The sequence below is a fragment of the Drosophila kikkawai genome, chromosome X (genome assembly GCF_030179895.1).
Source record: "Drosophila kikkawai strain 14028-0561.14 chromosome X, DkikHiC1v2, whole genome shotgun sequence".
Classification (NCBI taxonomy): Eukaryota; Metazoa; Arthropoda; class Insecta; order Diptera; family Drosophilidae; genus Drosophila; species Drosophila kikkawai.
This window is the reverse complement of record NC_091733.1, coordinates 7,843,481-7,915,569: the sequence shown is the minus strand read 5'-3', so window position 1 is coordinate 7,915,569 and position 72,089 is coordinate 7,843,481. Positions and strand designations below refer to the sequence as shown.

Genomic DNA, 72,089 nt, shown 5'->3' with positions numbered 1-72,089 from the left:
GTTATCTGAATGAAACTTTGCATATAGTCTTCTATATACTCTCACTGCTATATATGCCGGAACGGGCCGGATCGGACGACTATATCATATGGCTGCCATACAAATGTTCGATACATTTTTGGAAAAAAATTATAACTTGTCTGTTTTTCAATATTATTCCATCATTTTTGAGATATAGCAATTTAATTTTTTTCCAGAATTTATGTAAGAATTTTATGAAAATCTGACCACTATATCTTATAGGCTGACATAGGAACGATCCGGAACTTAATCGAAAAAAATTATAACTTCGTTGTTTTTCAACGTATTTAAATCTACTTTGACACATGAGCTTCTGGTATTATTTCAAAATTTTGGTATAAATTTTATGAAAATCGGACGACTATATCTTATAGCTGCCATAGGAACGATAAGGAAAGTAATAGAAAAAATTATAACTTCGTTGTTTTTCAACGTATTTTCATCTACTCTGAGATATGAGCTTTACTTATTATTATAGAATTTTGGTATACATTTGTCATTTTGTTCCTTTTGCCGTTTCTATTAGAAAGGTTATCGCCCCGAATTGGTGTTAATTTAAGGTGACATCCACAAGTTATGCTACATATGGGATAGTTGGGGTTGAAACACTTAAGATTATCCACCCTCTCACACAACTTTTTCTTTCATGAGGTGTGGGAAAGTCTTGAAGATATTAAGGGGTATATTCAAATTCAAGAATTTACGATCACCCACCCTTTCCCACGGAATACCTTCTCACTAATAAGGGGGTGATATTCGCACACATCTATACCTGCCAGCTCAACACCCCACCCACAATTTAAAGGGTTAGTTTTATATATAAGTATAGAAGATATAAACAAACTTTTTTTATATTAATACGATTTAAATTGCATAATTAGTAAATAGATCCCATCAAAAGCGTACTCACATATCTGGTACTCCGACTGAGATCCGAACCAGAACATACCGGCCGCTTGCTAACCAGGCCACGGAGCCAAATCAAACTCAAGTTCCGGGAACGTAAACTTTCTCGCTTTGAACCACAAATTAACCATTTTAAGAATTTCAATAATTGAAACAAGATTTTTAAATTAAAATTTAGTTTTAAGTTCTTAAAAACTTCACAAATTGCATAATTAAATAAAGAAAATTCTGACAATTTTTGAAGAATATTTGTACCTGAGTAGTAAGCGAAAAAACTACAAGGGTATAATACATAATAATTAGTATAATACAAAAATATATATTTTTCAGACTTTAAAAATTTCCATATGCCATATATTTAAATACAAAAATGATTTGCAAAATGTTGAAAACACTAATTTCTAGGGCAAGTTCAATGCGAAATTATTTCTTTCCATTTGAGTTTCGCCATTTTGTTCTTACATCTCATACTCTGTTTTGATTGGCTAAACGTTTGTCACTGATTTTGCCTGGCAAAATGGCCGACTGCAAACGTCAGCCATGTCACCTTAATCGAACATCACTTAATTTTCTAGAATAATTGTAAAAAAAAAAGCTAAAAGAACTTCATATAAAAAGTTTAATTTATTATTTGAATACGTAACCTTCTTATTTTTATTAGATTGATAAATCTGCATATTTTTTTACATTTACAATATTTAAAATTAAAAAATTTTGGCAAGAGCTTAGAAAATATTTTAAAATGTTTATATTTCTTTCATATATTATGAGAGATTTTGGCAATATTTATCGTTATAATTTTTAAGGAAAAATAAATAAGTTTTGAAACAAATCCAAACTATGCTCAACATGTAATAACTGTTATTCATTTGGCTACGAAGTTTCGGCTCGATTAGTGAATAGTATCCATGGCAGCTAAGCGAATTAATTAGTGAGTTAAATATTATTATAAATTAAATTTTTACTTCGTTGGATTCGTTTTTCATTCCGATAAATCCATTGCAAGTCTCCACCATTTCATTGTTATATTCTTCCTCTTACACATTTTTTGGTGATGCGTTTACCAAGATGGCCGACTGCAATCGTCAACAATGTCACCTATGTCGGCCATTTTTTAATTTAGCAGCCTTTTTAACATGTTTTGTTGTGTTCCTTGAAAACATTTATTTTTGAAAAAGGTCAGCACTTATTCGATATCTGCTGGTTTTATTCTCTCAAGCGAGCAGAATCAACAAAAACATACTTAACTTGTTATTATGTGCGTATGTAAAACTGTAACTGTTAAATTGCAAACATAATAAGAATAGGCAAATCTACTCAAACATGATATTACTTGTGTTTTCATCATTAATTTTTATTGTTTTTATTATCTTAGATACTTTAAATCTGAAATATAGTTTTTTATACAATTAAAGATTTTTTAAAAACAAGAAAGGAAGCTAACTTCGGCTAGCCGAAGTTGAAATACCCTGGCAGTAAGTAAAAAAATAAAAAAGAGTTTAGATAAGGATTGCGGTTAGTTTCAATGATTTTTTGTTTGAAATTCACGTACTAAGCCCCCACACCACGACAAGGTCACAATCCACGAGGGGGAAATTATAGCTAAATATGAAATATTATATATTAGACAATTTTTTAATATTTTAAATGTTTATATATATTTACAATACAATATTTCCAATAAATTCTACTTAAAGACATAATTTGTTAAATAACTTAAGTATACACTCTTATAAGCTATATTTTAAGAAAATACCATCATGATGGCTATAAGGTGTTTTATAGGTAAGGGCAACAGCTTCTGGAACTCGAGTGTCAGAAAATATCCAATCAATTCGGGTTTGGTGTTTTGTTGTTGCAGAATTATTCAGTGACAAAAGATTATGTCCATTCAAAAATTCCTCCAAAACATCGCTCGCTGAGGATCTGCAGATATTAAAATCTCCTAATATTACCACTTTATTATTATCCATTCTGCGTAGTTTTTCAACGTAAGATTTAATTTCATTTCGAAATCTTGCAATAGGAAATCCGGGACTTCTATACACAATTATAAATGACGTTTCAAGATATTTAAAAACAATCGATTGATAGGTTGCTCTGGGACTTGGCGATTTCTTTGTCTCAAAAAGAAATTGCACATTTGACGAAATACTTTGTTTAGCATATATGAGTATTCCGTTTTTCCCAATACCATTTAACCGATTGTTATCAATTCTTCTGATAATGTCAAAATCCCTTAAGTTGTACTCTCCCTGGGGAAGAGTCCAGGTTTCAACAAAACACAAAAAGTTTGCAGAACAAATAATGTTGTCATTGGCAATGTCTTCGCGATGAGCGCGAAGAGACTCAATATTGTGATAATACATTGAGATGGCATTTTCCCCATTGATCAAGAATTCGTACTGCGTAGTCAAGGCCTTTTCACCTCTTAAGCTTTCTAGCTCTGCTTGGACATTTGTAGCTCCAAATCTAGTTGGAGGAACAAAGTCTCCTAAAAGGAAAAGACCCGATGCGCTTGTTGCTCTGCTGCAACCTACGTAAAGCGAAGCTCGCTTAATGCCCCTTTTAAGGTGCACTGCGACTTTGCTGTAGGTTGCTCCTTGGCTTTTATGTATAGTTATATTGCTTTCGATCAACCGAAGAATGTCCTGAGCTTCCGCATTGGAAGACTCGAGCTGTTTTTTCAATTGGAGTCCAATCTGGATGATCATTTCTCCGAACCTTTGACCTGGCCATGGTACCAACTGTAGGATCTGAAAACTTAATCCAAAGTTTTCTTACTAATCCAACGTTGTTTACCATGCAGTTGTCAATCTGCATTAATTGGCCTGTTGCCCCATTTACCAGTCCATCATTTGTATCTATATTGACGGTAACCATATACTTTGCTGTTGTTTTAAGACGCAGAATATATGGCAGACCCTGGGTTTCGGACGTTTTCATATTTTGGGCATTTCTGAGAGTTGTTTCTTTATTTCTTACTGACATTTTAGCTGATTTCACAGTATCTATGGCAGTTAAAACGAACTCTTCTGTGGCGATTTGAGCGAGCTTTAAGGCGTTGTACTGATTAACCTCGTCATTGGAAGCAAATAAGTGGATTGCGTCATCCGGAACATCGGTTGGCGTGGCAACTCTTTGCCTAAAAAGCACCACATCTGCATCTGTCATGTTAGCTTCTGACATGTTATTCAAAGCCAAAGCAAATGCATGATCGTCTCGTTGCCTTATTATTTCTGTTAGCTCGAAAAACCTAAAATTACTCCAGAGGTTTGTGCCAGCCAGAATATTATACGGATTTGAGATATTTTCTAGGAATATCCACCGATCTCCTACTGGGCACAGCTGCTTCAGATCTCCAAACACTTATAGTGTTTGGACTTACCCCCAAAAATAACGTCTTGGCTTCTAAAAATTTGGCGAAGTCTTTGATCTAAATATCCTAACGTTTTAGATCCGACCATCGAGATTTCATCGATAATAATTAATTGGAGGTCTATTAGCTTGCAATGCATCGTGTTTATGGAGTCATTGCTTAAAGGTCTTAAAGGACCTGATGTTTGATTAACTGGAAGTGAGAAAACGGAATGAAGTATAAGTCCTCCAATTCCAAAAGCTGCTTTTCCAGTAGGAGCACAAAGTAAGACCTTTGCAGAATCAGTTGCTCCCGGTAGCTTATTAGCTCGCCAAGTTATAGACTGATCTATCGTTGAAATCAGTCTGCTTTTGCCTACTCCAGCACCTCCGGCAACATATTCATAAAATATTTTTTTCGCTGCTATATTATGCATTACGTGCGCATAATACTGACGTTGCTTAGCGTTGAGCGACCTGGACAACGAGCAAAGGATATCATCAGATACTAACGGGGGAAGTCTAATTAGTTGAAGTTCGCCATCTTCTGTGTTATTTACAGCATTGTCATCTTGGAGTATATTAACGTATATACGTATATATATATTAACCGACTACTGTGTCCTGCAATTTCTTGATTATTGCATTTATTGTGGTCTCGTCTTGAACTTTATATAGAGTGGATCCTACAATTTTGGACTTAATAACTTCAACGGCGATGTGCTCAAATGTCCCCTTTGTTAGATTGACTAACTTCAAGGCTGTTACGAATCTTTGTAGATGTAACTTCTGGCCATTGAATTCTGGGATGGCACTAGAGATTTCTTTGATATATGCCCTTTGGGCAATTGATTCATCGGCCATGGTTATTGTGTTATTTAGTTTGCTTTCCTCTGAGTTGCCTGAAATGTCTGAATCTTCTGATTCCAGATCAGTATAAGTTGCCGGAATAGTTAGATTGTTTAAATCTTCTTCTTCAATTTTCGGGCTTACTTCAGGCGGCTCCTCTGACTCTTCCTCGTTTGTTTCTGTCGATTCAGGGTCAGGTGCAGTTGAGACTGCTATTGGTATTGTCAATACGGTTGGTACCGATATTTCCAAACCGAATTTTTGTTTGATGGATATTAAATTAGATCGTAGACGTATCAGAAGTTTAGATACTTGTGTCCAATGATCTTGGGTCAACCTATCTTTATGCTCATATATTAGTATGCGTGCTTCGTTAAAGCACTCTACCAATATTTCGACGTGTTTCCTGACGGTGTTCTTCTGGATTGGTCTGTTTTGAGCTAAGGATTTATAAGACCTGTCAAAATTCGATTTTATGTCTCCTAATTCTTTAAAGATTGTGTTCGAATCCATTTAGCCATTGAAAAAAGAAGGTGTAGTGTTTGTGTTGTTGTGTTGTTTTATTGAAAATGTGGATTTTAATTATTGAATATGTTAGTTTTTAATCATTGTTGTTATTGTACTGCCTAAATCTTATCCAGGTCATTTCCCCGGCTTATGTATTTCTTTTTTAGGCACCTGCTGTGCAGTTTGTAAATTTTATAAAAGAAATTAGCGCACATGACAACAACAATGATTATTAAAAGAATATGGACCCAGTATAAATCTATGTTACTAGACTCTACTTTGTTGATGACATTGGCAGTGGAGTCCACTGTTTTTATATCCAAAGTCATTTTTCTGGGTTTTGTGTAAAATTCTGTTGCATGTGTATGAAGTGTTTTATTGAAATTATTCAGATCTTCTATTGAAAGTTTACTGATTTCATTAAAATTGTTATGGTTTTCTATTGAAAATTTACTTATCGCATTACTGCGCTTCTAAATTAACAATTTTCCTGCCTAATTTTTCGCATAGCTTTACAGGCTACACTTCTAATCGGGCAGAAAAGATTCCGCTCAATTTTACAATAGGTGGTAAAAAAAAAGGTGCATCGTAGTGCACTCGCAAAAAATTATGCAACGCAGTGCAAATGATATTCTATTACTGCTGCTCCGGGATCCCGTGTCGTCGCGTCAGCTGGTCGTCGCCGGCCTGGCTTCGCTGACGCTCCCTCGTAGGTGTAAGAGGCGGCCTGCCACTCACACGTGTGTTATCAGCTGCTGATGTCCTGGGCCTATGGGCTCAGGCGGCACCGGTGCTGGTCTTCGCACAGGTTGGTGTTTCAGCTGCTGATGTCCTGGGCCTATGGGCTCAGGCGGTACCGGTGCTGGTCTTCGCACAGGTTACTTATTCAGCTTCGCGCATGTATATTTGCATGCCGCAGAGAAGAGGGGTCCGGGGCAGTCGGCCGGGCAGGTTTGCGGTTTTTCGGGAATTGGCTCTGAATGTGGTGGTTTTGTTTTTTCGTTATATATTGATTTTATCTGCTTGATGGCTGGGTCAGTTGTGATTGCGCTTTTTTGTGTTGGTTTAGTCACTTCTATTTTCAGGAAATCCAGTTCTGCTTGGAGTTTCTGGGCCGTGGCCCACGTTGGCGGTGGTTCTTTAGCGTTCAAAAGCCACTTTAAATGGGCTATTCTCTTCTTCATGCGATTTTTCGCACCAGCTCTTCCCATCACTTTTTATTCACTTGTTTTATTTTTATTGGTGTTGATTTTGCGTGTCCGCCACGCTATTTTCTATTGCTTTGAACAGCAATATGTCCCGCTCTCCTATGAAAAAATGGATGAGCGTATCTGGCTGGGCCTTTACCGACGATTCGAATGCGCCTCCCACGATGCACTGCCAATACGGACCATAATTTTCGTTAAAATGATTCTTTAGCTCCCTTGCGATGTCCTTGTTAGTGTCGTCTGCACTGAGCTCCTCGATTATGTCGCTTGCTATTTCGATGGCTTCATATTGCATTATCAGGGACACACTGCAATGCCGTACTCCTATTTTTGGCCGTGACATTTATATTTTTCACTTTTTTGTTATTTTTATCTGAAGTTTGGAGTTTAAGTTTTTGGAGTTTTATGTTTTTTATATGAAGGTTTCTTCTCAGACGGTCGCCATGAAATATGATGGTCCCGACAGTGCCCAAAATGTATAAGATTTTTATTTAATTTGTAGAAGATATTTTATTTATTCTTTAGATGGGTTGGAGCAGCTAAGGTGCCGCGCCGACTCTCAAAAGGTTTCTGATTATTACAATATTCCTTAAGTTATAATTTAAACTAAGTCTCGTAGCTGCGCTGCTCGCAGGCGGCGGCAGAGAGACGGCTGCATATATAGTACAGTGCGTATTCGTTATGTGTGCATACTACACTGTGATGGAAGCATATTCCCCATATTTTACGGAATCAATTTTCTCCTTGCAATTGAGTACATTCAAGATCGTACCCAATCTTTGAATGATTTCCTCGTCAACTCCAGTGATTTCTGCCGCAACATGGCAATTTTCAAAAAATCTCCGAGAAGTATTTCCATCGTTTGAGTTTCCATATCCCGGTTTTGGGCAGTCCACTTTGAGTCCAAGTTGCTTTGAAAATGCTTCCTGTATACGAGATTTTCTCATCTTTTCCTTTTCCTTCCTTTCCTTTTTTGTCAGATTGTTATTATCCCAATCTTCGTTGTCCTGTGGAGGGGTATAAGCCAATTTCAACAAAAATTCCTTATCCGGGCGTGTAAAGGTGAGATTCCGTAGTCGTAGTTTGCCTCTTCGGTTGTTGAATCGTCCAAGCTTTCGAAATTCTTTTGCGTTTTTTTGCAAATCGGGCATGTTAAAGTCGATTTGGTATTTGTCAATTCATTTACCACTTTTCCATCGACCATGGTCAAGTGAAACTTGAAGCTGCATTCGACATATTTGCCTTCTTTGACCTCCAGAATGATGGGTCTAATAGCGTCAATTTCTCCTTGGATGTTAGCCACAGTTGTCTTTATAAGTTCCGGTGATTCCCTTGCGAATTGAAACATTATTGGGCGGCAATAATGAACTGATGAAGGCCTTTCATTTTTCCAATGCAACAACTCCTCTGATTTGAGCCGCAAAGGAACAACAGATGCCATAAACAAATTTCCATCTGATATTGTTTCGTCCTCTGTATTTATTGTTTGTTTATAAATACTTTGACCAGATGATCCATCGCAGCCCCATTTACTGACCAATTCCACTTTCTCTGGTAAATTATCCAACACAGTATCCGGAAGACTGTTTACTAAACGTTGAGCCGTGTGGTTCATCAGATCCTGCATAGGAGCTTTTACAGAGACTTCAGTAATCTCTGTATTAATTGGTCGTGCATTTTTTTGCGGACGTAATGCGTTTATATCCAGGTAATAAATCCGCTCCATGTTCCATTAAACACCTCCTTAGTATTTCATACTTTTCCTTGGATAATTGTAAATCCATAAATAAGGCCAAGGCTTCATCTTCCGTTAGCTCCATGATGCTAGCGTTTAATGGTGGCGTGGGAATGCTTTCTCGAATCCTTTTGAGCCGTTTCGGGCTAGCAATGTTGACAGTTTTGGTAATTGAAGATTTTGCCTTTTCATAATCCTTTTCATATTTAATACACAGCTGGTCGCCGCATTAATTTTTCTTTTCCTTGTAAAATCCGAGCACTCGACGATGGTTTTTGTTGGCCTTCCTCTTCCGGTAGATGTGCTGGGTTCGTCAGAGTCATCAAATACTTTCAGTTCGCAATCCTCCAGAAGCCAGTCCTCGAATTTTGTGTAAAAGCGTTGAAGGTTTCGGTGTACATCATGCCACCTCCTCCTTATCTTTTTGTGCATTAGGCGAAGGTTGTTCTCCACATCATAGTCGCTCCTCAAATCTCCGTAGGTAAGCTCAAGCTCTTTATGGCAATCTTCTCCGAAATCCGCATACTCGGAGGTGTCTCTGAAGATTTCAAAGAGTTTAGCGTGGCTAATTTTTATCATGGTTAAATGAAAAAATGTATGTACTTGTCTTGTCAACTTTCACTGATAGACTGATACCGAGCATAATCGAATTGCGCAATATATAGCCCGATCTATTACCTGTCAAAGGTTTTGGTTCTTTTAAAGGGTTACATCATGCACGTGTTATACCTGTGCATCTTTGTAAATATGTCCCAAATTCATGTTATGCAATTTTTAGGTAAGACATTTTTTACCTAGTACAACCCAAAACTATTTTGTAAACAACAAAATGGTCTACCTGTTTTTTAAAAGTACTCTTTTTGCCCCTTTGGAAGTATAATCAGGTATAAATATGAAACCTAGTACAACCCAAAACTATTTTGTAAACAACAAAATGGTCTACCTCTTTTTAAAAGTACTCTTTTTGCCCCTTTGGAAGTATAATCAGGTATAAATATGAAACCTCCAAACCCATTTTAAAAGGTACGTTTTGTCCTTCAATACAGAAAACATAAACAGATTGAAAGTATTTGGGATGCAAAACAGTTGCGCGCTAAATTTGGTATATAGTATATACCGTGTAAGTGGCGGTTATGGTATTTTGGTATATTTTACCCTGAGTTGTTTTGGTTTTTTGCGTTGCATTTCCGCAGACGCAGCTCGACGCAGCCGATGAAAGTTAATTCTGATCCAGGAAAGATCCACGGAACTTGTAGTCATAGTGTAGTCAGTGGCCGGCATTGGCGTCAAAAGATATTGACTACTTTAGGCAGAAAAAGGTGAAAAAAATGGACACCTGGCAGGTAGCGATTTACCTGTAGAAGCCCAAACCAAAGTGTCAAAGGTTCTTTAATAGTTTATGAATGTATCTATCATTTAAAGTTAAAACCATGACCATTGGTTTTATGGTTTTTTTTGTAATATTACCTGAAAGTCGACCAATTTACACATTTTTTTGTATGATGCAAAAAACGAAACAAAGTTCAACTTTAAATGCTCATAACTTCTACAAAAAAAATCTTAAAATTTTATTTTATTTATTTTTATTGCAGATTCTGAATCCTTGTTAAATTTCCTGTCGAATAAGTATGGTTAAAATCGTTTTTGCGAACATGACTTTTTCGATTTTTGCAACGCTAATTGTTCGAGAGGCGCTACTGTGCGACGTGCATGTGTTCTCTTTTTGGTCTCGGCATTTTTTAACCTGCAACCTGAAACTTACAAATAAAAGGCATCCCGCGCCCTTATACAGGGGCTATGGCATATATGGCATTTCTCAGTTTTTTGAAATTCTTCTTCCTCATCCACAGACATTTGGGAACTTCTTTTGATATGTAATTTGAGTAAATAAATTTAAAATTTGAAATAAGTGAATTTACAACATTTGTCCTGCATCTAAGGTCGTTTCAATTTCAAAGTTACTTAGACTATCATCATATGCACACTTTATATAGTATGCATATGCTATAGGTACATGAGTATTTAATTTGAACAGTTTTTGACTAATAGCCTTCTCATCAGGCTGCAGTATAGCTTCAAAGTCGCATATACTGAAAATGGGACCATAACCTCCTTATGAATATTTGTGTAGCGGAGTGTAGCGTTCTGCGGATTGGGCAGTCTGGAAACTATTTCGCTACACACTTCAGAATGCCGTGTAGCGGCATCCTTAGTTAGAGAATAGTTCAGAAATTTATTGCAGAACCACTGCTTTCTTTTGCCTTTTCCTGACTGAGAGGAAACCAAACTAAAACAAGGAATAATAAAAAAGAAGCATGTGTATTGCGCTTTATTTCCTTCCTCCAAAAGCAGCATATTTATGTGACGGGGTTTTACCTCAGGTGAGTAAAAAATGGGGCCATAAATTAGTCCATCACCATATCCAAAAATAGACACGCTCAGCTCCAGGTTTTTTTCATGAATTCGGTTATATTTCGGGGGTTGAGAGGGAACTCCAATCCACTGAAATTCAATTGGTATCCGTTTTCGAGGGTGATAACATCATCTTCAATGTTAACCCTATAGCCACTGCATCTACTCCGATTGGTTGGTTTATCCACAATAGCCAATAGGGTAGCTGGATAAACGACGATCCTCTTATAGGTGAATACTGGTTTACGTTCATCTCAAGCCGAGCGATGTGGACCAATGTCCATCCACTATCTCTCTCTTGGAACTCATCCATTTTTCCTATTATTCTCTCCATATGCTTCTCATATTCGTGGTTAATGTCTGAGTGCATGGAATTGTCATTTTCGATTGAAATGACTTCATCTCCATGCACTCCTCTTCATCTTTTAATAGCTGATACAACCCGAAAAGATCGAAATTAACTTTTACGGTTGTAAAGCTTTCCAAAATTGTTGTTAAATGAGGCAGAAATGCGTCTCCTGCCTCTCGTAGCAATGATGCCGGGAATATCACTCCTGCTTGCATATTCTCGAACAGGTAGTGAAGGATCCGCCCTCAAAATCCATCTGCTACTTTCTTGACCCGGGAATTTACGAGTTCAATAGCATTCATTTTGTGACTCTCCGTTCGCACATGCTGTTTCCACTCAGCAGGGGTATGTGTTGGCATATATATTACACTTTTCGCAAACTCGAAACATTTTTGTTGTTGCTTTTTTTTTATACCCTTTGCAGGGTATTATAATTTCAGTCAGAAGTTTGCAACGCAGTGAAGGAGACGTTTCCGACCCTATAAAGTATATATATTCTCGATCAGCATCAATAGCCGAGTCGATCTAGCCATGTCCGTCTGTCCGTCCGTCTGTCCGTTTCTACGCAAACTAGTCCCTCAGTTTTAAAGTTATCTGAATGAAACTTTGCATATAGTCTTCTATATACTCTCACTGCTATATATGCCGGAACGGGCCGGATCGGACGACTATATCATATGGCTGCCATACAAATGTTCGATACATTTTTAGAAAAAAATTATAACTTGTCTGTTTTTCAATATTATTCCATCATTTTTGAGATATAGCAATTTAATTTTTTTCCAGAATTTATGTAAGAATTTTATGAAAATCTGACCACTATATCTTATAGGCTGACATAGGAACGATCCGGAACTTAATCGAAAAAAATTATAACTTCGTTGTTTTTCAACGTATTTAAATCTACTTTGACACATGAGCTTCTGGTATTATTTCAAAATTTTGGTATAAATTTTATGAAAATCGGACGACTATATCTTATAGCTGCCATAGGAACGATAAGGAAAGTAATAGAAAAAATTATAACTTCGTTGTTTTTCAACGTATTTTCATCTACTCTGAGATATGAGCTTTACTTATTATTATAGAATTTTGGTATACATTTGTCATTTTGTTCCTTTTGCCGTTTCTATTAGAAAGGTTATCGCCCCGAATTGGTGTTAATTTAAGGTGACATCCACAAGTTATGCTACATATGGGATAGTTGGGGTTGAAACACTTAAGATTATCCACCCTCTCACACAACTTTTTCTTTCATGAGGTGTGGGAAAGTCTTGAAGATATTAAGGGGTATATTCAAATTCAAGAATTTACGATCACCCACCCTTTCCCACGGAATACCTTCTCACTAATAAGGGGGTGATATTCGCACACATCTATACCTGCCAGCTCAACACCCCACCCACAATTTAAAGGGTTAGTTTTATATATAAGTATAGAAGATATAAACAAACTTTTTTTATATTAATACGATTTAAATTGCATAATTAGTAAATAGATCCCATCAAAAGCGTACTCACATATCTGGTACTCCGACTGAGATCCGAACCAGAACATACCGGCCGCTTGCTAACCAGGCCACGGAGCCAAATCAAACTCAAGTTCCGGGAACGTAAACTTTCTCGCTTTGAACCACAAATTAACCATTTTAAGAATTTCAATAATTGAAACAAGATTTTTAAATTAAAATTTAGTTTTAAGTTCTTAAAAACTTCACAAATTGCATAATTAAATAAAGAAAATTCTGACAATTTTTGAAGAATATTTGTACCTGAGTAGTAAGCGAAAAAACTACAAGGGTATAATACATAATAATTAGTATAATACAAAAATATATATTTTTCAGACTTTAAAAATTTCCATATGCCATATATTTAAATACAAAAATGATTTGCAAAATGTTGAAAACACTAATTTCTAGGGCAAGTTCAATGCGAAATTATTTCTTTCCATTTGAGTTTCGCCATTTTGTTCTTACATCTCATACTCTGTTTTGATTGGCTAAACGTTTGTCACTGATTTTGCCTGGCAAAATGGCCGACTGCAAACGTCAGCCATGTCACCTTAATCGAACATCACTTAATTTTCTAGAATAATTGTAAAAAAAAAAGCTAAAAGAACTTCATATAAAAAGTTTAATTTATTATTTGAATACGTAACCTTCTTATTTTTATTAGATTGATAAATCTGCATATTTTTTTACATTTACAATATTTAAAATTAAAAAATTTTGGCAAGAGCTTAGAAAATATTTTAAAATGTTTATATTTCTTTCATATATTATGAGAGATTTTGGCAATATTTATCGTTATAATTTTTAAGGAAAAATAAATAAGTTTTGAAACAAATCCAAACTATGCTCAACATGTAATAACTGTTATTCATTTGGCTACGAAGTTTTGGCTCGATTAGTGAATAGTATCCATGGCAGCTAAGCGAATTAATTAGTGAGTTAAATATTATTATAAATTAAATTTTTACTTCGTTGGATTCGTTTTTCATTCCGATAAATCCATTGCAAGTCTCCACCATTTCATTGTTATATTCTTCCTCTTACACATTTTTTGGTGATGCGTTTACCAAGATGGCCGACTGCAATCGTCAACAATGTCACCTATGTCGGCCATTTTTTAATTTAGCAGCCTTTTTAACATGTTTTGTTGTGTTCCTTGAAAACATTTATTTTTGAAAAAGGTCAGCACTTATTCGATATCTGCTGGTTTTATTCTCTCAAGCGAGCAGAATCAACAAAAACATACTTAACTTGTTATTATGTGCGTATGTAAAACTGTAACTGTTAAATTGCAAACATAATAAGAATAGGCAAATCTACTCAAACATGATATTACTTGTGTTTTCATCATTAATTTTTATTGTTTTTATTATCTTAGATACTTTAAATCTGAAATATAGTTTTTTATACAATTAAAGATTTTTTAAAAACAAGAAAGGAAGCTAACTTCGGCTAGCCGAAGTTGAAATACCCTGGCAGTAAGTAAAAAAATAAAAAAGAGTTTAGATAAGGATTGCGGTTAGTTTCAATGATTTTTTGTTTGAAATTCACGTACTAAGCCCCCACACCACGACAAGGTCACAATCCACGAGGGGGAAATTATAGCTAAATATGAAATATTATATATTAGACAATTTTTTAATATTTTAAATTTTTATATATATTTACAATACAATATTTCCAATAAATTCTACTTAAAGACATAATTTGTTAAATAACTTAAGTATACACTCTTATAAGCTATATTTTAAGAAAATACCATCATGATGGCTATAAGGTGTTTTATAGGTAAGGGCAACAGCTTCTGGAACTCGAGTGTCAGAAAATATCCAATCAATTCGGGTTTGGTGTTTTGTTGTTGCAGAATTATTCAGTGACAAAAGATTATGTCCATTCAAAAATTCCTCCAAAACATCGCTCGCTGAGGATCTGCAGATATTAAAATCTCCTAATATTACCACTTTATTATTATCCATTCTGCGTAGTTTTTCAACGTAAGATTTAATTTCATTTCGAAATCTTGCAATAGGAAATCCGGGACTTCTATACACAATTATAAATGACGTTTCAAGATATTTAAAAACAATCGATTGATAGGTTGCTCTGGGACTTGGCGATTTCTTTGTCTCAAAAAGAAATTGCACATTTGACGAAATACTTTGTTTAGCATATATGAGTATTCCGTTTTTCCCAATACCATTTAACCGATTGTTATCAATTCTTCTGATAATGTCAAAATCCCTTAAGTTGTACTCTCCCTGGGGAAGAGTCCAGGTTTCAACAAAACACAAAAAGTTTGCAGAACAAATAATGTTGTCATTGGCAATGTCTTCGCGATGAGCGCGAAGAGACTCAATATTGTGATAATACATTGAGATGGCATTTTCCCCATTGATCAAGAATTCGTACTGCGTAGTCAAGGCCTTTTCACCTCTTAAGCTTTCTAGCTCTGCTTGGACATTTGTAGCTCCAAATCTAGTTGGAGGAACAAAGTCTCCTAAAAGGAAAAGACCCGATGCGCTTGTTGCTCTGCTGCAACCTACGTAAAGCGAAGCTCGCTTAATGCCCCTTTTAAGGTGCACTGCGACTTTGCTGTAGGTTGCTCCTTGGCTTTTATGTATAGTTATATTGCTTTCGATCAACCGAAGAATGTCCTGAGCTTCCGCATTGGAAGACTCGAGCTGTTTTTTCAATTGGAGTCCAATCTGGATGATCATTTCTCCGAACCTTTGACCTGGCCATGGTACCAACTGTAGGATCTGAAAACTTAATCCAAAGTTTTCTTACTAATCCAACGTTGTTTACCATGCAGTTGTCAATCTGCATTAATTGGCCTGTTGCCCCATTTACCAGTCCATCATTTGTATCTATATTGACGGTAACCATATACTTTGCTGTTGTTTTAAGACGCAGAATATATGGCAGACCCTGGGTTTCGGACGTTTTCATATTTTGGGCATTTCTGAGAGTTGTTTCTTTATTTCTTACTGACATTTTAGCTGATTTCACAGTATCTATGGCAGTTAAAACGAACTCTTCTGTGGCGATTTGAGCGAGCTTTAAGGCGTTGTACTGATTAACCTCGTCATTGGAAGCAAATAAGTGGATTGCGTCATCCGGAACATCGGTTGGCGTGGCAACTCTTTGCCTAAAAAGCACCACATCTGCATCTGTCATGTTAGCTTCTGACATGTTATTCAAAGCCAAAGCAAATGCATGATCGTCTCGTTGCCTTATTATTTCTGTTAGCTCGAAAAACCTAAAATTACTCCAGAGGTTTGTGCCAGCCAGAATATTATACGGATTTGAGATATTTTCTAGGAATATCCACCGATCTCCTACTGGGCACAGCTGCTTCAGATCTCCAAACACTTATAGTGTTTGGACTTACCCCCAAAAATAACGTCTTGGCTTCTAAAAATTTGGCGAAGTCTTTTATCTAAATATCCTAACGTTTTAGATCCGACCATCGAGATTTCATCGATAATAATTAATTGGAGGTCTATTAGCTTGCAATGCATCGTGTTTATGGAGTCATTGCTTAAAGGTCTTAAAGGACCTGATGTTTGATTAACTGGAAGTGAGAAAACGGAATGAAGTATAAGTCCTCCAATTCCAAAAGCTGCTTTTCCAGTAGGAGCACAAAGTAAGACCTTTGCAGAATCAGTTGCTCCCGGTAGCTTATTAGCTCGCCAAGTTATAGACTGATCTATCGTTGAAATCAGTCTGCTTTTGCCTACTCCAGCACCTCCGGCAACATATTCATAAAATATTTTTTTCGCTGCTATATTATGCATTACGTGCGCATAATACTGACGTTGCTTAGCGTTGAGCGACCTGGACAACGAGCAAAGGATATCATCAGATACTAACGGGGGAAGTCTAATTAGTTGAAGTTCGCCATCTTCTGTGTTATTTACAGCATTGTCATCTTGGAGTATATTAACGTTTTGTCCGACGTTTGGTACCGCCAAGGCCCTAAATTCTTCATCTAGATATTGAGAGGCAGGTTCCTGAGGAAGAAGCCCATTATCTTCTCTTTCAAAATTTTGCAAATCTTGAAGAACTCTCTCTAGTTCCATATCATCAAACACATCATATTGCTCTTTGTTGCGCTTAATGATTTCATGATTATTTCTGAATGTCTGTTCAAACATGAACACGGTTATAAATAAGAACGCATCTGTTAGCGATTAAGTCCCGGCCACAGTGCACTGTCTAGCACTTGTGTGCATAGCTATTTGAAACCGCCACTTGAGCCTATGTAACAAGTAACCCGAAATATGACCTCCTGTGAGCGGTCTGGGTTTGTTTAGGATATTTACGATCGGGTTGACATGTGCACCCTTATCGCTTAGAATATTTCTCACGATCGGGAACTGTCCGATGCGTGGGTCTAGAACTAAGATCTACAATGTACATTCTCATGTTAGCTATATAAGCTAGGGTTTGAATGAATTAAAATCAGTTTCTTACAAAAACTCAGCAGATGAAGACTTCTAATTTATTTTGGAGCTCTTTCAATGTCATTTCATTGTCATTCGAAAGAAGTTCAGTCTCTTCATTTCTCCATGGGAAGAAAAGCATTACGTGCTCTCTGAAATAATCCGACGGGGAAGAGTTAATGCTAAAGCGAACCCATCTAAGAATTAAGGCATGCTTCGTCTTTTGACACTCCCAGTTCCATCTAGCAGTTGGCAGCTTTGGTTAGAAATGGGATTTTCTTCATTTAGTTTCAAGTCGATCGCTTCATCATAATCTTCGTTGGACGGTACTGAAGGTGCGTTTACCTTGGAAAATTTGTACCAAGCTGCAAATTCTGCAAGGCATATCGATTCTAAGTCTCCATGCCTCTGCACGTACCGATCAAGCAAGTTTTGCTCAAAAATGTCAGTTGAGTTCCCAGGAAGCTGCTCTAATTCTCTATTAGATCGCACTATCCGAACTCTTTTATCTGGATGGCAAGTGTTTACAAAAATATTTCCTTCACTTGCCTCAGACATGTGTAAGCCTAAAATGTTGTAGGCTGCTTCTTTAATAAATTTGCTCCCTTTTGCATTTTCAACTTTCGTTTTACTGAAATATTTCCATGGCTTATTTCAGTCATTGCTTCTCGAAGCAGTTGCGACACCCCACGGTTGGCTTTGTTTATGTAGTTAACTATATAACTACAGCAGGCAAATGCATCTAAGATAAACTGTATATCCATGTTTGCCCTATGTAGGCCCAGGATATCCCTGTTATAAGCATTTACCAATCTATCGGAAAATTTGCGGCGAAGAAATACCTGAGGCTTTTTCAAGCTTGATCGGATGGCGAACTTGTACTCTTCAAAACTTATCTGTAGATGGCTAAGAAAATTTTCAAAATTATTAAAGACGGCTGCTTCTACATCGGAACTAGACTTTAAAAGCTCTTTAATTTTTTTTAAACATTTCTTTAAAATGTTCAACATTGGGTTCGTTGTCTTCTAATGGAAACAAAACCATTGTTTCAGGCATTGGAGGGAATGGCATTTGAAACCTGCAGAATTTCTGGCCACGCAGTTCTCTTAAACACGAAGAACTATGTTTATGCCGCTGATATTGAATTACTTCTTGCAATTCAGGATCGTCCCCTGTGGTTGTAATAAAACGATCAATGAAACTCACCAATTGATCGGAATTTTCTGGTCCTTCTGGCTTTGGAGCGCCAGAAAACCAGTACATTCCATGAGAGTGGGGCGATCCTCTGTGCTGGAATTCTATCCTCCAATAGTAATGGACCAGAGTAAACTCGCCGAAAATTTCGGAGCTTTTGAACAATTTAATTAATTGTCGAAACCTAAAGTCGAAGTATCGGGAGCATGTTACTGGGTCAGATCTAATTAATCTAGCCTTTTCGGCGGTAGAAAGAGTTGCCGCTTCGTCTTCTGTAATATTTCTATTATCCAATAGACGAGAAAGAATAACCAAAAGTTCATTCCATTTGGATTCCGCAGCGGAAAAAGTTATAAAAAAAGTATGCAGCCCAAATTGCCTTATCATAGCTATGACTTTTTTTTTCTCAGCTTCCCAGTGAGCTGGGGCGGATCGAAGACCTTTAAGAATGTGATATCCGTCGTCATGCTGTACAAGGTTGTCAACAAACGAATTATCCATCACATTGGCAGCAGTTACCGAACCTGATTTTTTACGTAGGGCAATGGAGATTGAATTTTGAATTCGCTGCATTTCGTAAAATTTGTACATATAAAGTACTTTGGGTACTACTGCACAACGACGATCGTAAAATCGAATTTGCGATCTTGCTTTTTTTGCGTAGGTGGTTTTTGCTTTGAAAACAGCACCGCAAGAGATTGTTGGGAACGAAAGTTCTTCTGAATCTTCGTCGAGGGTTGAATTAGTTGGAAGGCGCCCTTCTCCGGGGGCCAAAGCTATACGTTGAAGAGCAGTGTCATTATTTTCTAAAAGGGTTTCATGACCGCCTGGATTTAAATCTTCTTCTGGTCGATTTAATTGAGAATTGGGTAGTTGGCGTAAGAGATGTTCCACCTCCTCTCGGTCGGTTTCATCTGCGATAAAAGGGATTTCTTCTCGATCTCCCATTTGAGTAAGCCTACTCCCATTAAAAGCAATATTGTGCTTTCTGTAAAGCTCAGTGTTAACTAAATAACGAACAGCTTCAAGGACCCGAGCGGGTCGAATTGTTTCAGTCATGAAATTGTGGGAATACTCTAGCTTCCTTTTAAGGTGCACCTGTATGACATGAGTCGAATCAAAGGAACGGGGAAGTGCGTTTACAGTATCAGGTACCGAAATCGGAACATTAACTACTGCACCTCTAATTCCGCATTGCTTTTCATAGCCTAGGGAGATAATGCGCATAAAAGGTATTCGTGGAGAAATAAGGCGCTCCTCAAGACATGTTAAATTTTTAAGGCACTCAGGGATATCTGGGAAGTCAAAGCCTTTAGAGAGGCAAAGGGAAGGTAATGTACCCTTTGAAACACTCTGACGACATGTGCTGCAAAACTGATATTTGCCGGACGGACTTGGAAATTTCCTACTTAAATAAAATGCGTTGTCAACATCTAAAGCAGGAAACTTAGCAGATATAGAAATTTTGTTTAAACCACTGACCTGCGATGGAAACCATGATCCTCCACAGCATACACAGCATTCAGTTGGTCCATCCTTGATATTCCGTCGATATTGTTCCCTCGCAGTGGCTCGGTTCCTTTGGCGTTGGCGTTTGATCCGTTGATCCTGTCTTTCATCCGTGGAAAGTTCTGCTCTAGAAGCCATATTCCTCTGTGACTGCCTTGCAGATTCAGCCTGGCGATTTTGAGAATTAGACCTGTATGTTAGGAGTCTCTCCTCAGCCATTTCCTGAATTTGCTGCTCCCGAAGTCTCCTTTGAAGTCTAGTGTTCCGATGATGCATTGTGTTCCTTTGTTGTTCCCGTGCTCGAGTTATTGGGTTGTTCCTTGTGATTCTGTGGACTTCGGCGTCTCGTGCTCGCTCAGTCCTCCTATTTTCCTCTTGTGCTCTCCAGTTAGCGCGCGTGAAAGTGTTTTGGGCCTGTTGTCGTCGTCGCTCCTCCGAGTCCTGCCTGGCGAGTGCATGCGCTGCAGCATCCCGTGCACGTTCTGGGCCCCGGTTTTCCTCGAGCGATCTCCAGGTAGCGTGATCCGCAGTGTTTTGCAACTGCTGTCGTCGTCGCTCCTCCGAGTCCTGCCTGGCGAGTGCATGCGCTGCAGCATCCCGTGCACGTTCTGGGCCCCGGTTTTCCTCGAGCGATCTCCAGGTAACGTGATCCGCAGTATTTTGCAACTGCTGTCGTCGTCGCTCCTCGGAGTTGCTCCTGGCAAGTGCATGCGCTGCAGTATTTTGCAACTGCTGTCGTCGTCGATCCTCCGAGTTTTGCCTGACGAGTGCATGGGCTGCAGCATCCCGTGCGCGTTCTGGTCCTCGATTTTCCTCGAGCGATCTCCAGGTAACGTGATCCGCAGTATTTTGCAACTGCTGTCGTCGTCGATCCTCCGAGTTTTGCCTAACGAGTGCATGGGCTGCAGCATCCCGTGCGCGTTCTGGTCCTCGATTTTCCTCGAGCGATCTCCAGGTAACGTGATCCGCAGTATTTTGCAACTGCTGTCGTCGTCGCTCCTCGGAGTTGCTCCTGGCAAGTGCATGCGCTGCAGTATTTTGCAACTGCTGTCGTCGACGCTCCTCGGGGTTGCTCCTGGCCAGTACATGCGCTGCAGTATTTTGTAACTGCTGTCGTCGTCGCTCCTCCGAGTCCAGTCTGGCGAGAGCATGAGATGCTGCATCATTCGATCGTTCCCGCGCTCGAACTCGTTCACTACGCCTTCTCTGAGAGCGTGCTACGGTGTTTCGAGCGCGAGTCTCCTCTGCAACCTCCGAATTTACTGAACGGACAAAGGCATTGTGCTCGGCATTTCGGGCTCTAATTTGCGTAGCATTTCGAGCGTATTGAGCGCGACTTCTCCTAAGTGCGGCTTGGCGACGCTGCTCCTGAGATAAAGAAGATGTGCGTGGCATTTTCTTTTCGTTCCTGTTAAAAAATGGTTACATAATATGGTTAAATGTATGTTTCTAAAATCTGAAATGTATTAAGATCGATTTTATGATCCGGGCCTCCGTGTCCTTACTTAATATTGTTCTCATTATATTTCGATTTCCACCGTAGATTCTTTTAGGGGGTTCAGCTTGTGAGATTTAAAACGCCGCTATTAATTTAACGGCGTTTTAAAACTCAAACAAACTATACGCTTGAAAAAGCTAATCCCTCTAACGATGGTATCCACTGGAGATCGAAATATATTGAGGCTAATTTTTCAAAACATGCCCAAACCAAAACTTGCTAAAATTGTGGCCAAATTTAACAATTTAAAAACAAAATATATAACTTACCAAAAAATAGTTGTACACTTATATATATATATATAGATATATATATCGAAACACACACACACTATTTATCTTTGCACTGATTAAAAATATACATTCACACAATATAAAAATACTGGATGCACTGGTATATGTTTTCACTGTCACTGTCGTGATAATACTAATCCGCGGATTATAAATGTGCGCGAATAAATAGGTACCTTACATTACCTGTTAACAACCTTTAGGGTTAACCCTTTTGACTCTACTTCAGGTATATATCAGGTAATACGATTGGTTATGCAATTGTGCAACATTGAACACGTGTTATGTTGCTAACAGGTATCAAATTATGATTTAAGGGCTGCATTTATACCTGATACCTGATTGCTTATGCAATTGTGCAACATTGATCACGTGTTATGTTGCTAACAGGTATCAGGTTATAATTTAAGGGTTATGCGAGGGCTGCATTTATACCTGACACCAACTTCAGCATGTATCCCTCGAATGTTACCGATTCTTAACTTAATAACAAGTGACAGATATATGTATATACCTGTATTCTATAAGTTAAGATATATGCACGTGTGGGTCTGAAATATTAACCTTTGCGGCGATAACCTTTTAATTTTATTGGAGAGTCTGCAATTCAGCAGAGGCTAAAAGAAGTCAATTGCCAATTGCAGAATTGGTCAGATATACCTTACATAAGCTATATATGTAAATTCAAAACATATTAGTAATAAATCAAAACATATTAGTAATAAAAAATGTGAAGCCCATATATGAAATACTAAAAAAGTATTAATTTATATTCAAAATATTAATACGCCCTTTAAAAAATAAAGGTATGCAGTCAAATTTAATAAAGAACATAATTATTTGCATGTAACTAATATTTGAAGATTAAACAAAAAAACAAAACGCAAAGCGCCAATAAGTATAATACCTTGCTAGTGTACAATAAATATTTTCAAAACAAATAATGCACATTTAAATTCCCAATTTCCTTTGATCGTTATAAAATATAGTTGTCGGATTTTCATAATATCAATATTAAAATTTTAGAATCCTAAAAATGCCATACTCGAAGAATGTGAAAATATGTTGATAATTGTCGAAGTTCGACTTTTTTCTTTTAATTCTTAGATCGTTCCTATGGCAGCTATAATATATAGTCGTCCGATTTTCATAAAACTAAATATTACATTTTGAAATAATACAAAATGGCCATATGTCAAAAAAGATAAATATTCGTTGAAAAACAAAGAAGTTGTAATTTTTTTCTATTAATTTCCGGATCGTTCCTATGGCAGCTATATGATATAGTCCGATTTTAATAAAATTTTTACCAAAATTCTGAGGGATTATAAAATGGCCATATCCCAAATTTGATGCAAAACTGTTGAAAAACATCCAAGTTATAATTTTTTTTCCAAACATTTATCGAACATTTGTATGGCAGCTATATGATATAGTCGTCCGATCCGGCCCGTTCCGACATATATAGCAGTGAGAGTATATAGAAGACTATGTGCAAAGTTTCATTCAGATAGCTTTAAAGCTGAGGGACTCGTTTGCGTAGAAACAGACAGACGGACAGACAGACAGACGAACATGGCTAGATCGACTCGGCTGTTGATGCTGATCAAGAATATATATACTTTTTAGGGTCGGAAACGTCTCCTTCACTGCGTTGCAAACTTCTGACTGAAATTATAATACCCTGCAAGGGTATAAAAAGGGCTTACAAGTGTCTCAAGTGTCCACATAATTTCTATGAATAAAAACCTGTACTGAATCGTGTAGCTTAATTCTTAATAAACAATTAAGTAGGCATTAGTTCATTTTCAGAATTGACAATTACTTTCTAAATATAATTCAAACAAAAGCAGATGGTTTACTAGTTTTGAAGTTAACAAATATAAACAGTTTTACAATGAAATTCGTCGTTAACAAATTTTAGTCTTTCTGCTTTCATTCTTTTTATACCCTTGCAGGGTATTATAATTTCAGTCAGAAGTTGCAACGCAGTGAAGGAGACCTTTCCGACCCTATAAAGTATATATATTCTTGATCAGCATCAACAGCCGCGTCGATCTAGCCATGTCCGTCTGTCCGTCCGTCTGTCCGTCCGTCTGTCCGTTTCTACGCAAACTAGTCCCTCAGTTTTAAAGCTATCTGAATGAAACTTTGCATATATTCTTTTATATACTCTCACTGCTATATATGTCGGAACGGGCCGGATCGGACGACTATATCATATAGCTGCCATACAAATGTTCGATATATTTTGTGACGCTGCGCGCACAAAATAATAATAAGAATAGTCAGTAAGACACACAAAGAAATGTAAAACAAAAAGAAACTGAAGTAGCCACAAGAATGGAATAAAAGAAACCAAAAAGTATGAAGTAAACGAAAGTACGAAAGACTTAAATAAAACAAACTCGAAAAGAGAGAAAAGGAAAGACGCACTCGACTTTGAATCAAAAGCGCACGCGCGCGCCCGGCCTACGAACGGTCACACTAACTGCACGACGGCAGGGCACACTAGCGGAGGCAAAAACCCGGCCAGGGAGCTGGCCACACTAGGGCCTCGCCGAGCCCTATATAAAGCGCGCCACGGCACTGGAGAAGCCACTCAGCCGCTGATTGCGATTGTAATCACCAAAGTAGCCAAGTCACTTTTTCTGGAACCATGTATACCCAGGTTCTAACCAATACATTGTAGTTAGTCGTAGTCCTCCCCGCTAACCCTCCTTCCCACCCTCTGCTGACTTTCGAGTCCAAATCGTTGCCGACTTTCGAGTCCAAGTCTCTCTGCTGACTTTCGAGTCCAAAACACTGCTGACTTTCGAGTCCAATTCTCTCTGCCGACTTACGAGTCCAACAACAAACTTCTCCTGGGCCGACTTTCGAGTCCAACCACAACTTCTCCTAGCAGACTTTCGGGTCCGAACAACAACATCGGAGCCAACATCTTCTCTTCTCCCTCTTCCCAGGCACCATCTACAGCCGACGGCAGCCCGACGTGAGAGGACCCTTCCAGACGCGAGAAGCCTACGCCGTCCAGGAGCCCGGACCTGATCTCTTCCATCGCCCCGAGCCTCAGTTGGTCACCAGCACAGCCCAGATCCTGATCAATTTACCCGACTGTAATATTCCGTCAATAAATCGTACTCTTACTCTTTACCGTATTTCCCTCTCGAGTTCTCCCTGGGGGGCAAACGGATCGGGTGAAAATCTTTACAGCAACCACGCCTGAATCAAATAAATATATCTGCACAGCCCTGGACGTCCCGCTGACTACCCGTGGACGACAGGACGTTACAATTTTCAGAAAAAAAATTATAACTTGGGTGTTTTTCAATATTTTTGCATCATTTTTGAGATGTATATATATATTATATTATATATATTTTATATTATTCCAGAATTTTGGTAAAAATTTTATGAAAATCCGACGACTATATCTTATAGCTGCCATAGGAACGATCAGGAAATGGGAATAAAATTATAACTTCGTTGTTTTCCAACGTATTTTCATCTACTCTGAGATATAAGCTTTTTTTATTATTTCAGAATTTTGGTAAAAATTTTATGAAAATCGGACGACTATATCATATAGCTGCCATAGAAGCGATCCGTAGATGTAGAGAAAATGTAAAGCTGGGAATGTATAACTGTAACTGTCAAACTGTAAACGTAATAAGTATAGGTAAAATGTAATGAAACTCTGTTTTGTGAGTGTTTTCAGCATTTAAATCTATAATATAAACATCGAAACCAATCTGCAAGGGTATACAAACTTCGGCGTGCCGAAGTTAGCTTCCTTTCTTGTTGTATATAATATATATATATTTTTTTATTCTGACACGACCAAAGAAGGATTTAACCTCCCCTCCACTTTCTGGTCAGGCCAAATTTCCAATTCATCAGTCCCTGCATCCTTGCGCCAAAATTACCCACCCCTTCATGCAGTTTTAATTTAATTTGCGAAGCACTGCAGCACAAAGACTAACTCTGAATCCTGGTTTATTGCAGTTGAAGCAGCGCAAGGGAAGGAATAGATCCGAGACGCGATGGCCTACCGCAAGCCCAGCGACCTGGACGAGTTCATGCAGCAGATGCCCAAGGCGGATAACGAGTGAAGGTGCAGATGGCCGAGGATCTGGAGACATTCCTGAGCAACGACACAAACTCGATTGTGTGCACAGACATGGGCTTCCTCATCAACGAACTCAGGACGTGGCTGACGGGCAGTCAGTATAAGATGGCACAAAAGTCGCTGGAGGCCTTCTCGGAGCTGATCAAGCGGCTGGGCAGCGACTTCAAAGCGTACACAGCTACCGTGCTGCCTCATGTGATCGACCGTCTGGGGGACAACCGGGACACGGTGCGTGAGAAGGCCCAACTGCTGCTGCGGGATCTCGTGAAGCACCGAGTGCTGCCGCCGCAGACGCTGATCGACAAACTGGCCACCAGCTGTTTCAAGCACAGGAACGCCAAGGTGCGCGGATCTCCACAAGCATCTGAATGGCTGAATCCCGCACATTTACAGTGCGGTCACCCAGAAGGGCGCTTACAGGCTGAATGTAGTCGCGCGTAGACCTTGGCGTTCCTGTGCTTGAAACAGCTGGTGGCCAGTTTGTCGATCAGCGTCTGCGGCGGCAGCACTCGGTGCTTCACGAGATCCCGCAGCAGCAGTTGGGCCTTCTCACGCACCGTGTCCCGGTTGTCCCCCAGACGGTCGATCACATGAGGCAGCACGGTAGCTGTGTACGCTTTGAAGTCGCTGCCCAGCCGCTTGATCAGCTCCGAGAAGGCCTCCAGCGACTTTTGTGCCATCTTATACTGACTGCCCGTCAGCCACGTCCTGAGTTCGTTGATGAGGAAGCCCATGTCTGTGCACACAATCGAGTTTGTGTCGTTGCTCAGGAATGTCTCCAGATCCTCGGCCATCTGCACCTTCACTCGTTATCCGCCTTGGGCATCTGCTGCATGAACTCGTCCAGGTCGCTGGGCTTGCGGTAGGCCATCGCGTCTCGGATCTATTCCTTCCCTTGCGCTGCTTCAACTGCAATAAACCAGGATTCAGAGTTAGTCTTTGTGCTGCAGTGCTTCGCAAATTAAATTAAAACTGCATGAAGGGGTGGGTAATTTTGGCGCAAGGATGCAGGGACTGATGAATTGGAAATTTGGCCTGACCAGAAAGTGGAGGGGAGGTTAAATCCTTCTTTGGTCGTGTCAGAATAAAAAAATATATATATATTATATACAACAAGAAAGGAAGCTAACTTCGGCACGCCGAAGTTTGTATACCCTTGCAGATTGGTTTCGATGTTTATATTATAGATTTAAATGCTGAAAACACTCACAAAACAGAGTTTCATTACATTTTACCTATACTTATTACGTTTACAGTTTGACAGTTACAGTTATACATTCCCAGCTTTACATTTTCTCTACATCTACGGATCGCTTCTATGGCAGCTATATGATATAGTCGTCCGATTTTCATAAAATTTTTACCAAAATTCTGAAATAATAAAAAAAGCTTATATCTCAGAGTAGATGAAAATACGTTGGAAAACAACGAAGTTATAATTTTATTCCCATTTCCTGATCGTTCCTATGGCAGCTATAAGATATAGTCGTCGGATTTTCATAAAATTTTTACCAAAATTCTGGAATAATATAAAATATATATAATATAATATATATATACATATCAAAAATGATGCAAAAATATTGAAAAACACCCAAGTTATAATTTTTTTTCTGAAAATTGTAACGTCCTGTCGTCCACGGGTAGTCAGCGGGACGTCCAGGGCTGTGCAGATATATTTATTTGATTCAGGCGTGGTTGCTGTAAAGATTTTCACCCGATCCGTTTGCCCCCCAGGGAGAACTCGAGAGGGAAATACGGTAAAGAGTAAGAGTACGATTTATTGACGGAATATTACAGTCGGGTAAATTGATCAGGATCTGGGCTGTGCTGGTGACCAACTGAGGCTCGGGGCGATGGAAGAGATCAGGTCCGGGCTCCTGGACGGCGTAGGCTTCTCGCGTCTGGAAGGGTCCTCTCACGTCGGGCTGCCGTCGGCTGTAGATGGTGCCTGGGAAGAGGGAGAAGAGAAGATGTTGGCTCCGATGTTGTTGTTCGGACCCGAAAGTCTGCTAGGAGAAGTTGTGGTTGGACTCGAAAGTCGGCCCAGGAGAAGTTTGTTGTTGGACTCGTAAGTCGGCAGAGAGAATTGGACTCGAAAGTCAGCAGTGTTTTGGACTCGAAAGTCAGCAGAGAGACTTGGACTCGAAAGTCGGCAACGATTTGGACTCGAAAGTCAGCAGAGGGTGGGAAGGAGGGTTAGCGGGGAGGACTACGACTAACTACAATGTATTGTTTAGAACCTGGGTATACATGGTTCCAGAAAAAGTGACTTGGCTACTTTGGTGATTACAATCGCAATCAGCGGCTGAGTGGCTTCTCCAGTGCCGTGGCGCGCTTTATATAGGGCTCGGCGAGGCCCTAGTGTGGCCAGCTCCCTGGCCGGGTTTTTGCCTCCGCTAGTGTGCCCTGCCGTCGTGCAGTTAGTGTGACCGTTCGTAGGCCGGGCGCGCGCGTGCGCTTTTGATTCAAAGTCGAGTGCGTCTTTCATTTTCTCTCTTTTCGAGTTTGTTTTATTTAAGTCTTTCGTACTTTCGTTTACTTCATACTTTTTGGTTTCTTTTATTCCATTCTTGTGGCTACTTCAGTTTCTTTTTGTTTTACATTTCTTTGTGTGTCTTACTGACTATTCTTATTATTATTTTGTGCGCGCAGCGTCACAAAATATATCGAACATTTGTATGGCAGCTAAATGATATAGTCGTCCGATCCGGCCCGTTCCGACATATATAGCAGTGAGAGTATATAAAAGAATATATGCAAAGTTTCATTCAGATAGCTTTAAAACTGGGGGACTAGTTTGCGTAGAAACAGACAGACGGACATGGCTAGATCGACTCGGCTGTTGATGCTGATCAAGAATATATATAATTTATAGGGTCGGAAAGGTCTCCTTCACTGCGTTGCAAACTTCTGACTGAAATTATAATACCCTGCAAGGGTATAAAAATTTGGAAAATGTTGGGCTTTTATCAAAATATTTTTATAATATTTTCCAAATACAGCTTTGGCCATCAAAAACACGTTTTAAACTGATCTACAATCACCAAAAATAGAACTGAACAATTATAGAGTTAGATCTTTTACAAAAAACATAACATTTAGTTTATAAAACATGTGGAAAGCGAAAAAAGGTACAAGTAGGTAAAACGTGCAAAATTGAGTTTATGTGAGTTTATTTCTTTTTTTTATTCTAAGAATTTTAATTTATTTTATAAGTTGCTCTTTCTTTCTTAAAATAACTAAAAATTAATTAAGAAACATTATACAAAAAAATTGTTGGATTTGCTTGTGTGGTTTGGTTTTTATTGATGGCCAAAGTCAAAATCGTGAACATACACTCAGTTGTGCTCGCCACTGTATATACTCACATCCTGCAGAATGGAGTTATAAGAATAGACGGGCTCCTTTTACACAAAACTCATTTCGGGTGTAAAAAATCCAAAGGAAGCAAAACAGTTGTAGCAACAACAATCGAACTAAAAGACAAAAATGATATCGGGTCTGAAATATGCGAAAAATATATTAGATTAAAAATACTAGACAAGATTAAGATAGACGATAAATTTTGTCTGTATATTGGAGTTTTTTAGTGTTAAAAAATATGCATTGAAGTGCGGATTTCCAGCTAAAAATGTAAAAATATAATATTAATAAATCAATTAGTCTTTGACTTTCATAGCGAACGGTCGTGTTTTTGTTTTGCGCTCCGAATTTTTGTGTTTTTTTTTTTTTTGCATTTATAACCACCGGGGTCCAGCTTTAATTGTTAAAATACAATTCCTAACTTTGCCGTTCTGCTACGCGAGTGCATGTGTCTTTCAGTGTTTAATTAATAGTATATATATTTTATTAATGACTCTTAGTTCTAAGCTTTCGTTTGTTTTCTGCTCTCCCACGCCTACTCTCCCGCTCTCTCGTTTTTCCGACACTGTTTATCTGTGCAGACGTAATTTCCTCCAAAAATTGTTTACGTTACTGTTGCCATGCCTGTCGGGAGGTTGAGAAGGAAATGTTATCCTTCATGTGGTAGACCAGAAACGGATTCAGTGAACTTAGGGCCAATGATAATATGCCACTTTTATGGAAGTTCCAACAGGATAATGACCCGAAACACTCATCGCGAGTTGTAAAGGATTGGTTCCGGGAGCAAAATGTGGATGTTCTTGAGTGGCCAAGTCAATCCCCGGATCTCAATCCCATTGAGAATCTCTGGGGTGAACTTAAAAGAGAAGTTGGAAGGACTTTTTGCGAAAATATCGCTCATCTTTGGGATATTGTCCAAAAAACTTGGTACAACATCCCAGTTGAAACTTGTCGCAAGTTAATATTGTCCATGCCAAGACGAATGGAGAAAGTGCTAAAAAATAATGGCGGATGTACCGGTTATTGACTGCCAATTAGTGATTTAAAACTGAAACAGGACCAAATTTATTGAAAAATCTATATAATTTGAAAATGAATCGTCCTACACCTATTATTTTGTCCAGGCAAAATTTGTGATTTTAACTATAACATAGTTTTTAGTTTTTAAATGTAGACAAATAGTATGAGTTCTGAAAAAAACTTGATTTGTTAAGATTTATAAAGAAATGAATTAGAAATTAAACGTTAAAAACGTAAAAAAAAACCCACACCTTTTATTTTGTCCATATGTGTATAAATATTGATTTTGAATGGGTTATTCTTATCTCATCATTTGTTTTAAATGATTGTTGATATGGTGCATAGCTGTGATATTCCTTTTTCGATATATTATCGTCAGAAAGGGGCTTTTCTCGTACTACTAATACCTCAAACCCATAACTTTTATTTAATCTCGTACTTTGAAACCCAATGATTTTAAAATTAATTTATTTTTTAATGTGAGCGAATTCCTACTTGACTTCGAGCCTCTTCCTATAACTTTACGATTGAAAGTGCGTTGGTTGTGGGAAGAATCAGCTCTTTTATTATATATAATCATTGTATCAATCTCAAATGTAAACGGATCGTGTAGTTTTCGCCGCGTTAATTTATCAAATCACCGTTCTGGTCAGTTATGTGTATACAGAGAGTACTTATTTCTTTATTGTTGACTGGTAAATAAATGAGATTGTGAGGTGTGATATTCATTTCATAGCCCGGTAGCCCAAATTTATACAATGCATAATCCTGTCTACTATCAATATATGAACCACTGACAATATTACACACTAAGCGTATTGTGTTTATTTTTAAAATGTTCACTGATTGATCGGATATATACGTTTTTTTTCTGATCAGGATTGAGCACCCTTTTCTTAAAACCAAACAAATTTCCAATCGAGTTTTCCCTATTAAAATATATAGGTTCCTGGGTGGGTACAATATGAACTTGAAGTGAATTATTATTACTTTCCAGCTGAAATGTTTTATTGAGACTATAAACTCTAAGCTTATTTTTTAGAAAATCATGAATATCATCGAGTTCATAAGAACCTATGGGGATTTTAATTCAATGGGTGGGAAATAAGTTATGTTAGTGATGGGTTCATTACCATTTAATGTAGGGGTGAATGATCTACTCATTTTGAAATCTGATAATAAACTGTGAAAATAGAGCTTACACATGTAAACTTATATTCTCAAATAATTATGTAATCACTAAAACCTTTTCTATACCGCCCATTATCCATATCATTATCTTTACTTATCATAACCATATTTATCTTCCCAACATTTTTCAATCACCCATCACTAGTGCTCTTGGCTTATTTATTTTACGGAAATATTTTTGTAATAACCGTAAAAGGAAGACATTTTTTACAAACGAGCAAACAAAAGATAAATAATGAGGGACCTGAAGTTAACCGTAGCCTTGACCAGCGTCAACGGGGAGAATATGTCCCGCCATGAAATTGTGTGAGTCGAGCCAGAGTGGCAACTCGATAAGCTTTATCGCCCACATTTTTCAACCAGCCGGGTTATTAGGGGTACGATCCTGGCAAATTGCTAATATGCGATATGACCTAAAAAAGACCACAAAAATTCGCGAACAGGATTTTGGCTAGCCACGGTCACATTAGATCTACTCACTTCCGTTCTCTTTCTCACAAGGCGTCCCCGAGTTCGGAGTAATTTTTGTCAATCCTTAATCCGAGAGCATCGTTGTTCACACGTGAACACGTAGATAAGAAGCATCTGTTAGCGATTATGTCCCTGCAGCACTGCACTTGTCTATCTATATAAACAGCCGCCACTTGGGCCTATGAAAATACAAGCACCCCGAAATAAGCTAGGGTTTGAACAAAATAAAATCAATTTCTTACAAAAACTCACGATGAAGATTTCTTATTTAGATGATCTTTCAATCGTGTCGATCCGACAGTTAATTTTTAAAGCGAATCCGACCAATAATAAGTAAATTTAGTGCTCCATCATATATTGGTAAGCTTTCGTGTTCGACCGATCTCCGGAGTGCTTATTTTACTTTCCCAAAACAGCGTCAGCTGCCAGTCCCAAGTTAGGAGGGGAATCGTATTGGCAGAGTCGCCTAATACTGTCTTCCCATACAGCGCATCTGTGAGGAACAGTTGGGATTTTTAAGAAAAGTAAAACTCGTGTTCCCACAGAGCTGCGTTATACGGTCTTCCCACACAGCGCATCTGTGAGGAACGGTTGTGATTTTTTGCCGATGCGAAACTCGTGTTCCCACAAAGCGTCAAAGTGCATCTGGCATCCGAACGGCTGATCGATCAGCTGTGGCTCATGAAAACGTAAACAAAGGCTGTCGAATTGGTTTTCGCAAAATTAAAATGGAGCAGTTACCAACTATTTTGGCTGTTGTACAGCAGCAAAATCTTAGATTGCGACAGGTTTTCATGTCGCTAAATGTAAATGACGACGACGACTTGGAAGCTCTTCTTGAACTTTACTTTACCAAAGAGCAAATGCCACGAAGAGTAGGATGTACCGGAAAACAACGATGAGTTCTTTAAAGAGAGCTTTCGGATGGAGAAGCGTTCCTTTTTGGTGGATCGCCTAGAAGTTCTCCGAAAGAATGATCCTAACTGGCGAACTACACCTTGGGATCATCCTCGGAGTATCGTTCCATTGGAAGGCTATTCGGTGTGGCTCAAAACACTGTGTGCAAAATACTCCATGAATTTTGCCGGGCTTTCATTGCCGAGTTTGCCGATGAATTCATGTCCCCTGACTATTTAACTCTCGAAAAAGTTGAGGAGTGTGTCAGGGGTTTAGAACAAATTGGATTTCCCCAATGTCTAGGAGCAATTGGTAATCAATCAATTCATTAATCAGTTCACGTACATATATAAAATATATATATATCTATATTCTAGATGGTTGTCATATTGAAATAAATCCATCGGCAGCAGATGCAGTCGATCATCACAACTATAAAGGTTGGTACTCGCTCTTGTGGATTACAGGCAAGTTACCTGCTCTTTAGATGTTTTATAATCGGCTAATTGTATTAAATTGTATATTAACTAAAGTTACAGATTCACCTACGTAAACATCGGCTCTGCAGGGCGTTGCAACGACTCGACTATTTATCAAAAGTCTAGCCTTGCAAGGAAATTGGGGTCGTCTACATTTATTCGGGGAAAATCAAAGGAAATCTGTGGCGTACAAGTTCCGCTGCTTATTGGAGACTCGGCTTTCCGATTTTCCCAAACGCTGATGAAACCATACCCATTTTCGACGACCGCGAGCATAGAAGAGCGCACATTTAACTACAATTTGTCCAAAGCTAGGCGAGTTGTAGAAAATGCTTTTGGGCATTTAAAGGCCAGGTTTCGACTTGTTGGAAAGGGACTTGACAGCCACTACAAAAACAATAATGCAATTGTTCTAACCTGTTCTATTTTGCATAACATTTTAAATGAGCACAACAGCGTTATTAATGATAATTGGCAACTGGCTGCCAGTGACCTTCGGGAACAACCCAATCGAACCAACATGTGTGCAGATTTTAGCCAGCCTGCTGAAAAAGTTAGAGCAGCAATTGCTCAATATTGTCTTAATAGAAACAAAAATTTTTAAATAAATAGTGGTTTTATTAAGTTTTTAAATTAATTTTTCTATTTAAAGCCTATCAGTTTTTGGACTCCCTCAGAAATTGGAGAAGTTCCAACTAGAACTTCTCTTGGCTGTCCGCCATTCTTTGCACAATTTCAGTCTGCGCTTTCTGCTCCTCCAGCCTCTCTCGAGCAATTTCGAGCAGCTCACTTTTTGCTGGAGGCAAACTGCCGGAACGTCGACTCCGCTCAGATTTGATTCCTCCGGGTCCTCCAGAACGTCCTGTGAAAAATACTTCGTCGTATCTGCATTAAAAACATGTTAATTATTAAGTGTACACAAAAACGATCTGGGAAGGAACATACTCTCGTTGTCCACCGTATCCTGCTCCATATTGTGGACACGGAACGACCCGAGGAATGCGTGCAGCGCCTCAAAATGCTGCCAATCAGATGGAGCCCCACCGCTTGGCCCCATTTTGTTTTTTTCCTGCGTGCAAATAATAATAATTTCGCGGAATTAATTAATCCAATATATTCTGGTACTCATATTTACTTGTATTTCCTTGTCATGTTCCCCAGCTTCGTCTTAATATCCTTCCAAGATACATCATACCCAGCCTCCATCAAGGTCTGGGCCATCTCCATATACACATGGCTATTTTTTCGAGATCCCCGCAACTGCTCAATATTTTCCTGCCATACATTGATGAGCAGGCACTCCATATGAAGGGTCCACCCATGAAAACGTAAACAAAGGCTGTCGAATTGGCAGTTGCAAAATTGAAATGGAGCATTTACCAACTATTTTGGCTGTTGTACAACAGCAAAGGCACAGATTGCGTCAGATTTTATCTGCACTAACTTAAAATGAATTAGAATTTGAGTTGAATTTGAGTTTCTCTAATGGTTTTTGTCTAACAAAGAGCAAATTCCCAAATCTATAAGATAAAGTAGAGGTAGGTGTTTTATTTTAAATAAAAAAAAAAACGCCAACAGCTGTTGTGGGCATTCTTGTAGCTTTTGCGCCACATGTTTGTTTATTTTCGTAATGTTGGTCAAATTTTCACAGAAGAAGAAATCAGAGTTGCACTGAAAAACTAAATTTTCTTTTGGACTGCGCTACATCGCCGAGTTTCCTCACCAAGCCCTTTGGGTTTTTTTTTTGCCGGCTACCGAAACCGCACTAAACTTATTCCCGCCACTGTATGTCCGAAGATCGGCGGTTATATAGTGCGTCCGACGTTGGACCGACACGCCCAGAATGGGCGGCAACGGGAGGCACCTAAGGCTTCAGTCTGAGTTTTTTTGTTTATTTATTATGTTTGTTTTATATTGATTTGTTCATCTATTTAGTCTCCTTATTTATGCATTTGTTATTTTAATTTTTTTTATTATTTATTTATTTATTTATTTGTTTATTTATTTATTTATTCATTTATTCATATTTATTCCTCATTTATTTTATATATTTTATTCATTTTTTGGTTAAATTTTCTTGTTGTGCCCCAACTTATTTTTCCTTGCGAATTTATAATTTTTTGTTCTTTGGTTTGTGTATCGGCTTCCCCTCGAAAATTCGTCCCCCTTCTGAGCGCTCAAACGGGTAGGTCGAGTATTTTGTTGATGTCGAGGAAAATGTAACGTACTATTCTTATTGCGGAAAGATACAAAACTGGAAAAAAGGAGTTTGGCGGTTCAACGGAGACCAAACTACCCAATTGTACTTTTTGTAAAAATTATGATTGTAATTAAAAGTAAGGTTTAAAATGATGAATATGGAATAGTCCTTTTTTTCTGGGAAGGAAGAAGGGATCTATGGCGTGAGGTGATTGTGTGGAATCATAATAGGGGCAGCTGCATGAAGAATTTCTGCTGGCAGTTTGCAATGCAAGGGTGGGCAAGGCAGATGAGCTCCACAACATCCAGGAGTCTGAAAGGAGTCTGACCCTTTAAAAAGTATGTGGCGTTAATGAATGTTTCGTCCAGTTCCGAAGTTGTGCAAGTGTTAGTGTTGTGCAACGTCTCGTCTTAGTCTAGGGCGGGATGTTTAAAAGAATAAATTTTATCTGTTACGTGTGTCAGTGGGCCGGGCCAAGAACCAATGCCTGAGAGAGAGCTAGCCGAGGCATGGCCCAAGCCGATGGCTGCACATGCAGGACCTTGTTGGGTCATAACAAAAAACAAGAATCATCTGCAATATGACCAACCCGGAAATGGTAATGAAAGTCATTAAGGACTTCAATGGAAAGATGGCCAAACCTCTACTCACAAAAAGCAAGATGAAAACAAATTGTTTTTATCCGATTATAATTGCTCAACGTAAAAAACTAGCTATTGTAGGAACATAGAAGAAGCACCATGTAAAATAAGTGTAAGCAATGTATTATATCGATTGTAAGTAATGTATGCATATCGATAGTTAGTAATGATCGGCGTTTTTTGGCAAGAGAAGTTCGCAACTTTTGGTGTTTAACAAAATAAAGATAAAACTCAAATATATAAAGGCCTTTTCTATGAAACTTCCCTTGCTCTTGAACTTGAGGAGTATATTTTATACTTACCGGAGCCCTACTCAACCGTAGATGATGCAACAATCAACATTATAAAGGATAACCGTTTTTATATTTTAAAAAATGATGATAATAATTTGTACTTGGAACTGAATAAAGTTGTGAAATCATGAAAATTTATACATTTTTAATACTTTTAAGCTATATATTTGCAATAATAAAAATAAAATTTCTTCAAAACACAAATAAATTGTTATAAATATTTAATTACATTTTGATTTCTCACAGTATCAAGTGAGTGTCTGAGAAAACTAGAGCAATGAAACGTCAAGTCAGAGAGAGTAGAAATATTTTAAAAAGAAAGTTCAATGAATTAAAACAAATAAAAAATGAGAATGCTGCAAATTTAGAAGAAACTTTTAAACCAATTACAGCACCTTTACATGTAAATCTTGCTGATAATAAGAAATTTAAAAATTCCAATGTTGATAATGTACCTGAGAAAAACCATCAGTAAAGAAGGAGAAGGAGGAGCATCATGTCACAAGAAAAGAGTATGTGAGCGAAAAAGAAAGCGAAGATTCATTTTTTTTCACAAGATTCTGAAAGATATTCTGATTCTGATTCACATGAAGAAAAAAAAAAAAAGATGAACAAGAAAATGTAAATAAAGAAAAGGGGGTGGAATACGATCTCAACATTAGTCATTTAAAGAAAGAAAAGATGTTGGATAACAGTTATGGTCCCAGAAAAGAAAATAATATTTTAATGTTGGGGAACAGTACACTTAAAATTAAAAAGAATAAAATGGAATTGGAAAGTGGAAAGTGGAAACTCATGGACCCTAACACAAGGTCTATACTCATTCATTTTTCATAACGCGCCTGGTGACTATACTAAAGATGATTTAAAAATATATAAACAAATTTTAATTTGAGACAAGTGCTCACAAAAGAAACTATGATCCCGACGGACAATTAAAAGGAAATTGTGGGAGTCGAGCCAGAGTGGCAACTCGATAAGTTTTATCGCCCACATTTTTCAAACAACCGGGTTATTAAGGGTACGATCCTGTCATATCGCTAATATGCGATATAACCTAAAAAAGACCACAGAAATTCGCGAACAGGATTTTGGCAATCCACGGTCACATTGGATCTCCTCACTTCTGTTCTCTTTTTCCCAAGGCGACCCCGAGTTCGGATTAATTTTTGTCAACAGTATTTGTTAAAGCGAATCCTACCAATATTAAGTAAATTTAGTGCTCTATCGTATATTGGTAAGCTTTTGTGAACGATCGATCGCCGGAGTGCTAATTGTGCTTTTCCAAAACATTGGCAGAGTCGCTTAAGCGACCGGCATTGTTTTGGCCAGCAATTGCTCACCACGTGAGGTGGCATTCATTTGTGGCACACATTTGTGGCATTCATCGTTGGCATTGACTGTGGCTTCTCAGCGGGATCAACGCCACGTGTCATCGGAGCATTGGGACGCACAGCGTGGGGCTGCGCTTCCCATTTCGGCGGCCTTACACGTGCCGATTGCGGTGATCCTCAATTTGGATTTTCTTTACCGCCTCGCTCACGTGCCACCGTTCCCTCACACGGCGCACATATTGGATCACCGTGCTTTTCTTCGGCGCACTTATTGGATCGCCGTGTGTCTTTTTCGTGGCCACATCGTTCTTTGCCATACGCATTAGATTGCCGTGCGCTTCTGCCGCACCCACCTTGGCGGGCTGGTCTTGGTGCGCTCATGCCACAAGTAATGAGTGAGGTTATCCCTGTCGCACATATTGCGTGTCATCTTCATCAGCGCAAACGACGGAAGTAGCATTGCATATCCGTATTGAGAGCTGGCGACTGATCCGGCCCACACTCTGCTCCAGGAGCGGAGAAACATGAATGATAGTGTCTAAGTATAATTAGTTTTGCATATAGGAGCCTTTTGATTTAAGAATTCGTACTTATAAACCTTTTCGATCTTAATTTAGCAATTTTTTTGGGAGATTTTGCAGTTATAATATCGATTTTTCCCTAATATAACTTACAACACATACAGCTACACATCACCAGTCATCAGGCCTGCTGACGTCGATGGAGAAAGCGTGAGTACGGCCTAGCCGCAAAACAACCAAATAAAACTGAACCCATACTTATAATTTCGCCAAGACTTCTAAAATAGTTTGCACATCTTAATTAATTAAATGAATTAAAAGAATATTAATAAGTTAATCTATTTTAATGTAAGTAAAAAGAAAAAGCGTTCTTTCTTATCTTAAATTTATTTCCTTTCATTTGACATAAAAACAAACTGACTCAATAAGAGGTCTCGTAACGTAAATAACGTAAACTTAGGTTTAAGGATTAGATTTAGGAAAATGTGTTTCAATATTATCTCTGCCTGCAATTATATGACTTTGAAAATGAATTAATTTAATATCTTGTTGGGCACCTAAGGGGATGTAGAGCATTGGTTGTAAAAGGGTGGAGCCCGAATGGACTTCACAGGTTGGGAGGGTTTAGATTGAGGCCAATAACATCGGAGCCTCATATTTATTAGGTACACTTCCTTCGTCTGATTCGTCTTATTTACCATATCCACAGCTAGAGTATCTCTGTCTACAATATTGGTTATGTAGCACCCTTGTTCATTTCAACACAAAACCCACGCCCATTTCCCTGAGCCTGCCGAGCGTGTTGAGGTGGACACCGCTCGGTGAGTGTGTTTGTTACAAAATCGTTCGAACAAATATTCATCAATTATTAGACCTCTTGTGACATCAGCTCTCTCACCCGCCCGAAAATATATAAATATATATATATGAAACCCAATTATGTATATTGGAATGACGTCAATGAACTTGTAGAAAGGTTGCACCTCTTAATGACTTCAAAAGCTGCTGGCAACAATAATCATTCTAATGAGATTTACACGATAGTGGAAGAGATGCGAGGAGCAAAAATAATATATTCATAAAAAACATAATTAATCAAGTTGAAAATATCAATCAAAATACTCCTATTAGATCACCGAATCAAAATTTTCAACCTTTTCCCTATGACTAAAGTTTGCTTTGTGTGTCATTCCCATTAGTATCTGCATCCGACAAATATAATATATAAATATTGATGTACAAATGATAGAATGCAGTCCTAATCTGGTTAAAGTAAAAGAGTCAGCCTATTATTATTTGCAAAGCTACAAATACAGGGCTTTGAGGAAACAATAGAAAACTGCTGTTCAGAATTTTCCGAAAATCAAAGCCATGAGCATGTTATAAGGGAGAATTTGTACTCCTTTAATAGTGCATGCTCTATAAATTTTAAGTCGGTAAAGTTAAGTTAATAACAAAATACGCAAACAAAACAAAGTAAAACAAAGTAAGCTTGCTATGCTATGCAAACTGAATTAATTAAACCCAAAACTACACTTTGATTCTCTGACAAAACCCAGACAATGAACTATATACCCAATTAAACCTAACCTAAAATTAAAACCGGTCCAAATCAACAAAACTAAATAATTAATAAAGGACAAATAAACTAATGTACCAAATAGCCACTGACTCCTAAACCACGTGCGCCAAGTAGGCTGTGATCCGTAGAGTGTCCGGCACTAAGGACTACGCAAGGACACTAGCACCTACAAGCAGAGGCATAGGTGGCTATTGCAGAGCAACATAAAGCAGCCCTCAACTAGCGTGACTCCAATTCAGTAGGAGCGCACGCTGAGCTGCCATGATCCATACTCCCACATAGATCACCTGCTCGCCATACACCAAAACTTAACCTCAACATAAAACTAGAAAGAAATAGTAAAGAAGACAAAATAAAAATGCCAAAGAGGAAATCTAGTAATCAAAATCAAAACCAGAAAGGCGCATCTGAGGAAGTCCCCTCACCTTCTAATCACTCAATTATACAAATTGACTCGACTAATAATGACACCCTTGACAGCTTGGACACCGAACAGCAGCCAAGCAAAAAGCCCAATAACCTAACAACTACAAAGAACAGTGCCAAGCCAAATGCCACACTACACAAAGGGAAGCTGCTATATAAGAACAGTGTACCAACTAAAAAACGCACAATGAAAAAAACACATCACCCCCGCTATAAAACGAAAGCAGCGAACAGAATCTGAATCGGAATCTGAATACGAAACAATTAAAACGCCTAAAAATGCACCCCTAATCGAGAAAAGGACAAAACAAGATAACAATGGAGAAACAAACACAACTAAATCAGTAAACCGCCCAGTTAACCTCCTACTTCCCTTAAGAAATCATCAACAGAAAATAAGCAAGGCCCCCCCCAATATTCCTAAATAATGTGCCCACTATATATCCACTACTTACTGACCTTAAAGAAATTGGAGGGGTTCAAACATGAACACGGTTATAAATAAGAACGCATCTGTTAGCGATTAAGTCCCGGCCACAGTGCACTGTCTAGCACTTGTGTGCATAGCTATTTGAAACCGCCACTTGAGCCTATGTAACAAGTAACCCGAAATATGACCTCCTGTGAGCGGTCTGGGTTTGTTTAAGATATGTTCTTTCGGGGTGACTGCACCCTTATCGTACTTTAAATATTTCTCACGATCGGGAACTGTCCGATGCGTGGGTCTAGAACTAAGATCTACAATGTACATTCTCATGTTAGCTATATAAGCTAGGGTTTGAATGAAATAAAATCAGTTTCTTACAAAAACTCAGCAGATGAAGACCTCTTATTTATTTTGGAGCTCTTTCAGGAGGACCCAACCTGAATGAAGTCAATGATAAATTCATCATCACCAGCTATCGAGGCACTGGTGTAAAAATAGAATGTTTAAACTTGGAAGTACACAAAGAAGTATTAAGAGCCCTTGAGGATGCAGGAAGAAATCACCATACTTTCCAGCCATCCTCTGAAAGAGGATGGAGAGTAATAATCAAAAATCTGCATCACACCACCACACATGCAGCAATAAGGAACGAACTCCAAAAAATTGGGTGCAAAGCCAGATACATAAATAATCTAAAATATTATAAAACGGGTTTCCCTATGGACCTCTTCGAAGTCGAAATTGAACATCCAGCTGATCCAAATGCATGCAAAATCCTTGAACTTAGCACCATTGACAATCAGAAAGTCAGAGTCGAAAGAAAGCGCAGGAAAAAGATTCCTACACAATGCCATCGCTGCCAAGCCTATGGACACACTAAGAACTACTGCAACAAGGCAATAACTTGTGTAAAATGTGCAGGAAATCACCTGCCTGCGAATTGTGATCTCTCACCCTCCAGCATCCCCACGTATGCCAATTGCCGTGGAGGACACGTCGCAAGCTACAAAGGATGCCTCAAATACAGAGCTGAGATGGCCAAGATAACCAAGAGAGATGAAAACAGAAACTTCCCTCTCAATAACAATCAAATACCCTCAACAATAAATCATAAAAAGCAAAATATAATATAAGGGCAGCACAGCTTTTTAATTTAGAAATAGGATAATAAAGAAAGCCAGTACAAATAGGGCATTAGTTGGCAATGACCAAATGATAAATGATAATTTATCTTATTATAGAAATCTCATTTCTGAGGAAAATGCAAAAGAGGATTTTGAAAAAGATCCCTCTAAGGATGCATTTAAAATGAGGTGCAACAATTTTGCCCATTATATTCAGCATCTTTCAACTAGACTAGAGGTGCATTTATGGAACAAAGACCACATAGGTCTGTTTCTTAATCAAATTAAAAATGATACGTTGCACATAGATGCAACAGGATGTGTTGTGCAGCCAATGAAGTTTATAGACAAAATAATTTATCTCTACTCATTGGTGGTGCACATTCCAGAGCATCACATGCTGTATCCTGTGGCACAAGCAAATTTGTCTATTTCTATGCGACCTAAATAGGTTTTGTAAATTAAATAAATTCAATATGCCAAAATGCAAACGCAACATTACAGATGTCAGTTTTGCAATCATCCAAGCTGCTCTAAAAGAATTTAATAACTTGGATGTTATAGCATATAATACCATGTGTTTTAATTTTTTGTATAGAAAAAGTGAAATATTTCCTGCAGTATGCGTTCAGTTTTGTACAACTGTTGGCTTGGCAAACGTTGCATTAAGAGATTTTCTCAGAAATGCCCTAGGACTGGCTTATAATATAATCACTGTCAGTGACTTAGAGAAGTGGTTCTTTAATGTGGTAACCATTCTTCTTTCTCAAGTCATAAACAGAAAGGTACACGAGGCTATTTCATATTTATCAGGTAGTACCTCGACTGTTCTTGATTTGGCAGAGCATGAAACAAATGCAAAGCCAATTAAAAAGAATGGTGATTATTCACTTAATACCATTGCTGGTAAGAGTGAATTTAAGGAACGATTTACGATAATTACCTCTGAAGCATTAAAAATCATTTCAGAGGAATCAGCACATTCAGAAAACGGCAAAGAAAATCTATTTTATCATCCAAAAATGGTGGATGTTATTTTAGGGAAATATATAGTTTTTGCGCCATTTTGGACCAATATAATGGGAATTTATATTGATCCTAGCAATAAAAGGCCCAGCAATGGTCCAATAGAGTCAATGTTTAAGACACTAAAACACAGTGTCATAAAAAATAAGCAGGGACTAAAACTTGGTAGATTCTTTCGTAAAATGAATGATTTTTCAAACTCTGTGGTGCGGCAACTTGAACTTGCACATCCAGAATTTTCACGTTCCCCATTGACTCATGGTACTGTTATTAAAGCTAAACCAAAAAAGTTTACATTACAAAAAAATGAACGTACAGCCGATATGTTGTCAAATAAAAAATGGTCAACTGTTAAAGAGAGTTGGCAAAAAAAGGCACCAAAAAACTAAAAATAGGGTTATTCAAAGGAGATTTTTCACGACTAAATACTGTCTGTGAATCTGAATTGAATAGCCCGCAAAATATTGACCTAAATTTAAGTTCTTCAATAAATTTAGACCATTCATACTCTAAAAAGGGTAATATGTTTAAAATGGAGGAGAACTTCAAAAATGCTCTTACAAAAATAGTTTAATCACGCACCGTTTTACCCGAAAATAAACCTTTTCACGTGCTAAATTGTAAGAGTCTGTTCGGGTCTATACATACATTAAATATGAATAAATTTTTATATCATCTTGAATTGGATGATATACTGACATTGCAGGACAAAAAGTGGCTCTCTAACCTTGTATTAGATGCAGCTTTTACTGCTTTAATTAATGATCAAAATGACCCTATATACATTAACCTTCCGTGCCAGCTTGGTGATTATGGTTTTCAGAATGAGGCTATAATTAAAACAGCTTATGAGGAATCAGCTGGTCATTTAATTATTCCTCACTGTTACAAAAATCATTTTAGTATATACTTTGTAGACATTACTAAACAACAGTTTATGTTTTTAGATCCTTTCGGTCAAACATCAACGGCTGAAATGTTTAATATATACTACAAAGATTTGTTAGACCGCATAAGTAAAATGAACAATACTTGCGTGTCTATAGAACATGAAATTCAAAAAGACGAGTACAATTGTGACATTTTTATATTGCAGTTTGCAAAATGCTACTTGGAAAATGAGCCAATGACAAATTTGCAGCCCGCGCATTTGTTTAGAAAACAAGTTTTTCACCAACTACTAAGCATTGGTGATTCCTTAGCTGATATTTGCTTGCATTGTAGCAAGTGGATACCATTCGATTCTCGAGTATCATGTAACACATGTGGACGAACTATTTGTGGTCAATGTGTTTTCCAATATTATCGTTGGTGGCACACATTCCAAATGGTTTATCCTGTGGCACATGCTATTTTGTCAAGCCACACTGCATATGATATTGGTCTCCTTCTTTGCGACCTAAATAGGTTTTGAAAATTAAATAAATTCAATATGCCAAAATGCAAACGCATCATTACAGATGTCAGTTTTGCAATCATCTAAGGTGTTTTAAAAGAATTTAATGACTTTGATGTTATAGCATACAATACCATGTGTTTTCACTTTTTGTACCTAAAAGGTGAAATATTCCCTGTAGTATGCGTTCAGTTTTGTACGAGCCATTATGCAAAAATAATGTGTTTCGACATAGACAAAACTGTTGGATTGAAAAACGTTGCATTAAGAGATTTTCTGGGAAATGCCATAGGTTCAATGTGGTAACCGTACTTCTTTCTCAAGTCATAAACAGAAAGGTACACGAGGCTACCTAATATTTATTAGGTAAAACCTCGACTGCTTTTGATTTGGCATAGCATGAAGCATATGCCAAGCCCATTAAAAATAATGGTGATTATTCACTTAATACCATTACTGGTAAGAGTGAATTTAAGCAACGATTTACGATAATTACCTCTGAAGTATTAAAACTAATTTCAGAGGAATCAAAAACCGGGTTTATCATCAAAAAATGGTGGATGTTATTTTAGGAAAATATATGGTTTTTGCGCCATTTTGGACCAATATAAGAACATAGTGTTATCAAAAATAAGCAGGGACTTAAACTGGGAAGACTAAACAAAACTATTTTCAAAGCTAAACCTAAAAAAGGATGCTTAAAAGAAATAATGTGTACCCAGGAAGAGTAGTACGCCAGCGGATTATGTCGTAAAATTAACTTAACGTTTATTGACTTAAAGTTAAAATAATGTCAGGCCGGGTATCGCTGCTGTGGTACGCCGTGGTCATAATCGTTGGTGTCCGGTGCGGAAGACAACGCACAGTGGTGGCGCCCATAGGCCAAAAATCAAAAAAATTATTTCAACAAATATGTACGAAAAGTAGAAAAATCGTCTCTTAAATGTCCAAACTTCCTTGTGTCATACCAGATTTTTTTGAAAATCGAACAGGACTTTCTAAAAATAGAATTAAAGATGTGAAGACGTGTTCATTTGCAAAGCGCAGCTACGCGCATCGCGAATGTTTCACAACGAAACCGAACTTTGAAGTGGTCCGGTCGTTTATTACGTGTCTAAATTAATATTTTTTGTAATGGGTTTTGAAGTTCAAGGTATTTTCTATAAAATGAGACACAATTTTATATATTAATAATAATTATTGTTTTCATTATATTAATGTGAAATAATCATGTTTTTTGCCAATATTTTGAACGTATTTTTTATGTTTAGGTAAATTTATAGTTGTGACCCCACAAAAATCTACAGTTCATATGTATGCCAATGTGTTTGTCGAGCTTTTAAGGTGACAAATGTGAAAAAAATTTTTGCCGAAATTTGCCTATGTGCCTATAATCTTAAAAATACTAACACAGGTGAGGGTAAAGTTTTTAATATTTTTTTCTCGTATTTTTTTTTTTTTTTTAAATAAAGGTTTAATATCTTATAAATATTTTGTGAAAGTTTTACATCGATTATTAAAAAATTGACAAAGTTATGGGTAGTTGAACGGAGGTCGTTTGGTGTTCGTTGTATGAGTATCCCAAAGTTTAACTCGCTCTCCTGAAAAATGACATTTTGAAAATGGGTGTACACGATAACTTAAAAACAACTTAACCAATCGGTTTGAAATTTTGAATATAACTTTTTAAATTAACTACACAGATACTCACGTTAAGCTTTTTAAAATTTTTAATTTTAATATATATTTTTTTTAACAAGTTAACTTAATTTTTTAGGCAAAAATTCGGGTGTTGATTTATAATTTTGATAAAAAATAGGGAAAGAATTTTAAAAATAAAAACGTCATCTGGGTACCTTGGGGCACTTATTCTTTAACGAATGCAATAAATTATTTTGATATCGGATGTTTTTGTCGACAGTTCGGATGTACACCGAAAACAAACTTTTTTTTTTTGTGGGACTTAAGTGATTCGCTATTAGTCGTAGGCCTGTAAATATTTTTTAATACACAAATTTAAAAAAAAAATGGTTTATATGTTGTGTTATTATATGGTATTTAATTCATTAAGCTAAATTCAGCCGTTTCGTCACAACATTTTTTTGAAAAGTGGGCAGTTTTGCACCGAATTAACCTTACACCCCTTTAGCTGTGTACTTTTGTTGCTAGACAAATAAAATACACAATATATAAATTTATATTTTTTTTTTTTAATTCTGGGCACTTATATTTCACCAACTTTGTCATTAAGAGATAAAAAAATTTAGTTTTTGACTTGGAAAAAAAAGTTTTAATTAAAATTTTGTATGGGAGCTATAAGATATAGATATCCGATTTTAACCAAATTTAGTAAGAATGCATAAACTTGTACCAAACATATAATCTGTGAAATTGGTTAAGATATTTTGAAAAACAAAAAAGTTTTTCATACTAAATGTTGATTTTTAACATATTGTTTCTATGGCAGCTATATGATGTAGACGTGCTATATAAGCAATTTTTTGTAGATATACTTAAAACATTTTTCTTGATTTTTGGTGTAAATTTCGTAACGATTAATCAACTAGAAGTATTTTTGGCAGCGTCTCCATACAAGCCCAACCACTGTGCAACGATGTTTCCGCCAGAAAAAAGTTTATACGGACTCGTCATCCACACAGAATATGTTAAGACTCGAAAGTCAACAGACCCAGTTGTTGTTGGACTCAGAAGTCAGCAGGGAAATTTAGGAGAGTTAGCGTGACTACAATTTATTTGAAAGAACCTGATTTACCTGGTCCCAAAAGGTTGACTCCGCTGCTAATTACTGGCGAGATTAGCTTCGTACCCGATCGCAATCGGCTGCTAAGTGATTTTTACGAGCTGCGGCCCGCTTTATATAGGGCCTGGCGTGGTCTAGTGTGCCCGTCGCCTATGCTGGATTAGTGTGGCCAGCCTCCGTTCGGTCCCGTGTGACCCTCTACTCGCGATCTGTGGCGGGCGCGCACATTCATTTTAAAATGTCCGTCAAATTAGCGTCGGTGAGTTAGCGTCGAAATGGAACGGTGGGAAAATGAAACACTGAGGGATTTTTTATTTTTAATTTATTTCGTTAATAAGGCACTAATTTGAACAAAATAAAGTTTATAAATGCTTAAAAATGAATTTACTAATGATTTTTACTGGGTTTGAGGGGATTTGACCCTTCGGTCTATTAAAAAAAAGCATTCGAAAAATCGTGTTTTCGCAATTTTGTTTATATCTCGGCTCAACGAATTTGTGCAGATATACCCGGTATGCCAGGATAAAGGACATTTATTGTACTTACACCCTGCAAAGTTTCATTAAAATCTATCCGTAAGTTTTTGAGAAAATTGCGTAACAGTAAACTAACCTCGGGTTTCGCTCCATACAAAATGGGGCAGAAAAAATTGTAACTCCTATAACTCCAGTTAACGAATTTGTGCCAATATGCACGGTATACTGGCTTATTAAGGGAAGTTTAAAGAATATTTGGAAAAAGTTTCATAAGATTCTATCCGTCAGTTTTTGAGAAAATCGCATAGCAGTGGGTGGTGTAGGTGGGCTGATAACAGAGGCGCTAACTTTGAAAATGGAACCAGCTGTGAACCTGCAGAGAACCAGTTGCCGAACCAGACAGCGGAACCATGTTAAAGAAATACTAGATTTAAGAACATTAGCAATTTATGGAACTTTATATTATATTAATTAATTGCCCAATAAACGACATCGCCATTCTAAGAAATTTGGTTGGTGTTTTATCAAATTTTGTTCTGTAGTTCTGTAGTTCAGGAGAAAACTCCTATTTTCCATTTATTTACATATATGTACCAAGCGAATAATTTATGTATACGGCAGCCCTGGCGGCCTATATATAATTAAATTTTATTTTATCTTTATGGTACGACTGTTGCATTCGAGCGGTAATCGATAGCCGCAGGCGAAACAAATATCGTCTGGGATGCGCACCGAGGATAGGTTGGCAGGGCCAGGACGAGGGGAAGTGGATCGCATCTCGAGCGCCTCATGCGATCCACACCGAAGCGGAAGTGTGGGAAGTATGTGCCGATCGCGAGAGAGGCTAGCTGCACCCACACCAAGGCACAAAAGAGTACTGGCCTTGGAAGCGGTTCTCGACCCCGGGAGAGAGAGGCGAGAAAAGTGGGTGAAGGAATTGGTGGGAACCGAGCCTATATAGGGCAAGGTGACCGCTAATGGCGGCCAGTAGGAAAAACGGAGCCGAAATTAAACCTAAAATCTTTCAACCGAAAAAAACTGCAATATAAGTATAAGTAAACCGCAAAATAAACCGGAAAACCGAAAACAGTACGGGAAGGTGAAAAAATTATATATATTTCGGACGGGAGTGCGGGAAAAAAGCCAGGAATTAGAGAGGAGGATAAACGGAAACGGGAAGCCACGAGGGTGACCAGGAGCCGGTCGCCAGGAAACCAGAAAAGAAGGGAAACAGCCAGGAAGAAATCAAAGTGAGTCCGTTCCAAACGGAACTAGAATTAAAATAAACCACGACACGTTCACAGGGTCCTGTGCCTTCTGGAGGCGAAAATTCTGGGCGGGAGTAAATAGTGAAAGCAAAAATAAATCGGCCCCAACCCCAAAGTCGAACTGGTCCCGAATACTGGACCTCAAAGGCCGAGGTGCCACCGTCTCAGCCGGGACGAAGGTGACGGAAGCCCCAAAGAATCCACGGCCGGATAATATTATTTAATTTATTTATTTATGCAAGAAACATTAGGCTAAATTATTTATTTATTTATTTCCGCCATATTTATTTATTTATTTAATTTATTCATTCATATTTATTTAATTATCTATTAAATTTAAATCTACGTTATTTATTCTAAAGTGCCCGTGCTAATTTATATTGTTTATTTGTTTTGCGTAAGAAAAAAATTGTGTGAATACATTGATACGCTTATTTGGCAATATAAAACGCCGTATTTAAAAAGCACAAAAACGCCGAATACATGAAAATTTAAAAATTAAAAGCACGTAAAATTAAACCCAAGGCACCTAAATAACAACTAACAATTACATCCACCAACATGAACAAATAGACATCCGTGAACATTAACAATTGCATAAAATTTAACGTAAATTAAAGCTTAAATCGAGAGATCTTTGATGCGGCTGCGCTGCAGAAGGCCGGTTTGTAGTGTAGGGGTATATTTGTGAAGATAAACCATTCCGAACGTCCCGTCTCAGTCCCTTCCCCTAATTTGGAGCTCCAAGTAGGTAGAATGCAGCTGAAATGAATGAGGGTACCTTTAAATAATTATATACATTGATATACATTTATACCTGTGCAAAAAAATCGTTGTCTTCTCCGTTGTTCGCCTCGCTACTGTCTGCATCGTCGTTTGTTCAATTTCCATATTTTCTGGTATTGTTTTGCCCATGTGATGTTCTGAAAAGATAAAATGAAAGTTTAACAAACTTAGTTATATGTCAAAATTAAAAATGTATGATTGTGGGGAGAAAAGGATGACTAGACCGTAGTCAGGAGTAGGCCGGCGAAGTCCGCCTGCCAAGGGGAGATCCGCAGAAGATGAGAGTCCGGATCTCTGGAAGGGAGGGGCGTCCAGGGCGATTCCAGCCAAGCCTACGCTCCGAGAGATGAGAAGAGAGAGGTGAAGTAAGCCGGCAGTAATTGTTGTAGAGTAATGTAGTTTGTTTACCTTTCTTGTCGGTCCTTGTTGTTTTTTTTTATTATTTTTGCGGATTCCAGTTCAGCTGGAATTTATGGTGCGACCTGAGGGCGAATGGGGAGAAATCCCCCCTGAGAAGGAGACTGGCTAGCCGGCCTTGCCCCATCGGGAAAACATAGGTCGTAACACGACTTTTGCAAAAGGAAGATTGTTTTATGAACGACATCGTTTTTCTAAACATCTTAATCCATATGTCATCAAAATCCGTTCAGTCGTTTAGCAGAACATCCATTTTTCTTGCTTTTTTTCGATTATTATTTAGGTACAAGTAGCGCTTCTTTTTGGGCTTGTACCAACACACACTGTACTCTAAGCCAGAGCAAAATTCTAAAGAAATTTTGGTAAAAATATCAAAACGTTTAGCCCAGTAGTTGTTAAGATGTTCAGCAGCCCTGGCTGATCGACAAGTGTAATTGTCTGGCAACACCGAGCTATTCTTATTCGCGTGAAAATCATCAGATGCAATATATGGAATAGTTTTATAGCGAAGGTACAAGATATTGTAAAAAAAAAAACAGTTTCTTATAAATAATTTAATTTAATTTCTTTCAGATGAAAATTATTAATAATTATTTTGAAGATCGTGGCGGCCAAGAAGGAGGACGCAGACAGGGCCCCAATAGGCGGGAGAGGGTGGACCAACAACGCACAGTCCGCCGCTCTGTAATGGAGGCGCTTCGTCCGCAGCCCCAACCTCAACATCATCAAGCAGAGCCCCTGGAGCAGTCATAGCCAGTGCAGTGTGGGCTGGTGGTGCACCACTGCGGCCACTTCGAGCTGTTAGAGCTGCCTCCAGGACAGCTGTGTTAATTTCCAGATACTTCCACTCCAAGCGCTTCTCCTGGGTCAGAAAGCTGGTCAGGGGGCAAGTCAGTTGTTGTACCTGATGGCCTGGTAAGTTCCCAAATAAACCTACAGCTCTAGTCTCTATAGACTGTCGTATGGTGTTTGAAAATAAATGAGGTTTCGAGGAAAAATATTAAAATGGGTACAAAAAATAAAAAAAGGGTTGAACTAAAAATTTTGTTATAAGTTCGATCAGAACCATCAATTGTGGACAAAAGTATTTTGCCAAAGCTTATAGCAATATTATTATAAGATCTGGTATCTCTATACAGCATTTTTGACTTTGTAATAGTCTGGTCTCTTTTGAATATCCTCCATATCTTTTGCTGCGGTATTACTAGTGAGTGGTTGTGGTGTTGCGCTTGAAAATAATAAAACAATAAATCTAAATATATCCTATTAATCCTTTTCATTTCGTGAGTTTTTATTCAAGTTATCAACAGGTTATGGGCCTAGGCTACGCCTATTATAATTAGATCCGTGAAATTTTTATTTGATTTATGAAATTACTTTGGTTTGCGCCACGTTGTGAAATTCTTGTGAAATTATAGAATTCTGTGTTACTTAAACATATACACACATACATATAGCTGTATGTACGTTTGCGAATAGTAGTATGGAAGATGGAAGCTCTTAATATCAAGGTGTATACCCTTGGGAGCTTCCGGGGTCTGATTGTGTGCAGAAGGGGTGAAATTCCGTATTTCGTTAGCCATGCAATCAGATCAAGTCGACTCGAAACCTCCTCATGGTATCTTCCGGGTGCTAGACAGTCTTCTGTCTAGTAGCTAATTCGAGCGGCGAAGCGTTCCTTGGGGTTACCAGCCCCTTGGAATAAGTTTTCTATTGGTGCATCAAATACAACTACAGAGCCTCGGATAACTACTTCTGTGGCGACTAGCCTAGAAGCCCAATATGAAACTAGTGCTGGAAATAACCAACAAGCCGAGGTTACCTGCACGATATGTGAAAGGCACTTTAGCAGTAAAATAGGGCTTGGTGTCCACATGTCACGTCTTCACAAAAACGAGTTTGATCAACTTCGTCGGCGTGAAGACGTAAATCTCAGATGGAGTGAGGAAGAGAAGTGGATGATGGCGAGAAAGGAGTTCGAGCTTGCAGCAAGTGGTATCTTAAGGCATGCCAATTAGCAACTAGCGGAAGTTTTTACTCACCGCAGCGTCGAAGCTATAAAGAAAATTCGACAGAGGGGTGATTATAAGGCAAAAATGGAACAGATAAGAGGGCAATCTGTTCCCACCCCAGAAGTTGCAAATACAAGAACCACACAGCGCCGCCCTAGTAATAGCGAGCGAGAACACCTAGTACCAACGTCGGAAGCATCTCCAATCACTCTATCCGAACAGCCAGGCGAAATCATGCGGAAACTACGGGGCTACCGCCCCGTAGTGTGTAATCCCCTGTGGAGAGCCGACGACCTTCAATCTATCATCGATAGGGCGGAGGGCCTTGGAAAGGAAACCACTCTCCAATGTTTGTCTAACTATCTCCTGGAAATCCTTGCTTGATGGAGCTGATGAGTCGGTAATGCCAAACAGAGAACTTATGGAACCCTACTGGAGAGAAGTGATGACACAGCCTAGCCCTTGTTCGATCGCCAACACCGTGTTTCCTATGGAACACTTATACGACAGGGTATGATCCGCTATAACCGAGCGAGATCTTAGGGCGAACAAAGTGCCATTATCGTCATCTCCGGGACCTGACGGAATATCTCCAAAATCTGCCAGGAGTATTCCAACGGGTATTATGCTACGCAACCTTATTCTCTGGTGAGGCAATCTACCACAACCATCACGACTGGCCAGAACCGTATTCATCCCGAAAACGGTGACGGCAAATCGACCGCCAGAAACGCCATTTTGGCATCCCGATTGACCTCATCAATCAATTGGCACACGCGACAGCGAGGGTTCCAACCTACTGATGGGTGTGCCGATAATGCGACGATGGTCGACTTAATTCTGAGGGAAAGCCATAAAAGCAATAAATCTTGCTACATCGCAACACTAGATGTAAGCAAGGCGTTTGATTCAATATCACACGCAGCAGTAATCAACAGCTTAACTGCATATGGCCTACCAAAGGATTTTGTCGACTATGTACAGAAGACGTACGAGGTCGGGGGCACAACGCTCAATGGGGACGGATGGTATTTGGAGGCGTTCAGCCCTGCCCGTGGAGTGCGGCAGGGGGACCCCCTTTCACCGATACTATTTAATCTGGTAGTGGACAGGTTACTTAGGTCCTTACCCAAAGAGATTGGTGCCAAAGTCGGAAATGCCATTACAAACGCGGCAGCCTTCGCAGATGATATAGTGCTCTTTGCGGAAACTCCGATGGGTCTTCAAAAACTGTTGGACACGACTGTTAACTTTTTACGTTCAGTCGGACTCACCTTGAACGCTGATAAGTGTTTCATTGTCGGCATAAAGGGCCAGCCTAAGCAGAAGTGTACTGTTGTAACGCAACACAGCTTCCGCATAGGTCAGCCCGAGTGTCCAGCTTTGAAGCACACAGACGAGTGGAAGTATTTAGGTATCTACTTCACTGCGGAAGGAAGGGTCCGGTACAATCCAACTGAAGATCTCGGTCCAAAGCTGTTGAGATTGACTCGGGCCCCCCTGAAGCCTCAACAGAAGTTGTTTGCCCTTAGGACTGTCCTTATCCCACAACTCTATCACAAGCTAACCCTTGGGAGTGTGACGATAGGCGTTCTAAGAAAATTTGACAAATTGGTACGTTTTTATATCCGGAAGTGGCTAGATCTTCCGGGGGATGTGTCAGTCGCCTACTTCCACGCCCCCTACAAATGTGGGGGACTCGGAATACCTTCTCTAAGATGGTTAGCACCAATGCTACGTTTGAAGAGATTGAGCAACATTAAATGGCCAAACCTTGAGCAATCCGAGGTGGTCAGCTCTTTCGTGGATACGGAAATGCAAAGGGCCCGAGTTCGCTTACGAGCGGGAAATGTAGAACTGTTATCACGCCTTGAAATAGATTCGTACTGGGCAAACAGGTTGCACATGTCTGTTGATGGCAGCGGTCTCCGTGAGGCGGGTAAATTTCACCCGCAGCATGGATGGGTTAGTCAGCGGGTTAGTAAAAGGAATCAAATTGCGGATAAATGCCCTACCTTCAAAGTCTCGTACTACGAGGGGAAGGCACGAATTGGATAGACGGTGTCGTGCAGGATGTGATGCTTCCGAAACAACAAACCACATCTTGCAAAAGTGCTATCGTACGTATGGAAGACGGATAGCTAGATACAACAGCCTAGTAAATTCGATCAAGTTGGGACTTGAGAGGAAAGGCTGCGTTGTTCATGTTGAACCAAGTCTGCAATGCGAATCCGGGTTGAATAAACCGGTTTCTGAGGCGGTTCCTGTGCCGGTAGCTGAGTCCGTTTTAGAAGCTCGTGCTGTACCCCAAGTCGAGCCAAAGATTAACAATATAAAAGAAGTGGCGGAAAAGAAGGAGGTTAGCCAGGGGTTAATCGAGCTAGCTCTTGAGGCTGGACTTCCCGCAGCGAAAATTGGTGACGTGGTGAAGCTTAGTAATCGTTTTGAGGTGCTAATATTTTCGCTGATTGCGGAGAATGAGCGTCTCAAGGGCCGGTGGGAGGCGGGTTTTTTCGATGAACTAATGAGTGAGTTGTTGCCTTCAGGATCCAAAATCGAAGAAATAGACAAAGTATCGCACTTGCTTTTGACCTTACCATCGTCGTATAATGGGGTAATAACTGCTATTGAGACACTAGCTGAGGAAAATCCTACTTTAGCTTTTGTAAAGAACAGATTGCTAGATCACGAGATAAAAATTAAAAACGATAGCAAAGATACAAGTAGGAAAGTTATGAAAGCAACTGTGTATAATAAAAATAATTATAAAAATTCTGCGAGTGATCCAGCTTACTGGATGTTACTGATTCAGTAACAGGGAGCCAACAGTATTACTGATGTTACTGTTCGTGCGGGCTCCTGGGCGGTCTCCGGCTCAATGATCGCCTCCTGGGCATTCTCGTTCATGGCTTCTGTTGGCTCCCTCTTGAACTTTGGGACTGTGGGAGTGGCACAATAGGTGGAGTTGAGCTGCTGCTGGTTCTCATTCCTCAAATTGCGGTTGTTTTCCTTGTTTGCTGAATATTGCGGTAAATGGCCGAAAGGGGAAAGGGCGGGAAAATGGCGCGTCTTCATTAGTTGACCGTAGAGGGAGGAGCGTATACCCACCAAAGAAATTCTGCGAGTGATCCAGCTTGTAGTCGCCCACGCTAATGGCACTCCAGTCAAACTCCGGCTTCTCGAAGGTCTCGTTGAGGTTGGCCATTTTTAAGATCTACTTAATAACAAAAAAATAGTTACAAACAACGCGAATTTCAAACTAGAGTCGCGACTCGCGAGATCAGTTTTAGTGTGGCCGTAGGCCGGGTAAAGCTAAAATCCAGCAATCACTGCCGCCACAACGGGGCTTCACAGGACTTGTATATTAAACGCCTTTCTGGCGTGAACAGATAGCATTAATTTAAAGGCAGATACAGACAACGGAAAGGAGTATGCAATTGTTCAAATTACCCAGCCTTATTCTGGAATTAATCAGGGAGTATGAAAAGCTAAAAGCTGAATGCGTTACAAATCACTCGTCACTGCTGCGGATTGGAGTAGTCGATCACGACTACTTCAAAAACAAGCACTTTGACGAGATGATGTCAGGTTTTAAGGCGATAAAAGAAAAAATTGAGGAGGTGTTTAAAAAGGCAGAAGAGAAGGCAGAAAAAAATCAGAACAACAACAATTAAATCTAGCACTAGAGCAGTTAGAGAATTATTTCAGGAGGATAAGGTAAAAAGCTTTGATATTAGGATCAAAAAAATTAATTTTTACTGGGATAGACTTGTTAATTTAAAACAAGTCACACATGTTGATGTCACTGATAGGGCATGTGACTCCAGATTCGATGAGATCGAATTCGACATCGCAATATTAATAAGCGATATGAATATGAAAACCCAGGAAGTTGTGCCAAGAAAGGTAGATGTGGCAAATCACAAAATTGATGATTTGCCAACATTACCAAAAATACAGGTCCCAACGTTCTTTGGAGATTCCAAAGATTGGGACCTATTTTATGAGCTCTTCAATGAGCTCATTCATTTAAGGGAGGATTTAAGTCCGACCTTAAAATTTAATTACCTTAAGATCTCCGTAAAAGGAGAAGCCAGAAATGTGATTCCTCACTTGTTACTGGGGTCTGGGGATAATTTTGAAGCTGCTTGGGAATTATTGACCAAGCGGTATGAAAATAAACGGGAAATATTTTCCGAACAGATTAATCGCCTCCTTGAGCTTGAGAATGTGAATCTCAACTCAAGAAGGCAATTAAGGATGTTTATTGACTCAATAAATGAGTCAATTCACATTATTAAACTAAAGGCACAAGTTTCCGATGGGGTGGATGTAATCTTTGCACAAATAATTTTGAAAAAATGTAATAAAGAGGCTCTTCAGCTTTATGAGAGCCATACAAAAAAACCAAAAGAAATTCAATTGTTATCCGATGTAATTGAATTCTTAGAGCAGCGATTAAGTTCAATAAGCTCTGTTCAGGATGAAAATCCTGATAAAGAAAATAGTGTTAGGAAAAAAGTTTTTCAAGAAGATAATTGCTCGCAGCTGCCACCAGCCATCTATTGATAAGATTGCATCTGGACGCTGCCCATTTACCTAAATAAACTCGGGAAACTCACGATACCCGGGTCACGCAGGTCAGCGCACACATGTGTGATTACGGGTCATAAACAAGATCCCGCGATTGGTCACGTTCTTCACACCAATTGCATGCAGACGTCGCAGGAATTAGTTATCTAAGTAGTTCCCATGGCTGTATCCAGCTGTTTATGTTCTTATAGGATAAACCCATGTAACCCAAAAGTAGACCTAAGTAAATACCCTTTGACCCGAAAACATGTATATAAACCCCATGCAGTATCCAATAAAATCAGTACGAAAAGGACTCTTTGCGTATTCACTTCTCCGCAGCCCAATTGGTATTGTACTTATTGCGGCGACCATTGCCACTGGTACTGAACCTGAGGCACGCAACTAAAACCTATTTCAGCATTAGGATTTATCCTGATTCCGCACATTTGGTGACCCCCGACTTCGAACCGCATTTTGTTCGAAAATTGATTTAAAATAATTTTGGAATCGATTAGAGCAATCACGGTAGTGATTAAGTGGTCACATTTGGTGACCCCCGACTTGGAAACGCACTTGTTTTCGAAATTTGATTTAAATTAATTTAAATCAACTGCAGAAATCACGATAGTGATTATTGGGTCAACATTTGGCGAACCCCGACTTCGAACCGAATTTTGTTCGACAGTTGATTAAAAAAAAAAAGTTTTCAAGTCAACTGAAGCAATCACGTTAGTGATTAATTGGTCAACAAGGCGACCAATCATCATTTAAACAGAAGTTCACTTGGCGAACTCTGGTGCTAACTGCTATCAACTTGGCGATAGACAGTCAAAAAAAAAAAAAAAAAAAAGCAATAAAGGTCAACAAGGCGACCTGAGATAACTCAAAGCACAGATTTGGTCAACTCGGCGAACCAATCTGCAATTTCTACGTGATTACGATACTTTTACTGATATTAATAAACCATGGTGTGAGTCGAGGCACATCAAAACTAAATACCTCTTAAGGTTTATTTAATAAAGTAAAATGGCATCGTCAAATATCACCACTTTATTGGATGACCAGCAGGCGATGGGCGAGCGCATTCAATCTCTGATAAGGAACTTCCAGAAGGATTCCGACAGCAGGAAAACCAAACCTGCATATTATACGGAGTGGTTGGCAAATCTGGAGGGACTCTGGACAAATTTTGCCAGCAGAGATGCCAAAATACGAGCCATTTTAAAAGGAGAATCAAGCAGCCATCATTATTTTATAAATAATTATTTTATCGAAATAAAAAATTTAGTAATTGAATACCAAAAGATATTCAACACTAAGCTCGCAGCATTCAAAACTGAGACAGAGAAGAGAATCTAGAAATTGAGTCCATGTTTCGCGAGCAAAGGGCGCTGATCGACAGCTTGGAGCGCATCATGAGCAAAGTAACGCTCGACACATGCCAACATTTTGAGGCAATTATTTTTGAATATTGGAATGAAATTAAAAACATTCATGTCCAAATACACAAAACATTTCAAAATCCTAAGGAATTGGGATATGACGATTCCCGATATTTAATGGCCGAAGATGCCATTGTGTCCTTCCAAGTGACATTTGGAGGAGTAATGAAAGCTGCGACGGTAGCCAGTTCCCCTACGGCGGCTGCATTACCGTTGCCAAAGGTAACAATTCCCAAATTTAATGGAAATTACCTACAATGGCAACAATTTCATGACTTATTCAAGAAAATGATTCATGAATCAACAATACCCACAATTCAAAAAATGTGGTATTTAAAAACTAATTGAATTGGAGAGGCGGAACGTTTAATTCGTCACTTGTCGCTTACAGAATGCAATTATGCGACAGCCTGGAAAATGTTGCAAGAACGGTATAGCAACAAAAGAGTGTTATGCAACACTCATATCCAAAAATTGTTAGATGTCGCACCCATATCTAATGATGCAAAAGGAATAAAGACACTGCATGATAATATAAAAGAAACATTATCTGCATTAAATAATATTGAAATTAAAACGGATAATTGGGATCCAATCCTTTTACACTTATTAACAAAGAAATTGGATCGCCAAACACACTTGCTGTATGAGCAGTCAATTCCAGATACAAGGAATTTACAATCAATACAGGAATTTTTGGAATTCTTGGAGCAAAGATTTCTCACGCTGGAAGCCATATCCGGTGAGAAAATCAAAAAGCCGAGCACGTGTGCTGCAGGAGCAGAAGCACAATTTAATTGCTTCTTTTGCAAAAAGCCAAATCATAGCATTTTTAAATGTAATGATTTTTTAAAAAAGACTCCAGCAGAGCGACTTAGCTGGACGCAAAAGAACAAATTATGTGTTAAATGTCTGAGTGCAAATCATACCTCCAAAACATGCACAAGGAGGAATTGCTTTACATGCAACAAAGGACATAATACACTACTGCACCTAAAAAAGGTTGCTGACAACCAAGAGACCATTACTGCAGCATCAGTAAATGGCAGACAAGAAAGCTACGTCCTCCTAGCCGCGGCAAGAGTCATCGTCGTAGGCAACAATGGACAAATGGCTGAATTCAGAGCACTATTAGACTCTGGATCCCAGATAAATGCAATTTCTGAGAGAGAAATTCAGAAATTGTCATTGAAAACCACGAACTCTATGCTTAAAATAAACGGCATAGGTGGAAAGGCACACACGTCAAGCTCCAGAGTCAATGTAGAGATAAAGTCAAAATATGGAAACTTTGTCTCAAGACTGGAAGCGATGGTAATGCCTCACATTGTTGCTGATCAGCCGACATATCCAATCTCCACGATAAATTGGAAAATTCCGAACATCACATTGGCTGACCCTAATTTCGGAAGTCCAGGAAAAATAGACTTGCTGATTGGAGCAGAGCATTATTTTGAAATAATGCTATCAGAGAGTCTACACCTCCACAAGGGACTACCGCGACTACAAAATACCAAGCTTGGCTGAATTGTAGCTGGAAAAATATTAAATGAAAAAAGAACATCGTCCGTTTGTGCAGTTCTCACGGAGGCAGAGAAAGTAGATGAGCAATTAGAGAAGTTCTGGGAACTTGACAACTTTCAACCCGAAAAGAAGTGTTATTCACCAGTTGAAAGGCAATGTGAGGCCCACTTCCTAGAAAATATTCACCGAGCACAAGACTCAAGATTCATCGTCCAGTTACCCTTTCTGGAGCATACATCAGCCCTGGGGGAGAGTCGTGACATTGCCACGCGACGATTTTTATCCCTAGAAAAAAGGCTGCAGAGAGATCATGTGATCAAAGAGGGCTATATAAACTTCATGAAGGAATATGAAGAGCTTGGACACATGAAAGAAGTTCCTTTGGTAAATTTACCAGGGGCACACTATTTCATCCCACAACATTGTGTGTTGAAACCAGAGAGTCACACAACAAAATTACGTGTGGTTTTCGACGCATCAGCAGTGACATCCTCTGGAAAGTCATTAAATGATTTGTTGCACAAAGGCCCAACAGTGCAAAATTCATTAATGCTCAACTCCACCTATTGTGTCACAGTCCCAAAGTTCAAAAGGTAGCCAACAGAAGCCATGAACGAGAATGCCCAGGAGGCGATCATTGAGTCGGAGACCGCCCAGGAGCCCGCACGAACAGTAGCATCAGCAGGAGGATCACAAGGGGGCGATGTACGATGATATTGAGAACATGCCCGAGGAGGATCGCCAGGCGCGTCAATTCCACAGTCGACCCATACCCAATTTCAAGGCCATGCATAAGCGCATGGAAGACATGGTGGTCGTCCACAGAATAACCTTACCGCGGACGCCCCAAGCCGTCAAGTACTGGCAGGCGTGCGTGGAGCGGCGCCGGCAGGCCAAAAGGGACAACCAGGACAAAGAGCAGAGCCAGGATCCAGTGCATCCGCACACACGCCACAGGATATTTAATTTGCATAGCGATCAGCGCGTGCGCGACCGCCGTGATTTCGATTACCACACCAACCATGGTTGACCGTTTGGTCAATTCCTAGGCCAATACCCGACGCATTGCGTCCGTGGAGAATTGCTTTGGCAGCTCTGGCGTTCCTCTGGCCATGCAGGGTCGCGTCCTTGTCGGCGAGGGTGTCCTAACCAAGATGTGCCGCAAGCGTCCCAAATCCCGTCAATTCTTTCTCTTCAACGACATTCTTGTCTACGGCAACATTGTGATTGGCAAAAAGAAGTACAACAAGCAACACATAATGCCACTGGAGGAGATATCACTGGAGTCGATAGCCGACAATCAGCAGTATCGCAATGGCTGGTATATACGGCCGCTCGCGCACTCCGCGTATGATCTCCCGCTTCCGCTTGTAAATTAGTTATCCTACTGAAGTCAAATAAAGAAGACGATACGTCTACGCATATATAATATTGAAATTAACCCGACGCCCCCGGCCTATTCTTTTTGTGGTGGTTAATTTTCTGCGGAACCTTTGACTGCGTCTCGGGATTGATTTTTGGTGCCTAATCTTCGGAAGCTCTCTACACTAGTTCCCCGCAGCCGAACACTATCGACTCAGCGGACAACATTTTTTTACTGTTCTTTTCGATTTTTCGCGGACAAGAAAATTATATATATATATATCTATTTATTATTATTATTATTTTTTTCTTTAATAAAAGAGTTTTTGTCTAAATTCTTAAAAACTTCTATGTAGCTGGTCGTCGCTGCTGTCGTCACTGCCGCTGTAGTTGTTGTTGCAGATTTATTTGTAATTGCTGCTGCTGTTGTTGCTGCTGCTGTCGTTGTCGTCTTTAATGTTGATGTTGTTGTTTTCGCTGCGGTCTTCCTTCCTTCTATACGTCTGGTTTCGACTTGTTGTTGATTTTTGTGTTGTTTTTTCTTCTTGGAGGTGTCTTTGTTTTTTAATTATTTCTTTGGCACTTTTGGAGGCATCTGTATGTTTGATTTTGCTCTTCACTTCACTTAGAGGAATCGGTTTTTTATTTTTTGTCACAATAGGGTTTTTAGATTTATTTATTTTTTTTAATTTTTTGTCACTACCGCGACTTTTCGATATTTTAGGCATCGAAAAAACGCCCACAATAAATATTTTCGATATTTTTTTTTATTTTGCCGATTTCTCGACCACAATTTTTTTTTTTCACCAATATTTTTTATTGGAAAAATTTTTAAACAATAAGGACTCTTTTTTATCCTTTTGCTTTTATTTTATACTCTGTTCCTTACCATTGAGGGGGAAACAAGAGTAACTTATTTTGCTACCTTTAGCTGCAAGTGCTTTGCTTGAAGGAGCTGGCCTTTCTCTGAGTCCCTTACCATAGAGGGGGAAACTGCAGAGTTAATCGAAGTAAAAATGCTTCGAAGGCTCGATTGACCAAAATGAATAGCGCCCAAATAAGAACACGTCTTTATGATGGAAATGCAAATCCTTCAATTGTGGATGGTTTTCTTAAAACTCTTTAATTTATCAATTTCAATTTATTTTATTTATTTTGACAAAATTAGCCCAGTGCTACAAGTATAAAATACTTATTATTAATGCCCTGGTCACCTGAGTTAAAATTAGACAGGATTTTTACTTTATACCTAGTACATTAATTATTGTGTTCAAACATGAACACGGTTTTAGATAAGAAGCATCTGTTAGCGATAAAGTCCCAGCAGCAGAGCACGGCCTAGCACCATATCTATCTATTAATACAACCGCCACTTGAGCCTATGTAACAAGTAACCCGAAATATGACCTCCTGCGAGCGGTCTGGGTTTGTTTAAGATATGTTCTTTCGGGGTGACTGTTTGCACTCTTATCGTACTTTAAATACTTCCCACGATCGGGAACTGTCCGATGCGTGGGTCTAGAACTAAGATCTACAATGTACATTCTCATGTTAGCTATATAAGCTAGGGTTTGAATGGAATAAAATCAGTTTCTTACAAAAACTCAGCAGATGAAGACTTCTCATTTATTTGGGGCTCTTTCAATTGTATGAACTAATTATTTATTTATTTTATTTTATATTATTATTTTTAGTTATTTTTACTTTATTTTATTTATTTTTATATCTTTAATTACGTATTAATATGAAGTTTGCTGTTTGTTTATATGTTTGTTATGCGTTGTTTCTTAAAAATAGTTTTACTTTGGAATTAAATTGAGTTGCATTCCTAATAGTTTTAAGTTCATGGGGTAATTGGTTCCATAGACGGATAGCGTTGACAAAGAACTGCCTCTCGGAGTTGAGCATTTGGACTCAAGGGCATATAAATTGTTAGTCCATTGCGAGGCTGCCGGTATTAATTTATTAAACAAGTAAGAAGGCTCATGGGTTGTCACTATTTTGTAGAAAAATGATTTAATGGGGTTAGTTTTAACGGATCCCACATAATTTTAGGAACTTCAGTAACCTCTCCTATGTATGGTGTTGACAGAATCTGTTCACTTTCCGATTGAATATTATGATGGGCTATTAAAATCTTGTCATCCGTTCTTGCAGTACAATATGACGCAATACTGAAGATCCCTTGCTCAGGCAGCTCACACAATTCCATTTGAGAGCCAGTACATTGCACCCTTATTTTGGTATTAAGCGGAACCTTAAGGGGTTATATACAGTTGTGATGATAAAAAAAATCGACTTTTTTTTATTGCATATTCTTCAAGTATATACTATTGAGAATACTCTCACAAAAATTCATAACGATCGGAGCTTTAGAACCGAAGTTGTAGCTATTTATAGCGCACGACCTGCACGTCGGCCGGAACAAACTTGAAACTTTAAACGCGATTATCTCAGAATCGTTTTTTTTTCGAAGTTACCTTTGCGGTGGACACGATAACTAAAAAACTATTAATCCGATCAACACCAAATTTTGACCACTTATTTTTTATAACAATAGCTAGTCCTCTAACGAAGAATTTTTTATTTTTTTTTTTAACTTTTTTTTTTAGAGCATAAAAATAAAAAATCTTATACCTTGAAAAAGTAAATTTTTTGTTAAAACCGTCGCCATTTTTTTTTTAATCAAAATTTTTACAAATCCATGGTCTAGAGGACTAAGCAATACAATATACTAACGAAATGTTTTTGAATTGTTGATTTCGGATGAACCGTTCTCGGGATATGATGTCCACCGCAAGTCACCATCGAAAAAAAGACGATCTTGGAATTCGCCCATAACATTTTTAATATTTAATATTTTTTTATGAAAAAATTTTATAAAGTACCTAGAAACACGTACTAAACAACGTCGGCAAAACATTTTTGATAAATATTTTTTATGATGTCAAAAAAAAATCGACAAAATTGCATTTTTTTGCGCGGTACAACTGTATATAACCCCTTAAACAGCCAACTACTTTTCTCTTCCAATTCTACCCAGTAACTTGTGGAACCAACTATTGTTTTATATACGCAATTCAAAGCTCTATTGGGTTTTAACGGTTGAACCTCACATGCGTTGTCATTCGCGGAGTTCCAGGGCCAACTTCCTTTGCATATCCTTTTACCTTGTTGCCAATTTTGACATTGATTTAAGGTTGCTTCACTCATTAAATGATATGACTCGAATTCAAAATTATAAATTTAATGTTCGGAAGTTCTGTGTGCCATTATCATTTGGTTTACATTCCTAATAGGCAACGGAATTAGCCTGAATAACGTAGACGGATGCCTACTAAACAAAGGCACCTTTGCACTGAAGATTAATATATTCTCTATAAATAATCCCCTCGCTGTCAATAAATGTGGGTATGAAGTCTTCTTGACTTTCATAGCGATAAACCGCAATACCCAAGCTACGACCCGTTCCAACTTTTGAAAACTGGAATATCTATCCAGCAACTTAGAAATGGTATCTTCGGATTTTACTATTACCGTATTTACTGTTACTTCTTCCTCTATATGTAACTTGGGCCAGTTTTCCTCCAGTGTTGAAAGCCATTTGGGCCCATTCCCCCACAGCGAACAATCTTTTAATTTTGTAGCAATGTCTGCTGAGTTATCCTCAGATCTTACATGATTCCATGCTGTATCCTTTAATTTTAAAATTTCGTCAGTTCCACGTCTAATAAATTTATCTTTGTAGTTCTTATTCCGTATCCAGGCTAACGTAATGGTTGAATCACTCCATGCAAAACTAGTTGTTATGCCAGGAATTACTTCTTTCGTTCTTTTCATCAACAGGCTTAAAAGGTGGGCTGCGCAAAGTTCTAACTTAGGGATGGTCTTTCAATTCTTCTTAGGATTCACTTCCATTTTACTTGCCACTAACGTAACTGCTTCTCCTACCTTTGCATATACGACTGCTGCTTACGCTTTTTCAGAAGCATCAGCGAACCCGTGTAGCTGAATCGCAATATTAGTTCGTGTTTTTAACCATCTGATTTGAAATTTTTCTCCTACAGATTCCACTCAGCTAAATCATTAGTAGATAGTTCCTTATCCCCATCGTTCTCTTCTAGCCAAAGCCTTTGCATAATTAATTTTCCCACTATAGTCACTGGAGACAACCAACCCAATGGATCATATATTTTGGCTAGGTTTGATAACACCAACCTCTTATTTATTTTCTTATTGTTTTTCAATTTAACTGCAAATTTAAATTCATCTTTAAACGGTTCCCAACGTTTTAACTGATTCTGTTTCCTCTATGCTCAGTACTTTATTTTCACCTGCACTTTCAACTGTATCAATAATTTCTTTCTTGTTGGAGATCCATTTTCTTAAATTCATTCCTGCTTTCTCCAACTCCATTGAAATCATGCATACTATTTTCTTGTACTCTTCAATGCTGTCTGATCCAGTCATTAAATCGTCCATATAGAAATCGTTAATTATAATCTCTTTAATTAACTGATTCTGACATCGATTTCCTATCTCAGCTAACACCCTGGTTGCTAAAAACGGAGCTGATGCCGTACCATATGTCACTGTGGTCAGTTTATAATCTTTGATTTTGTTTTTGGGGGAATTTCTCCAAAGTATATGCAAATATTCCTGATCGTTTTCCGAAATATTAATTTGTCGGTACATTTGTTCAATGTCCGCTGAAACTACATATTGCCATTTACGCCATTTTAGAATAATATCAAAAATATCTTTTTGGACTCGTGGGCCAATCCACATAATGTAACTAAGGCTTTTATTATTAGTAGTTTTTGCAGACGCATCAAAAACCACTCTTAACTTTGTTATTAAGCTCTCATCCCAAATTACGGCTTGATGCGGCCAGTAATATTTTCCTTCTGACTTAGACTCAATCATATGACCTAAGTCTCTATATTCAGTTCATAAAACAGATCCCATTCTTTGGAATAACCCAAAAATGTGGGACTCTGAATTTTAGGCAGGGTTGGTAATTCCTCCGCCTTTACCACCATTGACACATCAGCATGCGCATTAACTCTGCTGAGTCTATTGTTTATCGCAGCTAAAATGTTTTGCGTATCAAACTCGATATCGCTTATCTCCTCCTCGAATACCGAACTTTCGAAACAAGTATTAACCTGTTCTATTAAATTCTGTACTCTCCTGAACAAAAACTCCATTTGTTCTTCCTTATTTTCAGCAAATCTTGACTGCTGTCTATGAGAGTCGTCGTCTCATCCAAATATTCTCTTAACTTGCCTACCTGAATTCGAAAAGTCTGTGCTATTTCGGAAGCGTTGGAAGTCCCTGGCAACTCAATATTTGTTTCCGCGTTTTTTCGACTTGGAAACTTTGTCTGTGGGTACAATCTGTCCCTCTGGCTTATCATTTGAAGACTCTTTTTCAAATCTTAATTTGATTTGAATCAGGACCATCATTATCACGTCGGACTGTTTTGAGTTAAAGTATTCATGATCTTCAATAGTAACGTATGATTTGTTATGAAGAGTTTCTGAAGCTCTTATAACCTTACTATGTCTGGTTTGGTTAACCCTACTTTAGCTTCTACCTGCCTAATTTCCAAAATGATTCCGGACTGCGCCTTTAGCAACTCTAAAGTTCTGTCTGATATCATTTTTTGTATATATATATATATATTTTAAACTTAGGTATTATGTATTTTTGTATAATATATTTATATAGGTAGGTATTTTTTGTAAGCTTATCTGGATTTCCGATGACGATGCTGCTGCTGTTGTCGCTGCCGCCGTAATTGTTGTTGCAGACTTCTTTGTAGTTGCTGCCGTGCGGCCTTCCTTCCCTCTGCTTCCTTCCGCTGGTATAAGTGTCGGCTTTAAAGATGATTTATATATATGTTTTCTTTTTGTATTTTATCTCTTTTTTTTTGTGCTTATTATTATATTTTTTTTCAATAACAATTTAATTAATAGATAGTTTATAATATGTGCAGATGGCACTATCAAAAGTAGAGTGGCAGGAAGGGCAGAAGGCCAATCCACTATTCGACTTCCGATAGCCCTCGTGAGTGAAATTTGTATTTCAATAAGAATTTTTTTTTTTTTTTAACTCTATATTGGCTTCATCAATGAACTTGGCAAGTTCTCTGAAAAAAATTTGTTCCTTGGTGATGAGTAAATCTTTTATATTATGAAATCGCTTAAATATTTTATATTTTTTCCTGATGTTGATGTGTCTTTGGCAGAAAAAGATTTTATGTTCAGCATCATCTAAAGTGTTACAGGTTTCGCATGTGTTGGAGTCCCTAGCCTTGATTGCGCACAAAAAAACATTATCATAGGTCTTATCTATGAGTAACCTGTTTATTACCTTGATTCTTTTGGCGCTCCAATCTAAGCCCCAGTGTCAAGGTTTGGCTGGTAACTCATTAAAAATCGAAGCAAAAAAAAAACCTCTGCTCTGAGAGATTAGATTAAATTCATTGTGCCATTCCATTTGAACTCTGTTTTTTACATTTCTAACAGCCTCATCAAAGCTAAAGCTAGAACAAATTAACCTACCCTGCCGCGTAGCCTGTTTGGCTATGGCATCAATCTTTTCATTTATTGATATGTTTTTATGCCCTGGAATCCAGCGGATCATAAAGGAACTACACTCAGACTTGTCAATGTTGTTTTGTATTTCATCTATCAGGTACGTAGAAGGCTTCGTAGATTTGAGTGCTTTCAAAGCACTTTGGCAATTACATAAAATAATAACATTGTCAAACTTTTTTTTCTCCGCAATTTTAACAGCTAAAAGTATTCCCGTAAGCTCAGCAGACATGGAGGACAAATTCTTATTCATTTTGAATTGAAAAGTCAAGAGGCTAGGGCATTCAAGTATCCCTACACCAATCAAGCCGTTTACTATAGACGTATCCGTTGATAAAATACTCCACCCATCCTTTATCCAGGCTTCAAGCTTGGATAAGTAAATGGTGTTGCATTCCTCATGCGAGACCTCAAGTTTTTTTCTCCTCGGAACAGTGTCAACTTACCATGTTTGGGGCTGAATTTGTGTCTAACATTTTCCCTGTACTCTTCAAAGATGTCTTGAAACTCATTGAAGACTGCAGTACACGCAGTATTGGCCTTAGATCGCGACACCAAGTCATATAGTGCAGGATTAAGCGTTTTAACCTTGAGTAGCTCTTTAAAAGTGAGTACCTTGGCTCTGTGCTTGGGAGGTAAGACTCCAGCAAGAGCAAAAATGAGGTACGGCGATGTACGCGGTGGAACACCGACACACCTTCGCAAACAGTTGGCTTGAGCAGTATTTAGGGATTTGTTATTGCCAATGTTGAGATTTGCAAAGCTGGTGATAGCGTGTTCCTGCTGCGATCTAATGAAGGATTTGAAAATGTTGGTAGCAATTCTGGGTCTAAGCCCCGACTTGATATTTGTAGCCATCTCTAAAAGACGTCCACTTCTTGTTGTTTTTCCTCTGATACTGGCGATATGTAGCTTGTCTGACATATTAGAACTAATTACTCTCCCTAGAAAGGTAATGGAGCCTTTTAAAGGAACTACGATGTTGTTGCAACAAATTGCGGGTTTTTCCTTTTTCTTTCCTATAGCCATGAGCGCAGACTTGCTCGGATTAAAATTTAGACAGAGATCTTGGCATAATAATGAAAAATTGTCAATCTGCATTTGAAGGTTTTCTGATGCCTCGGCCAAATTTTTTCCTGTGGACATAATCGCAAAGTCGTCTGCAAATTGTAGCACTGACGTGTTGCTACCATTGATTTGGTGCAATCTTTTGGTGTACAGGTTGAAAAGTAACGGGGACAGACAGGAGCCCTGAGGCAATCCTCCCCTTACATCTACAGTTGCTCCATTTAGCTGCAGGTGACGCAGAGAGAAAAAGTTGATTATCCAGTCTATGTATTGGGTTGGTATTTTGTCAATTTTCATCAAAAGTCTCAGAGTATCGAGATTTACGCAATTATAGGCGATTTCAATGTCAACAACTAACAGTAGTACAGTTTTACCTGCCTCCTTGTTAATAGCTATACAATTCAAGAGATGATTGATACACATTGCTGCAGACTTGCCTTTTTGATAAGCATATGATCCAATTGGCCAATTGTTGGGTTCACTGAGAAAACTTTCAAGTTTATCTTTAACCATGAGATTTAGTGTTTTTGCAAGTACTGATATGAGTGAAATAGGACGAAAATTAGTGTACATGCTGAGGTCCTTGTCTTTTTTTGGTATGGGCACCACCTTTACGATGCGCCATTTCTCTGGTACCAAGCACTCTGTAAAAATTCTGTTGAATTCCTTCAGCAGATTTTCTCTGGATACATTGTTCAAGGAGCTCAGCATGTCATATGTAATTCTATCCGCACCTCCTGCAGTTTTTCTGCCCCTACTGAGGACAGCCATAAGGTCTTCAAAACTGAATAAATCTGTTGAGCTATCTGTGGAGACAATTGAGGCTTGATTAAAAGGACTTGCTGGTTTGGGAACCTGACTCACTAGAAAATCTAGGTACATTGAAGACCAATCCGCATCAAACCTGAATGGAGTGGAATCCCCACCTGTTTTGAGACTGTTCAGAAATTGCCATGCTTTCCTCGAATTTGGATGTTGATTTAAAAGCTCAAGTTTTTCACTAAAGGAGTTTCTTTTTGCCTTTTTGACTTCCTCTTTCCATTTGATTTTAAGATTTACAGCCAAGATGTATCTGGAAAGACTGGGGTCAGAGTGGGCACGAATTTGAGCTTCCGAGTACTTGGAGTATAAAAACTGAAGGTCTTGATTCCACCATCCTTTCGGACATCTGTTCTTGCCGATGATGTATGTGGTTGAATTAATTGCTTTCCTAAAAGAGTCATCAATACAGTCCATATTACCTTCTAGCATTATGTTATTTAGTTTTCTAGAGAGTCTATGTTTTGCCAAAAAAGTTTTGGGTTTGATGATATTTTGAGGAATCTCTATAGAAATAGGATGATGATGACTGCTTCCAACAATATTTATATATATATATATTGTAGGAAAATATTAGGAACACAATGTATTATATCGATTGTAAATAAAGTAGGTTATCGATAGTTTGTAATGATAGATATTGAGAGACTGCGATCTCTACTTTTTTGGCCGGCGTTTTGTTAAGAGAAGAAGTGCACAACTTTCGGTGAAAAATAAAAAAGATAAAGACTAAAATATATATAAAGGCCTATAATATATATATTTATTTTTCACTTTTTGTTGAACTCTTTTTTTGGTTCACTTCAACAGGCTCCTTGCCTTGTTATTTTCAAAAAAAAATTTTTTTTAATTGTTTGTCCTGTGTGACTTATTTTTTTAACTTTTCGAACTCGTTTTTGTTGGATTTTCTTTATTATTTTTCACAGGCTCCTTGCCTTGTTCTTTTCACTTTTTTATTTAATTGGCACTTAATACCCCTCGCGTTAAAATATTTTTTTTTCACACACTTAATGCTGATGTTTATGGCCTCAAGCACGCCTTACGAATTTTTCGATTTAAAAAAATTTTTAAGCTACCTTTAGTTTTTTCTAACTACAAGGTGTTTTTTTATTAAAACACAAAAGATTCTTGTGTATCTTTTTGTTTATATTTTTATTCTCTGTTCCTTACCACGGATGGGGGGACACAAGAGATATTTATTTTTAGTAGCCTTAATCTTTTAAGGCGCTGGTTTAAAAACTCTGAACCTCTTACCACAGGGGGGAAAGTTGCAGAGCGGCCGAAGGACCAAAATGTCGAGAGAGGCTGTAAATGAAACAAGCGTTTGACTTTGGTGAGTTGATATTTCAAACTGATTTTATTCATTCATTTATCATTCAAACCCTAGCTTACATAGCTGTATTTATTTATTCGATATTATTAATTTTGCAACGGCCTCTGTATCATGGCTTGATATACAATAACATTTTTATTTCATTTATCAAATTTTACAAAATACATTACAATTAAAATACAAACATAATTTCATGTTCATGTGTGAACATTCTGCCAAGGGCCAGTAAGGTGTAGGATTATCAAGTTCTCAAAAAAAAATACAATACAATTTTAAATTCATAGGATTAAAGAGGTATGACCCGATATGTGATGCACGGCTAACCCTTTTCTATATTCCCTTTTCCATTTACCTCTCTGCTTGAATTTTTGCTCAAATTTTCTAACTTTTGCCATTGCTTGTGGCTTTGATTCTCCTTATATCTTGTCATCTTCAACGGGAATCTTTACAATAGATCTACAAATAGTGGTTTTTATAAAATTATTTTTCCCTACTGATTTAGTGCCCTTGGACTTAGTTCTCCAAGAGACAATCCACCCAAACTTTGTATTCTGACCTAATAATCCATCAATTCTTGCCAAACCTCTCTTCATGATATGCGAATATAAATCCGCCCCAATAATTACATCAGCAAATGTAAAGTTTTCCCATTTTGATTTATCTATATCTACCTTATTTATAGATAGGGCTTTCATAAATTTTGGCAATATTCTTGCCTCGGTTATTATTTCCTTTTTTGATGTGGGGTCGTCGATAATTAATTTAATTTTATGTTTTGACACACATCTATTAGATCTCTTAATTTTTTAAAATCGCCATTTGCCGATTTTATTTTAATTCTTGCGGTCGCAAGCAATGCCTGAGTTGAAGTCACACAGGTGTTGACATTTTCCCTATTTTGAGAATATGCAATATGCAGCATTGAATGATGCCTTCTATTACACAGCGAACATAAATTTCCGCTGGTACATCTTCTGCTGTCAGGATGCTTCAGGCACCTTGTACATAATTGTATTTTTCTTACGACTTCTAGTCGTTCTGTGGGATTCATACCCTTAAATTTGTGGCACTGCGTTACAATATGTCCCATCATTTTGCAGATGAGCACTTCACTTCGTTTGTATTTGAAAATTCGTTTCTTTTCGAAACATAAACATTTTTGGCAAAAACTTTTCACAGGTTCTTCTTCCTGTACCGAGCTAGTGGAACTCAGCCGCTGCTCTAAAAATTCCATTACATCCGCTAATTGCTGGATGTCTTTGGTTTTTTAAAATGACTATCGTATAACTGAAGAGTCTGTGTATTACATTTCCTGAGCACAATGTGAG

General features: G+C 38.3%; 2 protein-coding genes across 2 annotated transcripts; both read left to right on the top strand.

Moving 5' to 3' along the window:
• Nucleotides 1–60,280: 60,280 nt before the first annotated feature.
• LOC138929225 (uncharacterized) lies at nt 60,281–60,607 on the top strand. The gene has a single exon (XM_070288545.1). It carries the CDS (start codon nt 60,281–60,283, stop codon nt 60,605–60,607), a length of 327 nt encoding a protein of 108 aa, XP_070144646.1.
• On the top strand, nt 60,356–60,971 carry LOC121502129 (pleckstrin homology domain-containing family F member 1 homolog). The gene has a single exon (XM_070288496.1). It carries the CDS (start codon nt 60,690–60,692, stop codon nt 60,954–60,956), a length of 267 nt encoding a protein of 88 aa, XP_070144597.1. The 5' UTR covers nt 60,356–60,689; the 3' UTR covers nt 60,957–60,971.
• The last annotated feature ends 11,118 nt before the right edge of the window (nt 60,972–72,089 follow it).

What these genes read in the sequence shown, in the direction of transcription:
- LOC138929225 (XM_070288545.1), top strand. Translation starts at nt 60,281, where the DNA reads ATGTACGATGATATTGAGAACATGCCCGAGGAGGATCGCCAGGCGCGT.
- LOC121502129 (XM_070288496.1), top strand. Translation starts at nt 60,690, where the DNA reads ATGCAGGGTCGCGTCCTTGTCGGCGAGGGTGTCCTAACCAAGATGTGC.